Source organism: Astatotilapia calliptera, chromosome 19 (assembly GCF_964374335.1).
Source record: "Astatotilapia calliptera chromosome 19, fAstCal68.1, whole genome shotgun sequence".
NCBI classification, from domain to species: domain Eukaryota; kingdom Metazoa; phylum Chordata; class Actinopteri; order Cichliformes; family Cichlidae; genus Astatotilapia; species Astatotilapia calliptera.
Window position 1 is genome coordinate 2,341,235 of NC_137440.1, and position 72,089 is coordinate 2,413,323.

Below are 72,089 nucleotides of genomic sequence, written 5' to 3' on the forward strand. Positions count from 1 at the left end.
GTTAGGTGCTCTCTTTTGCGAGTTCTGGTTAAAAGTCGTGCAGCAGCATTTTGGACCAGCTGCAGACGAGAGAGAAGACACCGACTAACTCCACAATACAATGCATTACAGTAATCTAAACGAGATGAAATAAAAGCATGGATTACTGTTTCAAAATGCGGCTGAGATAAAATGGGTCTTATCTTTGCCAAGCGCCTTAAATAATAAAAACTGGACTTGACAGTAGCCCTAATTTGACTGTCTAATTTAAAATCACTGTCCATCTTAACACCCAGGTTTGTAACAACAGATTTAAAATACTCTGCCTGGGGTCCCAAATCAATAGCGAAGGGTTCACAAGGTCCGCTAGGACCAAACAGAATCACCTCAGTTTTGCTTGAATTACAACTTAGAAAGTTTAGGGACATCCAAGATTTAATGTCTTCTAGACATGCTAGAAGTGGCTTAATAGAGAAGGCATCGTTCTGCTTCAGAGGCAGATAGATCTGACAGTCGTCAGCATAGCAGTGGAAGGATATTCCATGCCTTCTGAGGATGGTTCCCAGGGGCTGTAAATATAATGAAAAAAACAGAGGCCCTAAAATTGAGCCCTGCGGGACCCCAGACTGAGAAGTGGCAGAGGAGGACTCATATCCTAAAAAGTTAACACTAAAAGTTCTGTTAGAAAGATAAGACCTAAACCATTTCAAAGCAGTACCATGAATTCCTGCAATATGGTGCAAGCGAGACAGTAAAATGTTGTGGTCTACAGTGTCAAAGGCAGCTGTTAGGTCAAGAAGGACAAGAACAACGTGATTACCAGAATCACAGGTAAGGAAGTTATCATTAAAAACCTTTAAGACTGCTGACTCAGTGCTATGAAAGTTTTTAAAATCTGATTGGAAGACCTCTGGGATACCATTCTCATTTAAAAAAATCCATCAATTGCCAGTGTACAATTTTCTCTAAGAGTTTAGACATAAAAGACAACTTGGAGAGAGGCCTGTAGTTAGCCAATACAGTGTGGTCCAGGGCAGGTTTCTTAAGCAAGGGTTGTACTACTGCATGCTTAAAATTAGCAGGGACTACACCAGATATTAAACTGCTGTTTATAACAGTAAGAACAGCCTGGCCTATGCTAGGAAAAATCTCCTTAAAAAATTGGTTCATTTGGGGAACCAGAGAGCCTCAGGTGGCCAACCACATCCTCTAAATAAGAAAGAGTCACAGGCTCAAACTGGTTAAAAACAGCAGGGAGGGCAAGGGATCAAGACAGAGGGGTCGGACTCGGGGGAAGAAATGAGAGCCCACGTGGTTGCAACCTTGTCAATGAAAAAACACATAAAATCATTAGACAGTTTATGAGAGGCCTCCAAACAGCCACTTTGTCGAGCATTTAAGACTAAGTCAATAGATTTAAATAACACACGTGGACTGTGACTGTTGGATGAAATGATCTTAGAGAAATATTTTCTTTTAGCCTCTTTGACCGTATCCTGATAGAGGTGCCAGCAGTCCTTCAGAATTTGAAGAGACACCTGCAGTTTGTCCCTCTTCCATCTGCATTCAGCTCTACGACACTCCCCCCTCACAGCCCGAGTGGTGTCGTTAAACCAAGGGTCAGTTTCAGCCTTGGGCTTCCTGGTTATTAATGGTGCCACAGAGTCCAGAATGGTTAGGCAATAATGCTGATTATGAAATACCAAAGAAGATACTGTGATGCACATTGCTCATCCCTGTTCAAAATATAATGCCTTGTTGCCTTAATGTAGAATATCATTAGCTACACAAGCAGTAGAAACCGTCATACAGTTTAGGGATTTTAAACGTTAAACTGTAAAGTCCCAGGAACAAGCCTTCCTGCAGGAAAGTATGCAACTCAAGTAACATACTTAACATCACATTCATGCAAGAACATAACTGAGAAAGAAACAGTGTACTAAAAATTGATTACACTAAGGGACAAGTTCACGTACCACCCCAATTGATAAACCTCCCTTAGTGTTAAAAAGTTACTGTTTTTTAAAAAAAAATGTGAATGAAAGGAATATCACATGCTTGTAAATTACACAAAATTTAATGCATTTGATTTAGTGGTGAGGGGTTAGAGCTAGATTTGGGTTAAGCATATCCATAACTCTTAGCCCTGCTGCTTGAAAAGTTTTTGTATTTATTCACTTATTGGCCACTTTATCAGGTAAACCAAAGTTAATGCAAATATCTTTTCTATCAAATGGCAGCAACTTAATGCATCTAGACGGTTTTGATGCTCAATCATCCAGGTAAGTAAATCCCAAAAGGTTGCTTCTGTTCATCTGGACATAGCGCTACGTCCAGATGAACAGAATCAACCTTTTGGAAATGCATCTAGACATTGCCAAGATAACCTGAAGTTCAAACCCAGTGTCAGAATAATGAAGAAAAGTAATTTAAATCACGTTGAAGGTGACATGATTGTTGGTGCCAGATGGGCAGTATTTCAGAAACTTGTTTTCCATCTAAAATATTTTGAATCAATAATTTTCTAGAATTTCTGTATCCAGTGGGTGGCAGTTTTCTGTGTGACAATGTCTTGTTGATGCTGGAGGTTAGACTGTTTTGAGCTAGAAGGAAGGTAACTGTAACTCAGATAACTACTTTTCTGATGAATTTGGTTTTCCGCCACACATGGCTGATAGGTTCAGTGTGCACCCCATGATCTCATCCTGATTTGTTCACTGGTTAAGGCTGGCGGTGTAATGGTATGGGGGATATTTTCTTGGCAGAAATGGGCCCCTCAGTAGCAGTTATCTGAGTATTGTTTAAATGCCACAGCCTATCTGAGTATTGTTGCTGACCATTTCCATCCTTTTATGCCCACAGTGTACTCATGTTGTGATGTCTCCTTGCAGCAGGATAACATACCATGTGACAAACTCTAAATAATCTCAAACGTGTGTCTTGAAAATGGCAATGAGTTCACTGTACTTGGATTTGGTTGACAGTTACCAGATCGCAGTCTAGTAGAGAACTTTTGGGATGTGGTGGAATGGGAGGATCAGATAATCAATGCGCAGCATCTGCATGATGTCAGTATGGATGAAAATGCGCTTTACAATTCCACTATTCATTCACTCTCACATTCATACACTGGTGCAGGCAAACCACAGTTGTAGCCACAGCTGCCCTGGGGCAGACTGACAGAAGCGAGGCTGCCATATCGCGCCATTGGCTCCTCTGGCCATTATCAGTAGGCGGTAGGTGAAGTGTCTTGCCCAAGGACACAACGACCAGGACAGACAGAGCTGGGCATCGAACCGGCGACCTTCCGGTTACAAGATGAGCTTCCCAACCCCTGAACCACGATCTTCCAAATTATAATCAGTTACTGGATGTTGTAGGGCTATCTTAGTTGACACAACTCTGCCATATCACATGGAGATCTGGGGCAGTGCATCTAGATTGGCAGAGAAGGATGGTGGTTCCCACCTTTAATATTTTTGTGGGGGTCTATAATTTGAGAGGAAAGATGAGCAAGGGAGGGAGGGTCTGGGCTTCTCTGCTTGGGCAACCCAGACCTGGATAAGCAGTAGAAGATGGATGGATGGATATTTACAGCACAAGTGGTTAATGACCATTGTAGGTTGTTATAGGTTATGTGGGAAAAAACAGATGCATAATTTATTCGATTATTTCAGACAAACATCAGCCTTCATGACGTATTTAAAGGGGTTTTTAGGGGACACAACATCAAAATATTAAAGCTAGTAAAACTAACTCTGCATGCTCTGCATGCTAGCTCCAAAAATATGGCCAAGCAGTTCAACAAAAGCAACTAAAACAATAGGGCTTTGGAGCGTGATGTCACGGGGAGTGGGCGTAGAAAGGATTTTGGCCCGATCCGCCATTTTGGGGGTCTAGCGCAAGTGAAAAGGGAGCGAAGTCACACACAACAGCCATGGTTCGTATTTGATGTGTGGTCGGCTGCAATGTTCGATCGCACGACCGGCAAGAGAATAAGCTTGAAAAGGGTTTATCTTTTCATTCTTTCCCCACCTGGAAGCAACATGACGCAGCTCGTGTATTGATGTTACCAAACGAAGGCGTCTAGCCTGGATAGCAGCTGTGAGACGAGCTGATATCCAGTTCTCTTCCATCTCCAAATATCTGTTGGTGCTCCTGACATTTTCATTCCGGTAAGTTCTAAATATGTTCATATCACTCTTTATAGCCTATTAGTTTTATTTTCTATGCGCTCTGAGGTCATAGCAAGTTAGAACAAACATCCTACTGAGTGATTTTGCAGAACTACCTTCTATCTATAGAGATGCTAATTATTTGGCATTATTGCAGCAAACCAGCCCATGAAATGGATGAAACATCGTGACTGGGTTCCAGCGCTACACAAGGGACCTGCTGCAAACATACCACCATGCCAATCAGATTACTTCTTCCATGTGAGGGTGAAGAGGTGAACATCCTGGATAAGATGGTGAAGGTTTGCTGCGTTTTGGTGAACAGTGTGATAATAAAACCAGGGAAGAATGAAACCTGCTCCTGTTAAATGTTCTTAAGTCTTGTGCTGTTAAAATTGCTGTATTTTTTCAAAAGATACAGTAAATAATGTTAGTAGTGGGTGATATCATGTAAACACTCATGATTTTGTGTAAACATTTTGCCATTTGTAAACTATAAATGACATGGATTCTACATTGTAACTGATGTGATGTTCTATAAGGTGGTTTCAATAAAAAAAAAAAGAGGCAAAAATTAGTTTGTTTCTTTATTCAACTTTTGAACAGCGGGACTCAGTCAGTACATATTCAGTAAATGCAAATTATTTACACGGCAGTGCACTACAGGCATAAACCTAGACCCCTAGATAAAACATTATGGGTCATTCCCACAACCCACAGCTTTACTGTGTTCCAGCAAAGTATCCAATAGCAGTGACGACTCCTCCAAAGTAGCAGGTGGGATTTTTCTGTTTTGAGGACCCCTCCTTTTCCCTGTCACTACAGATGGTCTGTTTATGTTTTGATTGAGAGCCTTTTTTTGGGCAGCTGAAGAGGAGAAGTCTATCTTATGGCCAACCTCTGGCTGTATCTTGGTCATATTACCCAGCAAAACCCAGTATGCAGGTTCATCTGTAACAGTCCTTGTGCCACGGATCAACACTGTTGCTTCTACATTAAACAGAAGAGCAGCGACATGGCTGCAGGTCTCTGCGACTCTGGCCTTACAGGTGCAGTGGGCGGCTTCAACCTTCCCTGTGATGCTCACAGTGACCCATGGCTGTAATGCTGGTTCATTCAGTCTTTGAGAGTGCAGGACCTGAAACACACACAGACAAAGTTCATTTAAAGACAAGAACTATGAGCCAAGGCCGACATAAATGTGTTTAATCTACTTTATCATAAATGTAACAAAGTGTTTAGAAAGTTAGCACATACATGTCATTTTTCATTTCTTTATGTGTCCATCTGCATGTTATAGTGTAAATCTGTCTGTTCTCTGTCAGAAACCTGCCTGCAGAAAATGAACCTAAAGAAGAAGAAAGTGTGTACATTATTGTGCTTTATTGAGCCCCATGGGGAAATTGCTCTCTGCATTTAACCCATTCACTCAGTGAAGCAGTGGGCAGCCATTGGGCGCCCAGGGAGCAGTGTGTAGGGACGGTACCTTGCTCAGGGGTACCTCAGGGTAGCTGTTAAGGGGAATCGAACCCCCGACCTTCCGATCATGGGGCAACCACTCTACCTACTGAGCTATCCCCGCCATTAAAGGATGTAATGCAAGGATGTCATCACTTTAGAGATGGAGAAAGCATAAAGTGACAATTATGAATCACTTAATATGATAAGGAGATTCTGCAGGTCATTGATCAATGTATAAAATTAAAATAAAATGTATTTTTAGTGACACAGGATACAAACATGGAAGCAAGATGTATAATTAGTATTATTTATAATAAATATGAATTAATTAGTGCAATTTCTTTAACCATAAAGAATAACAATCCTTCAGGACAATGTCACATCAATGCACTGAACTCATTATGTTATCCACCTAACAGCCTCCACATGTTCTCACTGTAATTTCCCCTCATGAATGAATTTATGCTGCACTAATGTGAATGTTTGCAGGGAAATCAAACGCATTTCACTCGCAGTACTCGAGCTGACTTACCTTTGCTTGAATGACGACTTGTACGCGCTGACTCCACAGACAAGGTACGAGAATATATCAGGCTACGTCAGTAGCGGTTGGTCTTCAGGGTTTCTACTCCACTGCCGTATTTCATACGGGTCCACATTTCCAATGCACGCTATTTTGTGCAAGTACCGCCGCTTCGCCTCTGAATGAAATCGGTCTCTATACAGTTCATTCTCTTTTGAGCTGCTTTTAAGCATCTTTCTTGTAGTCGTCGTTCTAACACAGTGTGTTTGGTTTGATTCGTAGACCCCGAAAATGGCGCTGCGCTCCCATAATGCATTGCGGCGTGACGTCAACTCCAAAGCCCTATTAAAGCCAAAGGAAAAATCATATAGATCAAAAAAAGTTATAGATCAGAATAGTCATAAGCCTGCTCTCACATTTCCATGTAATTCAAGCTGTTCTTCACTTTGGCCAATATCTGTAATGTAGAGGAGTTAAAGTGTGGTGTGCAGCAGCTGTTAGTGTGTTAACAAGGAAAGCCTTCACGGAGGGATTTAGGCCATAAGAGCGAATCATCATCCAATATGCTGTCGTTACCACACCATTGATAATCACAGTAAACAATGTCACAGAGTGCTCAAGTCGTTTAATTCATCTGTTTTTTGGTTGTTGTTTTTTTTTTTACTTTGTTTCAGTTTCAGTTTCAATTTTATTTCTATAGCACACTGAAAAGACCAAGGTACAGTGGCTAAGAGAATATTGGGAGCAACAACACCATGAAGTCCAAAGAACACAGCAGACAGGTCAGGGATAAAGTTATTGAGAAATTTAAAGCAGGCTTAGGCTACAAAAAGATTTCCCAAGCCTTGAACATCCCACGGAGCACTGTTCAAGCCATCATTCAGAAATGGAAGGAGTATGGCACAACTGTAAACCTACCAAGACAAGGCCGTCCACCTAAACTCACAGGCCGAACAAGGAGAGCGCTGATCAGAAATGCAGCCAAGAGGCCCATGGTGACTCTGGACGAGCTGCAGAGATCTACAGCTCAGGTGGGGGAATCTGTCCATAGGACAACTATTAGTCGTGCACTGCACAAAGTTGGCCTTTATGGAAGAGTGGCAAGAAGAAATCATTCAAGTGCAGACAGCTCCTGCTTCTTTCCAATTTTTGCTTGTTTCTTCATTTTTTCTTCCAAAGTGTTTGCATGTAATTCCGACTCCCTGTCTACATACTCTACATACCTGGCCTGTACCGTCGTCGGATTGCCACACTCCTGGCCCTCTTTTGTTCTTTCACCTCATCTTTTATGTTAGTCTGTCTTTGCATGTGATTGGCCTCACAGTGTACCTGTAAAAGTACAATCTCTTCCCTCCCTGCATGACAGTGCTGAGCGGCTGAAGATTCGGCTCAGATCCCCCCTCAGTGGGCGTTGTCAGGAACATCTTCTTTGCTCTTCTCCGGAGCCTCAGAAGGCTAAAAAGTGTATCGCACTCTATCACAGGGCTAACACAGAAAGACACAGAGATAACTATTCAAACCAAGCACCATTTTAGAAATACCAGTTAGTGTAAGAAGGATGTCTTTGAGCTGTAAGAGAACTATGGGGACCCCAGAGCAAACTGCTTCTTTCTTTATGTTGATCTAAACTGGAACACAATGAATTTGCCCACTAGCGTCTGTTGAGCTATGATGATAAGAAAAACCTATTTGTCCTATGTGTGGACCAATGCTTCTCACCACTTTCTCAATACTGTTGTTAAGGTAATCATGAGGAAACTCAGCTCATGATGTGACCTCTTTGTAGTGTCCCTTCTGCGCCAAGTTCAACAACCCAGTCACGTACACAATCTCCTGCCATTTCAAGCTGCCCAGCTGTGTGTGTATCCCTGTGTACTCAGAGAGCTGATGACAAACTGATGAGTTCCTGATTAAAAGAGAAATGAGCAACGTGCTGGCCATCCGCTTAGCTTTTCTCTTTCCCATGGATGAGCAGCTTTCTTCCTGCATGACGCACTAAAGTAACACTACTGACAAAAAGACACACATGGATTTCAACACACTCTGTAAGTGCTGAGCAAATCAAGGTCACTCAGTCAAATTGTTTTTAAGCTAAATGATTGCTTAGTATAACCAAAACATTACCCAGCTGACATTTTGACACTGAATAACTGTAAGCTGGTGGTCTTGTTACAAATACTTCTAAATTTAGAGTAGTGTCAAAATTGAGAATGTAAGTTCACCACTGATTTGACATAGCTGTGAATATGGACCTGGAGGCTCTTAGACTCTCAAGCAAAGGAAAGCTTGTTTTCAATAAATATTTCATATTTTCCTTTTTTGATTAGAATAAATGAAGTAAAATATCCATGAGAAAAAAGTAAGAACACAAATTCTGCATGCTCCGGTGGCAGCTTGAACTCTACAGTAAACGCGTTGGAGCTTATTTCTCAGCTTATTTTTCATCCCAGCTGAACAGGAAAGTGTTCCCATTATCAATGACATCAGGGAGCAGACACAACGGTTTTGACAGTTTGACACGTTAAGTTCACCATGCAACAAATGAGACATAACTTACACATAGATAAACATAATTGGCGTACAAATATTGTGTATATAAAAAAAAAAAACATGGTCCCGTGAGAGAGATATAAGAGATAAGATAAGATAAGATAGAACTTTATTAATCCCTCGGGTGGGTTCCTCTGGGAAATTCGATTTCCAAAAAAGCACAGCACCGACAGAAGTTACAGAGTTATACACACACACATATATATAAATACAGAGACAATATAAATAAAATATACGAAGAGGATAAATAGAATAAATAGGAATAAAAATAAAAATACAAGTGAATTGCACATTTCAAGTATTGAGTCTATTGCACCGTTGACTATTTACAAAAGTATTGCACAAGGTATTGCACAGTGAGGTGAAGAGGCACTACAGCTTAGTTGTTCCCCCCTCCTTTGTCCTCCTGTTTCCCCTCCCTCTCCCCTCCAGAGAGGAGTTAAACAGTCTGATGGCGTGTGGGACAAAGGAGTTTTTAAGTCTGTTAGTTCTTGTCTTTGGGAGAAGCAACCTGTCACTGAACAGACTCTTCTGGTTGTTAATGGCATATACAATATGTGTGTGTGTGTATATATATATATATATATATATATATATATATATAAACACCCAGCATGCCCCTGCGGGCGGTTTATCCTTCAAGCTCGGGTCCTCTACCAGAGGCCTGGGAGCTTGAGGGTCCTGCGCAGTATCTTAGCTGTTCCCAGGACTGCGCTCTTCTGGACAGAGATCTCCGATGTTATTCCCGGGATCTGCTGGAGCCACTCGCCTAGCTTGGGAGTCACCGCACCTAGTGCTCCGATTACCACGGGGACCACCGTTACCTTCACCCTCCACATCCTCTCGAGCTCTTCTCTGAGCCCTTGGTATTTCTCCAGCTTCTCGTGTTCCTTCTTCCTGATATTGCTGTCATTCGGAACTGCTACATCGATCACTACGGCCGTCTTCTTCTGTTTATCTACCACCACTATGTCCGGTTGGTTAGCCACCACCATTTTGTCCGTCTGTATCTGGAAGTCCCACAGGATCTTAGCTCGGTCATTCTCCACCACCCTTGGGGGCATCTCCCATTTTTGACCTCGGGACTTCCAGGTTATACTCGGCACAGATGTTCCTGTACACTATGCCGGCCACTTGGTTATGGCGTTCCATGTATGCCTTGCCTGCTAGCATCTTGCACCCTGCTGTTATGTGCTGGATTGTCTCTGGGGCATCTTTACACAGCCTGCACCTGGGGTCTTGCCTGGTGTGATAGACCCCAGCCTCTATGGATCTTGTGCTCAGAGCTTGTTCCTGTGCTGCCATGATTAGTGCCTCTGTGCTGTCTTTCAGTCCAGCTTTGTCCAGCCACTGGTAGGATTTCTGGATATCAGCCACCCCCTCTATCTGCCGGTGGTACATACCGTGCAGGGGCCTGTCCTTCCATGATGGTTCCTCGTCTCCCTCCTCTTTCTTGGGTTTCTGCTGCCTGAGGTATTCACTGAGCACTCGGTCAGTTGGGGCCATCTTCCCAATGTATTCTTGGATGTTCGTTGTCTCATCCTGGACTGTGGTGCTGACACTCACCAGTCCCCGGCCCCCTTCCTTCCGCTTAGCGTACAGCCTCAGGGTGCTGGACTTGGGGTGAAACCCTCCATGCATGGTAAGGAGCTTTCTTGTCTTTATGTCAGTGGCTTCTATCTCCTCCTTTGGCCAGCCTATTACCCCAGCAGGGTACCTGATCACGGGCAGGGCATAGGTGTTGATGGCCCGGATCTTGTTCTTACCATTCAGCTGACTCCTCAGGACTTGCCTGACCCTCTGCCTATATATATATATATATATATATATATATATATATATATATATATATAAAAACACCCAGCACGCCCCTGCGGGCGGTTTATCCTTCAAGCTCGGGTCCTCTACCAGAGGCCTGGGAGCTTGAGGGTCCTGCGCAGTATCTTAGCTGTTCCCAGGACTGCGCTCTCCTGGACAGAGATCTCCGATGTTGTTCCCGGGATCTATATATATATATATATATATATATATATGTATATATATATATATATATATATATATGTGTGTATGTATGTATGTATGTATGTATGTGTGTGTGTGTGTGTGTGTGTGTGTGTGTGTGTGTGTGTGTGTGTGTGTGTGTGTGTGTGTGTGTATACACACAAGTTAGTTCTCAGTCAAATGTAACTGTATTTAAAAAAGAAACATTTGACTCTTTTCATTGCAATAATTTGATTGACATTTATTGCTTTGTATTACTGGAATCCTATTGTACGTTGAAACACCGTCCATGTTTATCTGTCTACACTTCAGTTTTTGTTATAGTACCATTACCAGTTACGACCTGAGAAATAATGCTTCTGTTTCTATGCTCATTGCTGAGGTCTTTAATAATCAGGTTGTGTCTTATCGTCAGGATTCGGGAGAATGGCACCTTCTCTACTTTTAGCATTAAGCTTCAAACTTTCCTTTTTGCTAAAGCATATACTTAGGGCTGGATCAGGTGACCCTGACTCTTCCAATGCTTCTGGGGGCTTCTGTGATGCACTGGATGTTTCTTCTTCACTCACCTTTTTTTTTTTCAATTCAATTCAATTTCTTTATTGTCCCACAAGGGGAAATTAGTTCAGCAGCAGGAGGATAAGAACAAACAGAACAATACTATAAAACAATAATAACAATAATAATGATAGAAAATTCAAGGACAATTATTTGCCATTAAGGAGACAAGACGCAGTAGGGATAAAAGAGACCTGGAGTCTTTTAGTCCTCCTCGGAGGTACTCTAAAACGGCGGCTGGAAGGCAACAACTCAAACTCACTGTGAAGTGGATGGTTCACACAATTAATAATAGAATGAGCCTTTCTAAGCACATTTCTATTGTAAATGGCCAAAAGTCCATCTTGCCAGCGCCCTGAAATTTTGCTAGCAGTTTTTACCAGAAGTCCCAACCGATTCTTATTCTTCACCGTCAGGTTACCAAACCAGGCAGCGATACAAAAGGACATCACAGATTCGATAAAACTTCTATAAAACAAGGACAACATCTCAGATGAGACGTTAAAAGATCTCATTTTCCTTAAAAAGAACAGTCTTTGTTGAACTTTTTTAGTAGTGGCATCAGCATGAGATTCAAAACACAGTTTATGGTCGAGTACCACACCTAGATATTTATAACTCTCAACGATCCCAATATCGGCAGTTTTAATGATAGTGGGTGATGAGCTATAAGAGGACTTCCTAAAATCAATAATCATGTCTTTAGTTTTTGACACGTTAAGTGAGAGGAAGGACTCATCACACCAATTCACAAAATCATCTACAACCTGTCCATGGCCTGACTCGTCCCCCACTAGAAGACTGACGATCACTGTGTCGTCAGCAAACTTCAGGATGTGTCTGTTTGTGAAATTGCTGCGACACTCATTTCTGTACAGAATGAACAGAAGGGGAGAGAGGCAACAACCCTGGGGTGATCCAGTAGAGGAGGAGAGCACATCAGAAAAGACATGATTTACCCTCACACATTGTGACCTATTAGTCAGAAAGTCTGTCACCCAGCCGACCAGACTAGTGTCAAGCTTGAAATGATTGTAAAGCCTGTCAGCAAGTAAGAGGGGTTGAATTGTATTAAATGCAGATGAAAAGTCAGCAAATAATAATCTTGCATGGGTGTGGGGGGCCTCAAGATGCTTATACAAGAGATGCAGGAGTGTGACAGCAGCATCCTCCACACCTCTCCCTGCTCTATAGGCAAACTGGAAGGGGTCAAGATGGTGTTCAACATGCATTAAAATCTCCTTCTTAATTATCTTCTCAAATGTCTTCATGTTTTCCACTCACTGTATGTTTATACACCACTTGCATTTAATCATTTAGGAATGACTGCAAGTCTGTGACCGGTGGACTCAAAGGCAGGATAAATTAACAAAAAGTGAGCTATTTATTTGTCCAATAACTGGGTACAAAAGGCAAAACATGAAAGATAAATGAAACATCAAACACAAAACTTTAGCCAGACCCCTGGTGGGACAGCCAGTGGGACAGCCAGGGCGTTGTGTGTCGGCATCAAGGCAAGAGACCTTGGACAAAATAGGACAGACAGTTGTACCCAGCATCGGAGCAAATACCCATTCCGGAGTGAAGCTGCAGGTCTCTGTCTGTCGATCTAGCTTCCACCATCGAGAACCAAGCTTTTGAATGTGTGAAGCTGATGGCGGTGGCGGCAGAGAGCAGGCGTACTTGGTCATAAAATCAAGTACGCCTGACTCATAAAATCAGTTCCTTCTCTGGAGGTTGGAGTGAAGAAGAGACAGCCATAGAACATTGCAGTTGAGGTTTGTGTTGTATATCTTCTACGTCCATTGTTGCTCAGAGCGTACTGTCACAGGTGGACTACGACAAGTTAGAGGACCCAAACACAGATGTGCGGAGGGTATGAAAGGCAGAGGAAGAACAAAGGGTGACTCGGTCAATATATAGATTAGGGGTGATTAGGGAAGTGGAGACGGCTGGGGAACACAGCAGGAACAAAATAGACATAATGAGACAGGGGAAGCAAAACTGAACATAATGCCCATGAGACAAGGTACTATCAACAACAACAACAAAAAAAGACAAGACATAACTGTTTCCTGACAGAGACAGAATACAGACAAAATACAATCCAGACAAAAAGGTGAATAAAGATGGAGCCATGACTGACTGGCAGAGGAGACGCTGATGACAAGACGCAGAGATGGGACTGTGATAGACTAGACACAAAAGGGTACTAACACAATCACCAAGTACTCGAAATATAGATATTAAATATGATATTTCTTAAATTCAAAAGAACAAATCATTAGTCCACAAAAGAGACTAAAAACACTGGACCATGACATGTCTTTTATCTTGTCTTCCTCCCCTCAACCTCAAACAGTTGTCACAGATGGCTGCCCTGCTTTGGTCCAAAGTTTCTTCCTGTTAAAACTAAGTTTTTCCTTCCCACAGTCACCAAGTTCTTCCAAATAGGGGATTGTCTGATTGTTGGGGTTTTCTCTGTATTGTTGTTGCGGTAACCAGGAGGAAAATCAACCTGAACCTGAGATTTGACTAACGGACAGGATCTCCCCTCCTTGGGTCTCCTCCATAGACTTTTCTGGAGATGCTGAGAAGTATGATTTCCCTGCAGATGAAGAACATCCTCTGATCCACCTTCTTAAAAAGGGAACCAGCACCCCAGTCTGACATGGAGAGACCCCATCCCAGACCTCCATGCAATGTGGTAGAGACATGTCAACTTGGACAGCCTTAAGGAATTTGTGGTGAATCTCATCCATGCCCAGGGACCCAAAAACTCAGGACTTGTTTAACTACATCAGTGACCTCACCTCCAGTAATGGACAAGTCTTCCCCCCAGCTCCAGATTCTGCAGACGTCTTGTGTATTGTATGTATGCGCTCAACATGTTGTATTTTTGTGGAAATTTTGTCCTAAAAAATGCACATTGAAAATAATGACGTCAACATCAAGTGATGATGAGCTGGTCCTGATGTTTCTAAACAAGAAAAAAAGAAACTGAGGTTCTGGGTTCATTCATTCACCCATCTATTCCTGCAGCACAAGGGAGAATTTCATGGTTTCTAGGAGTTGAATCTGTGTCACTACTACCATGCTCGTATATATTTCAGGGGTGCAGTTTGAGCTCCTGTTGACAGAGTTGGCACAACATCTGAGGAGGCAGAGAAATAATTTCAGAGAGTTTATTGACCTGGAGCAGTGTTTAGCAGTCTGTCTGAGGTAAAATAGTAGTATTTTATTATTTCCATATCACTGTATATTCAGCATGAGTGCGTGTTTTTATCTACAAGCACACTTGTTGCCAAAAGCAGTGGTTGATTGGTCAGAACTGGTTATTCAGATCCAAAAACACGAGCTTGGTTAAAAAATTTTCTTTTGAAAATTCTTCCAGCAAAATCATGTTGTTGGTGTGAAAAAAATTTAACACACAAAATATTTGCATAGATGTTACGCATCTGGTGTGGAAAAGCCTTAACTGAAAGTCTTGCTCGATGGTCTCACCAAACTCCCACACAGAAGTTTTTGCTTCATCTACTGCCAAAGCCAAGTCCTCTTGGCCTGCCAGCTGCCTCTGGAAACCCGCAGATTAACCAAGCTCAACGGGTATCCTCCTTCAGGCTCTGGTGTCCACCATCTGGTCCAGGAATTACCACTAGCACCAATGACCTTCCAGCTGAAACCCCCTCTATTGTCGAGGCCACAACAGCTTCCTCAATAGTAAATGCACAGAATATGGTCCACTCTGACTCAGTGCCCACAGCCTCTTTCAGAATGCTACGGTGTCTGCATTTGGGTACACTGAGCTTCTAGTAACTAATTTCCTTCTGCCACATGATCCAGTTCACCACTCGGTGGTGATTAGTTGGCAGCTCCGATCTTTTCACCCATGTCCAGGACATACAGCTACAGATCTGATGGTATGATTACAAAATCAATCGTCAGTCTCAACATGTGGATATTTAAGTCTTCAGTAGGACAATGAAGTTCCCAGATAGAGCACCTCCAGCATCCAAGATAGCTGTTTACTCAAGATTCATTCCCTAACCTCAAGGCAAAGTGACAATGACTTCCATGTTGGGCAGAAGATGAAGCTTATCTACATGTTCAAATTTCTAGATGGAATCTGTAATGAAAGCGATGTTTGCAGGTGGATAAATGCTTTCATCAAACAGATCATCTTTAAGTACACACTATTTTTGAGTTTTGTGCATATATTCACTTTTAATAATAATATACACTGTACTGTAAATGAGACCTCTCATTACTCATTACTGTCATTTTCATTGTTGTGAGTTTCGAACCATGGTGGATTGATCTAAATGTAGCTTCTTGTGACCATCTTAACTAACTTCTTAACAAATAGAATATTATTTGACTTCACACAAACTTGCACACGTGGCCATCAATTTACGCTAAAATGTTTATTTAAAATGATTATTCATTTTGAAAATAAATTTAAGACATCAAGAGATAAATGTAAATAATCAGGTTAAAGTGCAAAAATATGTTTTGATATAATATTTCTGTAAAAAAATAGCATGGGAATGTGATATTCAACGGGAGATAAATTTGTTTCTACACATCCACTGGTTTCTCTTCCAAGTCAGGCTTGATAAGTAAGTATACATTTATCCACTACTCCGTTATTTCAGTAAGAAATGGTTGGTGAAATGTTTCTTTCTTAAACATTATCTTAAGTTCTGAGATCAAAGTCTTGGGGGGGGGGGTTGTTTTGGGGTTTTTTTTACTCATGTTTTCTTTGGTCTTCGTTCAGTGCCCTGGTCCCTGTTGAGTGAATCACTTGATCTTGGCTGGCTTCAGTTCCTTGATCTGCATGTGTAATGTTTTGTGGACGGCCAGAGTCCTGGACTGACAGAAGCCCTTTCCACACTCCTGACATTTAAAGGGCTTTTCTTTAGAATGGATGTACCTGCAGAGGGGAACACAACACTCCAGCAAGTCAGTGTTTACCAAAAAATTATGTCAAATTTCAGATCATTATTTAAAAGGCAATAATTGTCTGGTTTTACCATCCTTTCATTATTACCCAGCAAGAAAAAGCACACAGGCTTAGTTTACAGACAGTCTTCAAGTGATTAACAAGATTTATGGAGCCTGTGTACTCATTAAAAGTGCCATTATCACAATCTGACTTTTTAGCTTAAGGCTTATAGCTTATCTGCTTAACCTCTGGGTGGTCTTGGGTCGATTTGTGCCATTTTTCATTGTTCATTTACACGCCATTTGCACTGTGTTGAATGGAATATAGCGAAAGTCTGCAAAAAAAAGTTTGGTCACATTTACTGTTAAAATTTCAGTATGACTTCCGGAAATTAGCTTCAGTGGCTAAGCTACAGACAAACTTACACTATCAGTCCTAGTGGTCGATTTGTGCCCCATTGAAACCCATTATAAACGCTATTTTTCACGGCAAAAAAATTACGGTCAAATCGATCGTGATCAGTTATGTTTCCGTTTCCGTTTGCAGTACTGGCCTTAGAGTTGTAATTTTTTTATTTGTCCACCGGGTGGCGGCCTTGCTCCACATTTGACCCCGGGCTGGAAAACAGCGGGCTGCTTAAACAGACCTGCGGGAAACGAAGCCTCATTTCCGGCGTGCAGCAGCGGCTTCGCCCGCTGATCGGGCGGGACCATTTTCGGCCCCCAGGACCGTTTGAGGGTGCTTTTTTTTTAATCAACAGGAAATGACGTATTTGTTGTGACGTGGTACCGGACGTGTGTGTTGGAAAAAGGGGTCCGACGCAACATGCCCCGGTCATCGTCGGGAGTTAACCCGGGAGGATGCACTGATTTCGGCCTAGAGGAGGAGCATTTGCCGCCTGGAGACCATTTTCTGGTCCTGAAAAAAAAAAAAAAAGGCGATCGAAATGAAGGTTGGTGCCAATCTTTAGTCCATCTAAAGGCCTAATTATAATAACAATCAAATATTACTTCAAATGTTTGTTTTTTTTAAATATTTCGTTTTGTTTTGGGGGGCTAAAAAAAACGGTGCGCTCATGTAATTAAACTGCGATTAAAAGGGTTAAAATCTGCGAAATGTAATTAAAACTTGACATGAATATTTCAAGGAGAAGTAGGTCTAAAAGATTGGCTAATTTAAAGTGGAAAAAAATATTAATATATAAATTTTTTACAGCGCTTTTTAGGGCGTGGTCGATTTGTGGCTCTAAGCCCGATAGTGTATGCATTTTTCTAGGACCCCCCAGTTCAGCAGCTTTTGTGAAGTTGTCTGATGTATTACAAATGTAATGCAATGCACAGAAGTCAGTGATATTCACTGACTACTGTGCACGAACACAACCACAAACTTTAGTTAGAAGACTTTAGTTTAGAAGAAGAATTGTGTAGATATGAGATGTTTTTGTTCATCCAGACAAAGATTGTTAGGATTAGCATGTTCTTTGCATAGTGGCAGTGAAAATACTAAACTTAGCACAAAAAGTTATGGAAATTTGTGTTTGGTCTATTATTTCTTTGTTGTAACAATGCTTAAATTTTATATCGTTGTAAAACGGTTTTATTTGCCAGTTCTTCACCGCCAATGCCAAACAGCTTATTCTGCTTCTGACTCTTCTGGTACCAGGTGCTGACAATCAGGTGCCATTGGTGTGATATAGGACAGCTTCAACCTAATGTTCCACAAAACCAAGTGGCAGCATTATTTGGAGTGAGGCAGTAAAGGCAGCCTTGGCCAAGTTTCGCATAAAGAAGATTGTCAAAGACAGGCCACTAAGTGGGCATCTCAAGAAGTAAATACCACAAGAAGACAGTTTTCTCATCCTATCAGCACTTAGGAACCATAGGTAGTCTTCTACAGTCTACAGTCAATATGGGCAACGGCTCTGTCCCTAGAAAACACGCAGTCCATCTCCTGTATCACAGGGCTGCCAAGAGGCCTGCTATGAGAACTCTTCACCATGGTGTCGGCAACATCAGGAACCTAGAACTTGAACATGTGGAGGTACATTATGTTCAGTGATGAGTTCAGATTCTGCCTATGGCAGCTGGCTCTCAGGGTAGCACAATAAGCTGTTTGGCATTGGCAGAGAAGGTTTGGCAAGTTTTTCATGGACACAACCCACATTCTCAACTTTGCTGCTCAACCCACAAATGCATTTTGCTTACAAATGTGGCCCCATTTAAAGGGAAATAACGTGGCTTTCCAGTGGTAAACGATTTATTACCAAGAAACATGTTACATGTTACAACAAAGAAATAATTGACCAAACACAAACTTCCTTACCTGTTGCGTTAACTTTATGAATAGAAAAACTGGGATTTATGTTAATGTGAACAAAACTTGAGTGGAAACTAATTCCATTGTGTTGAACTGGTTTGATAAAGTTGGATAAACCAGCATCTCACCTGTGGTCCCTGAGGTGATCCTGTCTCCTGAAGGCCTTGTGACAGATATCACATGTATATGGCCTCTCATCTGTGTGTGTCCTCTCGTGGATCAAAAGGTTGTAGGATTTGGTAAAATGTCGGGCACAGAACTTGCAGACAAATTCTTTCTTGGTCTTTGAAGGCAGTCGGCCTCGACTAGACTTGCGCTCTGGTGAAGTAAGTTTGGTCACATCAAGCATGCATCCCAGGCTGGCTGCGGTCAGGTGTGGAGATGATGCCTGCGCCGCAGAAGCACTAGCGCTCACTGTCATGCTCAGGTCCTCCACCTCTAACTGATCCTCTTTGGTTGCTGCTGCTGCCAGGTTGGCAAAGTCAAAGCGAGGCTTGTTTTTGAAGGTCTGTAGCAACCCTGCCGAGTCTTGCTTAGGTGGCAGAAGGTGAGGGAAAATGGGGATGGATGCCATACAGGAAATCTGGGAAGGAAGCTTAGAGATGGTGCAGCGGGGCAGGGCAAAAGCTGGGTACCCCAGGGTCCACTGGTGAAGGTGGACGGCATGCAGGGCGCTAAAGCTGTAGATGCTGTGAAAATGATCTGCAGGCAGCTGAAGACCTGTTGAACTCTGGATGAGGGAACAGTTGGCCAACTGAAGTGATGGGTGGAGAGGAACTGGTGCTGGCAGAGTCTTGCTCCCCATGTCTGCTAAATCAAATCCAGCAGGCTGTCTAATTGAGACAAAAAATATCAGCTGATGAAAATATCAAACTTCAACTGAGCTACAGTTGTTTCTTTATAAACATTTATTTATTAAATTCATCAAATAAAAAAATCTGTTAATAAAAAGAAATGATTAAAAAAAAGAATGTACTTGAATGTAATGCAAAGAGCATAAATTATTGGCCAAAAATTTGTTGGCTAAAGTACATCATAGTTTTCAGAATACATTTCACCAAAAACATCAAAGAAAAAAGGAAAATAATAACAAAAGTTCATTGTAAAACCAGTGTTAGTATGCACACACACACACACACACACACACACACACACACACACACACACTGAAAGCTCATGCACATGTGGTTGGGTGTTTCTTGTTACCTTCCCAGGTACATGCCTGGGGGTGTTGAGGGCAAGGAAACAGAATGACAGCATTCAACCAGAGAAATACCTGTGAGCTATTAAATCAGGTTTGATCAGCTGGAATAACAATAGACAATAATGCATCTTTGTCTGAGGCAGACGCTGATGGACACAAGCCATTGGAACTTCAAGTCCCATTGTCTGAATGAACAAAACCCACAAACCACTCCTCACCTCTTTGTCTCAAACTGCTTGTTTAAATAAGGCTCTTTTACCCAAGTGCCTTTCACTTAGATTTGAATTTTTACAAATATGTATAGTTTGGATATTTTTCACTTCACTATAAGTTTTGTGTCGCTACAGTAACTGTAGTAGTTACAATTACAGTTACTACCATAAATATACAATGTTTCAAACTGAATATTTAATTCCAAAAATGAAAACTAACCAAAAGATATTATTTTGATACATACAAAGTTAATCAGCTGTTATTAGTGGTTAAAAACCATTAACACATTGGTCAACAACATCAAAATGCTGCTTACTCATGAAATGCTGCTTACTTCATTTGTAACAATACGCATTAGCATTTTTTGATATTTAATCATTCAGTCTTTGCATTCAACAACAACACTTACATCGTACAATATACTGTATCATCAAATATTAACGTTTAAAATCCTAAAAATTTGAAAGTCAGATCAGCATTAACAGTTATCATTATGTTCTTTGAATGCTCATTACTCACATATTAATGCTAGAGCAATGTATCACAAATGAGGATTTGTGTGAAATATATTTGAATCACTGTTATTTGGAGAAAAATAGAATTTGGCTGTAATAAGGACAACACATTTGTTTTAGAAATATGCATGAAGGATCATTTGTAAAAAGCCAGACAACCTTTGCATTTCATTATATATCTAGAATGAACTTTTTGAGTCTGCATAGTTTGTTTTATAGTTTATTGGCCATTTTCAGTCCAGTGGTTGGAAATAGCAGTTGTGCAGTTTATAATAAAGAAGCTAAATGCAAACTTGACAGATGAATAAATTTAAATAAAAATATAGAAAGCCTTAACTGCAAACCTGAAGCTACTCATCCAGGTAGTTGCAGTGAGGACCAGTGAAGCTCAAACAGCCCCCTGGGGTCTGCTCCTTTCTGATCATGTAGCAGAAGTAATTGATTTTTACATAGGAGGTAATTAGAGAAGATACATGCTATGCTGCTAAGCCTTTCCACACCTTTAACCCTTGCTGTCTGCATATCACAAGATTCCAATCTAAACACCCACCAGCCTGATTCAGCCCCTCAGGGGTCTCTGTTGTGAACATTGGAATTTCACATTTCCCTATTTAAGAAGAATAACTAGTTAGTAGTATTACACATGCCAAAGAAAAGAGACTTTACAAAACAGATTTTTAATAGATGAATGAATAGACGAATTAACAGACATATAAAGAAACAAACATATATTGTGAAATAGTCACAAATTAATACTAATACTAACTGCTGTGAAACTTCCTTGTTCTTTTACTAATAGTAATGTTATGAAGCTCGTTGATTTTAAATGCAGCTCAAAATGTATAAAGTATATTTCTTATGAACTATGCAAAATATTAAACTTTCTATTTCAAATGTGAGTAACATTGTCCAAAACCGAAGCACTGAAGTAATAAAAACGTGTTAATTTAAGTAAAGAAACAGGTTTATTTTTACAATGCAGTGTAGATTACAAACCTAATATTTTTATTTTTACCTCAGTGGAATATCTAAGACTTGTTATGGTCTGGAAACTGATATGTAATCTAGACTTTCAGGCCCTCACTGCTTGTTGTGCTGTGTTTGCACAGCGTACGCAGACCTCAGAACAGTCATTTCTCACAGTGATGCTGTATTTGCTGCTTTATTTAGACAATGTTTGGGCTCTAAGGTCATTTAGTGGATAATGAAATGTCGATTAAAAAAAAAACATACTGTTTTGGCCGTCACTCTTTCCACAGACCAATTATGCAACGCATATACTGTACATTTCCTGACCCAGGTGACCGTGAGCAGTATCAGTTATTAGTTAGTTGCCATCATAGCCCTGAGAATGCACCCATTTCATCTTTAAGAAAATAGGTTCACTTTGTTTCCTTTTTCTTTGTGTAATTATGTGCTAATGTTTGCTAAAATTTTATCTGTGCACTTCCTTCGTTACTTCTTTATTTACAGGCAAAGATAATCAATAAAAACAACCTGCACTACTAACAGAATTAAAAATAAACTTGCGAGTCTCGATGCATATATTGTACATATTGTATTCAAATTAAGATTTATTTTATTGTAATAGGCAAAGGTATAACAAATTGCATGACTGAAGTGGAAACAATTGTTTTTAGGGCACCACAAATGTAAGTTTTTAAGAGCAAACTGTGTTTTTATCTATTGGCATTAATTTGTAAAATATGTGTTATAAATTAGGCTATATTTAATGCAAAAATAAGTGTTTTTTGAAAATGGGCAATAATGACAATGGCAACTTAGATGACTCGAAATAATTATTGGAAAAACAGAAAATGAGCAATGACATGACATTTTAAACAATGTTTGCAATAACTGTAGGCTAATTTAATTTTTAATTTAAAAAAATGAATGTGAAACTTTTTTTCCATTCAGCATCTGGATGGTCATTATCGTTTTTATGTTTAATTAAAACAACAACGTGAAACAAAGACTTACCAATGAAATAAAAAGTTGTAAAAAGCTGTCCTTGCGTCACAACCTTATGCGGCCTTGTTTTATCGGTGTGGATGCGTCACTGGTATGGTCGCATGTGCCTCCGTGCTCCTGTTTTCCTCCAGTGTGACTTCAGTGACGAGGCTGAGCTGAACAGGAGGCGCGCTGTGGTGGTGTACTTGTTATGCTGAGACGCTTATTCCAACTGCCTCTTTATTGCAGCGCAGCCTCCGACACCTAGGCACGTCACACAAGCATGCCCATATACAACGCAGCAGGCAAAGAACATTGCTAGTATATATCGATCACTGAACAGTTCCTGTAGGTGTGTTTCACGTTAGTGCGCCATCGGCATGGCTATGTGGAGCGTGCATAACACATTTCATAGATAATTAAATTAAAAGTGTAGTCAAACTTCCAGTGAACAAAATCTGCCACCTGGTGGCAAATGCTTTTGCAAAAAAAAAAAAAAAACACACCATAAAAGTGGATTTATGAGGAAGGAAAAACTGAAATTTGCATAAAGCTGAATATCTTGGCATAGTATTTCATAAGAAATGGTTACATGTCATAGATAGATAAATAACAAACTTCCTACTTCCTACTTTCAGAAAGAAAGTAGATTAACCACTGTATGAACCAATCTGCTGTGTCCTTGTAGAGCTGGAAAGACTTTGTTTTTTAAAACAGATTTTCAAAAATATAACTGGCTTAATGTTGCCATGGGCATCGATAATGTTTTATTAATTCAGGCTTTCGTGTTGTTTGGGGTCCTAGTTGGTGCTGGGTTCAAACAGAAGGAGATGGTTAGAGAAAAGCAGAAAGAAGACAAAACATAATGAAATTAGAGCTATCTTTCTCTTGTTGTCACTGTCTGTAATCTTGATAATTTATTTTATTTTTTAAATGGATGTAACGGTCTAATGGCACTAAACTTCATGTATTTTAACACTTGTGTTGAGTCATAGCCAGGGGGTCTATACAAATGTGTAATTTCATGACTATATGAAACAATACTGGGAGGTTGTTTACGGAGACCAAAACACTGTTGACTCATTGTGGAAGTATTTGTGGTTAAAGCTGTTTTTGATTTGTGCAGATTTAACACTGCGTGCAGGTGCCCTTGTGTGCGTTCCCAAACACATGTACATTTTCAGGCTGGCTGTAGCTCAAGAGGTAGAGCGAGTCTACTAATTGGGAGGCTGCTGGCTGCTCTAGTCTGCAAAGTATCGGGCAAGAACCAGAAGTTGCACTCCAATGCATCCATTGTAATATGAATGTGTGTGAATGACAGAAAAAAAACTTCTTGCATGAGTGGGTGAATGAGATATATGAAGTGCTTTGAGTGCTGCAGTAGGGTAGAAAAGTGCTATTTCTGTCACAGTTAAGTTTCAGGGTTATCAGTCAATCCAGTTATCCAGGATTTATTTTACCTGCTTTGGTGCAAATGAAAGTGACAACTATACTAAGCATTTTGTCCTATTAATGTCAGCATTAACTGTGGGGTTATTCACTGTTAAAGTAACTTGCTCCAGAGCAGGTTAAGTTTAGAAATCAACAGCCATGAAGTCAGCACCTATTGACCAATCAGTTCCCCAGGGTCACAGTTCCTGGAAGATACCTCAAACCTCAGTGCACAGATGTTAAAAGGGTTTTTCAGTGGTTTCTAATGCTTTTGTGTTTTGTGATAACCATCAGTAACAAATATAAAATATTTTCCTTGATTTTTTTTCCCCTTTCAGGTGCACACAATGTTATTTTTCTATGAGCATAGTGACTTTACATCAACTGTGCACATAGTCTAAGCCTACATTTAAATTCTGCTTTTACACTTATTATTTTCTTCCTTTCAGACCGTTAGACACCAGTTTCTTTACTGACTTCAGATGAGTTTATTAATCTTGTCAAGAAAAACAAAGATATCTTATTTTGAACTCACTTTGTAGCACATGGACAAGGTGCAACGGAGAAACAACAACAAGACAACCACAAAAAGGGCATGAATTTGTACGTGGAGGCCACAGACCACAGACTCTTTCCTTATTGCTTCTGATCTGACTTTATTTTTCTCTAGTTTTACTTTTTGCTAGCATCTTTGTCCCTAGCATGTGCGGTATGTTCTCCATATTCAGGTTGCACAAATAATCTGTAGTGTAAAGAAGATTCCAGGAAATAGGCAGTTATGTGAGGAGAGTTAGACAGAGCTCCACAGCAGGACCAGGATCTGCTCCTTTGTGTGAGAAAGAACAGGAGGAACAATGCAAGATTCCTACAAAATGACTTCGACCAGTCGAGTCATGTGCCTGCGTCAGACCAAACTGCCAGAAACAGATTTAATGACAGTTGCATGAGGACTTGACATCCTGTAGTGGTAAATTTGCACATTTGTCATTTTTGTTTAATTAGTTTATTTGTTGAATAGGGACGATGTACATGAATAAACATTGCTGTAAATGCACCAGAGTTAGCAACAGGCAAATTTAGTCACTTTTAGATCTTAAAAGAAATGGTAAATGGCGCTTTACTAGTCCCTAAGGATCCCAAAGCGCTTTACACAACCAGTCATCCACCCATTCACACACTGGTGATGGCAGCTACATTGTAGCCACAGCCACCCTGGGGCGCACTGACAGAGGCGAGGCTGCTGGACACTGGCGCCACCGGGCCCTCTGACCACCACCAGTAGGCAACGGGTGAAGTGTCTTGCCCAAGGACAACGACCGAGACTGTCCAAGCCGGGGCTCGAACCGGCAACCTAAAAACAATATACAATAGCAACATTTTAAAAACAAAAGGTAGAAAAAAGAGAAAAGGTAAAGAAGACATTAGAAAACCCATACCAAAGGAAAGCAATATGGCACTAGGAGAATAAAACCAAATCAATATTGACAAATTATACTACAAACTTTCTTTCAACTGACTTTTGAAAATATTATATGCAGTGGTGTTCTGTCAGGACAAGCAAGGTTTTATCAAATCTAGAAATAGACATAAATTAAAATGTACCAAAGAAAGGTCATCTCTGCTGGCATACAGCTCCTCACCTGTCAATTAGTAGTTGCATTAAGCCTTTACATTACTGCCATCTTGTGGCCATTGTCGCTGAAAGCGGTGCTTACTTCAGTCTCAGAGAAAACTGTAGTCCTCTCTGTCTCTGACGGAGCGTCCATCTCCCATCAGGACTGATTGGAGCAGGGCAAGCGAGAGAGGCCAGCAGCTTGCTTCTGGTGGTTTGGCACATTGTTAATAACCCGCTGGTCTGTGACTGGAAACATATGCTTTGTAAGCTTCATTTAATGTATAACTTTTCGACATAGATTTTTTGTTTCAAATAAAACAAAATAATTGCGATGGCACATACTGCTCCAATAAGCTGAGAGGGTATTACAACAAGTTAAATTTTAAAGTTTAAACAAGTATTATCATGTATTATCTGTATACGCAGTCACATTGTGACACCTAAGTTTACTAGCTGGGACCACATCCTCAGTAACGATGAGCGATGAAGGATGAGGAACTGTGAACTGGTGCTGCGGTTTGGGGAAGGCTTCGAAGGGGACTGGAGACAGCTCCCGGGCCGGGCAGATCCCCATGTACTAACTAGAAGTGAATGAAGGAAAGGAAGAGAGGAGAAGAGGAGAAGAGAAGGAAAAAGGGGGGAAGGGGGGACATGAAAATGAGAACAGCATTTCTCAGCTTGAGGCCAGAAGGGGTGTGAATGAGGAGTGGTCCCGCTCCTGAAATTCAGATGATATCTCCACTTGATTAAGTCAATAGTAATCTGGTCATCTGTCAGAGATCATAAATCATCAGTGTGCTGTAAGAAGAAAATGGACAGATTATACAGATGTGCAGTACTGCTTCAATTCAGTTCAATTTGGTTTTATTTATACAGCGCCAAATCACAACAACAGGCGCAGAAACAGAAAAACTCCCTTTTAACAGGAAGAAACCTCCGGCAGAACCAGGCTCAGGGAGGGGCGGGGCCATCTGCTGCGAGAAAAGGGGGTGAGAGAAGGAAGACAGGATAAAGACATGCTGTGGAAGAGAGACAGAGATTAATAACAAGTATGATTCAGCAGAGAGGTCTGTTAAGTGAGTGAGAAAGGTGACTGGAAAGGAAAAACTCAATGCATCATGGGAATCCCCCGGCAGCCTACGTCTATTGCAGCATAACTAAGGGAGGATTCAGGGTCACCTGGTCCAGCCCTAACTATATGCTTTAGAAAAAAGGAAAGTTTTAAGCCTAATCTTAAAAGTAGAGATAGTGTCTGTCTCCTGAATCCAAACTGGAAGCTGGTTCCACAGAAGAGGGGCCTGAAAACTGAAGGCTCTGCCTCCCATTCTACTTTTAAATACTCTAGGAACAACAAGTAGGCCTGCAGAGCGAGAGCGAAGTGCTCTAATAGGGTGATATGGTACTACAAGGTCATTAAGATAAGATGGGGCCTGATTATTTAAGACCTTGTATGTGAGGAGCAGGATTTTGAATTCAATTCTGGATTTAACAGGAAGCCAATGAAGGGAAGCCAAAACAGGAGAAATCTGCTCTCTCTTTCTAGTCCCTGTCAGGACTCTTGCTGCAGCATTTTGGATTAGCTGAAGGCTTTTCCCTGGTCAAAAATGACTCCAAAGTTCCTCACAGTGTTACTGGAGGCCAAGGTAATGCCATCCAGAGTAAGAATCTGGTTAGATACCATATTTCTAAGCTTTTCAGGGCCGAGTACAATAACCTCAGTTTTATCTGAATTAAGAAGCAGAAAGTTAGCGGCCATCCAGGTCTTTATGTCTTTAAGACATTCCTGCAGTTTAACTCATTGGTGTGTGTTATCTGGCTTCATGGACAGATAGAGCTGGGTGTCATCTGCATAGCAGTGAAAATGTATGCTATGTCTTCTAATGATGCTGCCTAAGGGAAGCATGTATAATGTATTGATCCAAGATGGCGCCGGTGCGTGTGGCTTGCCGTCTATCACTGCCAGTGTTATGTTTGTTTGTTTTGATTTTATTGACTATTGTAATAAATGCCAACTCTCTCTTGGTGTATGATCGCCTAACCCTACTGGATCTCCGACCTTCTGTCAAAGGCTGGGCAAAGTGGAACCAAGCTGAACATAAAACTTTGCCCCCGCTAATATCGGAGATCCCGGCTCACCTGTGCCGTGTTCCAGATCCACCACTCCGGCAAAAGTGCCGTCGCCGGGGTCGAAGGGCTGGCTTCCTGGTGAAGCTGAAAGCTTCTTTAAGGTATTCTCTTAAGCCCTTGTCCAGAAAACAAGGAGTGGTGCCAAACTTCTGTTTCTCTCGGCGATCGTTGGAACCTGTCTGTGCCTGGCTGGTACCTGTCATCGGCCTAGATGGGATGTCCCGAAAACCCTGCTCTCCTCGCCCCCGCCGATGTGGTGTGAATCTGTGGAACCTGCGGCCTCTGTGTCGGGCTTCTAGGACGGCTAGCGACGGGGATCCGCTGCTTACCGCCAGGATTGGCCTGGTAAATGCTAGGTCCCTAGCGAACAAAACGTTTATCCTGAAGGATTTTTTCACATCCCGAGGACTGGATTTTCTTTGTGTGTGCGAGACGTGGCTGAGCGCCGGTGAGTGCAGCATCTTCTCGGATCTTCTACCCGGCGATTGCTGCTATTTTAATTCCCCACGTATGCTGGGCCGAGGAGGAGGAATAGCTACGATCTTTAAAAGTCATTTTAAATGTAAGCAGCTATCAACCCCGTCATTCACCAGCTTTGAACTGTCTGTGTTTGAGCTGGGCTGCTCTCACACAGTGTTGTGTGCGGTGGTTTACCGGCCTCCAAAATACAATAAGGACTTTGTGAGTGACTTTGCTGACTTCTTGGCTGAATTCATGCCAAAATATGATCGTGTTCTTATTGCTGGGGATTTTAATATTCACGTGTGTTGTCCTGACATGCCCATGGCGAAGGGCTTTTTAAACCTTATTGATTCGTTTAATCTGGTGCAATGTGTGACAGGTCCCACACATGAACGTGGACACACGCTTGATCTTGTTTTATCTCATGGTTTTTCTGTTTTTAACATAGAGATTTGTGATGCTGTGTTTTCTGACCACAGTCCTGTGATGTTTGAAGTTCCTCTTGCCTGTGCCTCAGTTAAAACTCGCGCTGCTGCTCAGCGCTGTCGTGTTTTTAACTCCTCCACTGCTGAACACTTTTCAACAGTCTTTGACCAGATCTGTAAGATCCCGGATTTTTTATGCAGCCAGACTGAGGAACTGAGCTCATGGTTTTATTCTACCTGTCGGACTGCTTTGGACACTGTGGCTCCATTAAAATCCAGACTGCCTAAAACTAAATCTGAGCCCTGGCTGAACGACTTGACCCGAGCTGTCAGACGCGACTGCCGTCGAGCTGAGCGCAAGTGGAAAAAGGACAAACTACAAGTGTCATTCCAGATGCTGAAGGACTGTTGGCGTCGATATCAAAGAACTGTAAAAGATGCCAAAAGAAAACACTTATCCGACATTATTTTGTCAAACTGCCACAACCCACGTGTTTTATTTAATACTATTAACTCTGTTCTTAATGCACCATATACTGACTGTATCGAGCCCTCATCAGAAGCCTGTGAAAATTTTTTACACTTTTTTATCGAGAAGGTCTCCTCCACAAGGGCTCAAATCTCTCCTCATGCTCACGACCTCTCAGTCTGTTTCCTGCTCTGCTGTCTTTGACAGGTTTGAGCCTGTGACTCTATCCTTTTTAAAGGAGACTGTTGGTCATCTTAAGCCTGCAGGGTCTCCAAATGATGCTGTCCCTCCTCGACTTTTAAAAGAGGTGTTACCTACAGTTGGTCCTTTGGTGCTTGAGCTGGTAAACCATAGTCTGATGTCAGGTGTTGTCCCTAAAGATTTTAAACATGCAGTAGTCAAACCCCTGATTAAAAAACCTGCTCTTGATCCTATGGTTCTTGCAAATTACAGGCCTATCTCCAAACTACCTTTTCTTTCCAAAATTCTTGAAAAGGTAGTTTACAGCCAAATAATGGCCTTCCTGGAAAAGCAAAATGTTTTAGAGGTTTTCCAATCTGGTTTTAAACCCTTTCATAGCACTGAATCAGCCCTTTTAAAAGTTTTTAATGACATATTTTTAGCGACTGATGCTGGGGACTGTGTTGTTCTTGTGCTTTTAGATTTGACAGCTGCGTTTGATACCGTGGATCATGCCATTTTATTCTCTCGTTTGGAGCACTGGGTGGGCATTAGGGGCACAGCACTGGAGTGGTTCAGGTCCTACTTGACGGGGCGAACTTTTTGTGTCAGCCTTGGTGACTATGCGTCGTCCTCCGCTCCCCTCTTGTGTGGTGTCCCACAGGGCTCAGTTCTAGGCCCCCTCCTCTTCTCTTTATATCTGCTTCCTCTTGGTTCTGTACTGAGAAAGCACGGCATTGCTTTCCACTTTTATGCTGATGACTGTCAGATCTATGTCCCTCTAAAGAAAAAAGGCAGATACCTTACACAGCCATTACTTCAGTGTCTCGATGACATTAAGGCTTGGATGTCTGTTAACTTTTTAAAATTCAATGATAAAAAGACAGAGGTGATGGTTTTTGGTAGCCCCACTGAGACCCCCAATGTGTATGTAGATTCCCTGGCACAGTATGTTAAGCCAACTGTCACAAACCTGGGGGTCAAAGTGGACTGTGATCTAAAGTTTGATAATCAAATTAAGGCCGTGGTAAAATCTAGCTTCTTTCACCTCAGGCAGCTGCAAAAATAAAGCCAATTCTTTCACGGCAGCACTTTGAGACAGTGATCCACGCCTTTGTTAGCACTCGGCTGGATTACTGTAATGCACTTTATATAGGGGTCAGTGCATTATATATTAGTCATCTACAGAGGGTGCAAAATGCCGCAGCTCGTCTTTTAACTGGCACTCGAAAGTTTGAGCACATTTCCCCTGTTTTAGCTTCACTTCACTGGCTGCCCATTTCTTTTAGGATTCATTTTAAAATTCTTTTATTTACTTTTAAAGCTCTCCATGGCCTAGCTCCATCTTATCTCTCTGAGCTGCTACAGCCTTATACACCCACCCGCTCTCTCAGGTCAGCTGATCAGCTGCTCCTGAAGATACCCAGGACTGGGCGTAAACTTAGAGGAGATCGTGCTTTTGCTGTAGCAGCTCCCAAACGGTGGAACGAGCTTCCTTTAGAGATTAGACAGGCCACTTCTTTATCTGTTTTTAAGTCACTCTTGAAAACCCACCTCTTTACCTTGGCCTTTGACACCACGTGAGATGTTGGTTTTTTATTTTTATTTTAGTTGTTTTTAGGTGATTCGATGCTGTTTTATCTTGTTTTTGCTTTAACATAGGGCTGTTTTAATTTTATGTCTTATGTGTTTTATTTATTTAATTTGCTGTTTTTTGTTATTCTATTGTTTTAACTTATTTTCTGTACAGCACTTTGTTCCTGTGCTGGGTATTTTAAAGTGCTTTATAAATAAAATTGGATTGGATTGGATTGGAATGTAAACAGAATTGGTCCTAGCACTGAACCCTGTGGAACTCCATAATTAACCTCAGTGTGTGAAGAGGACTCTCCATTTACATGCACAAACTGGAGTCTATTAGATAGATATGATGCAAACCACTGCAGTGCAGTACCTGTAATACCTACAGCATGTTCTAATCGCTCTAATAGGATATTATGGTCGACAGTATCGAACGCTGCACTGAGGTCTAGCAGGACAAGCACAGAGATGAGTCCACTGTCAGAGGCCATAAGAAGATCATTTGTAACCTTCACTAAAGCTGTTTCTGTGCTGTGATGAGCTCTGAAACCTGACTGAAACTCTTCAAATAAACCATTCCTCTGCAGATGATCAGTTAGCTGTTTGACAACTACTCTTTCAAGGATGTTTGATATAAAGGAAGGTTGGAGATTGGCCTATAATTAGCTAAGACTGCTGGGTCTAGAGATGCTTTTTGAGTAAATGTTTAACTACAGCCAGCTTGAAGGCCTGTGGTACATAGCCGATTATTAGAGATAGGTTGATCATATTTAAGATCGAATAAGACTCCAACTGACTTTCCAGTTATATACATTAGCCAGATACATAGGCTGGGCTGGATGGTTCCCTGGCCTAAGATGGGTGATGGGTGTATGTGGCGGGGTGTGGTGAGTGGCTTGGCTGCAGGGTGGATTGCGCAGTGAGTTAAGGGGACAGTTCCAGGGGAGTTTGCTTAACGTGGCTGGTGGTTGTTGTCATGCCCATCCCTTATTTCAGTAGTGTGCCAGGACCTCGAGGTGTGTGGAGTTGGTGAAATGACGGCAAGCTGACTAGACATAGAGGACTGGAAAGAATCAGCCTGAGGGATCTTGACAATGTAAATAAAGCAAACTCACATTGTGAACACAAACATTGTGTGGTGTGTGGGGTCCCCAAGAGCACTTGGGATGCCTGTAGCTCAGTGATTAGAGCAGTGCATCCACAGCTCACAAGGTTGGTGGTTTGATCGCTGGCTGCTCCGGTCTGCAGGCTGGGCAACCCAAAGTTACTTTCTGATGCATTTATCAGACCACAATGGTGTGTGATTGGTAGATAGAAAACACTTAAGCATAGAAGAAACAGGTTGTGTGAATCAGGCATGTTGTATAAAGTGCTTTGAGTCCTCCATGAGAGATAAAAAGTGTTAAGACCATTTTCAGTTACTCATCGTGTTACATGCCCGTTTATTTTGTGGTTTTACAGAGCTAAGGAGTTAGGGATAGCACTCGTCTGTAATCTCACAGTTTGTGGTTCAATACCTGGCTGCTCTTCGATACATCCATCAGAGTGTGAGAATGGGCGACCGTGGCTCAGGGGGTTGGGAAGTGCATCTGTAACCGGAAGGTTGCCGGTTTGTTCCCTGGGCTCTCTGTCCTGGTCGTTGTGTCCTTGGGCAAGACTTCACCTACCGCCTACTGGTGTTGGCCAGAGGGGCCGATGGCGCGATATGGCAGCCTCACTTCTGCCGCAGGGCAGCTGTAGCTACAACTGTAGCTGCCTCCACCAGTGTGTAAATGTGAGAGTGAATAAATAGTGGAATTGTAAAGCACTTTGGGTGCCTTGAAAAGCGCTATATAAATGCAATCCATTAATGTTAGAAAGCACTTAGGTAGAGCATGGGAAAAAACAACTTGTGTGAATGAGGTACACTGTGATTTCAGAATCAGAATCAGAATACTTTATTGATCCCTGGGGGAAATTATTTTTTGTTACAGTGCTCCATTTTAAACCAACATTAAGACAAGACAGACAATACACTAACTAAGAATAGTACAATATATACATATATATACATACATACATAAGTGCAACATAAAAAACCTAACCCAGCTTTTCCAAAAACTGCAGACCTTTTGTTGTTCAGTTTGAACATTCCTTATTATTTGTTGTATGAGGTCACCAGACATTAGTTTTTAGTAGCCATAGACACCTTTTGCTATCCCATGAATTAACTTAAAACAATTAAAGTGAAGTAATGTTTGACGAAGAATGCTTCTGGTTTTGAAGTACATGAAGAAAAACACCAGTTTACTGCATTTCATTCCACTGTTTACTCCTCGTGATGAGAGTGGGAACAATGTGGAGAAACATGGCAGGGGGCTGAAACCAGATCCCCTTTTACAACCACTTGCAAAACAACTTCTCTCTATAATGTAGTGTTGATCAGAGCCCTGCTGAGCCAGCAAGCTGCAGAGGCATCTTTAATTGTTGCAGGTGGTCTGGTTCAGGGAACACAGCTGTGATGCTTAGGGATCTTCAAATAAAACTCCAAAGCATGCATATGTGAATGGGTACATAAACAACAGAACTGGGTCCAACACAGCTGTGTGTGAGATTGCTGTGCCAGGGTTCACAGTCTGAGTTAACGGCATGGCTTCCTTTTGCCTTGTGTCAGTGATTATGAGTGTGGCAAAAGCCACCGCGGATTCAAAAGCACACTTATCAGTTCTCTACAAGTGTTTTTTATTTAAACCAACTCGGAATCTGAAGGACTGGAATTGTTCAAAAAGTCCTACAAAACCACCAAGTAAGGAGATTACAATTGAAATACTGATACGTGGATTGTAAGTGCTTTCAGTGGTAACTAAGGCAGTCTTAAGAACACTGCAAATCACAGTCTTTGTATGTAAGAACAAGTGAATCAGCTGCAGGTGTAGGTTGATAGACTGGGAAATAGGAAAGTTCATGCTGGAAGCCTTGAGAGTAGCAGCGTTCCTGGCCAGAAGAAACAGAAAGAAAGTGCTTTCTGAGATACTCGACTTTTACTATCATTAAATGGATAAAAACGAATTATCAGATATTCTTTATAAATTAGCTTCAGGTTTTATTCTAAAGGTAAATAGATTATCAAATCACAATGAACTAGGCTTCATTAAAAATGTCCATTACTGTATACACCACAGGTCAAAAGTTTGGACAGACTTCTTATTTTATGTTTTTTCCTTATTTTTACTACTTTCTACATTGTAGGTACACACTGAGGACATTAAATATATGACACAAGATATAAGGAATTATGTGGCAAAGAAAAATGGATGATAATGTCTTATATTTCAGATTCCTGTAAGCAGCCGCCCTTTGCTTTGTTGACAGCGTTGCAAACCCTCAGCCTTCTCTCAGTGAGCTTCATGATGTCGTCACCTGAGATGGATGCCCTTCACAGGTGAGCCTGTCAGAGTTCATTTGTGGAATTTCTTGCTCTTTTAATGGGGTTGGGACCATCAGTTGTGTTGTGCAGAAGTCAGGTTGGTACACAGATGACAGCCATATTTGACAACTGGATAGCGCAGTAGGTAGAATGGTCACCCCATGATCGGAAGGTTGGGGGTTCGAATCTACTGAACGGCTACCCTGAGGTACCCCTGAGCAAGGTACTGTCCCTACACACTGCTCCCTGGGCGCCTGCTTAGTGGCTGACCACTGCTTCGCTGAGTGAATGGGTCAAATGCAGAGAGAGTAATTTCCCCATGGGGAAGTACGCATTATTATTGTTGTTAGAATTCATATTAAGTAAGAACCAATCAGCTAAGTAAAGAGAAACAACAGTCCATCATTACTCTAAGAACTGAAGGTCAGTCAGTTTGGAAAATGGCTCAAATTTTTTATGTGTGTCCGCAAGTGCAGTTGCAACAAACCATCAAGCGCTACCATGAATGACGACCGCCCCAGGAAGGGAAGACCAAGAGTCACCTCTGCTGCTGAAGATAAATTCATCTGAGTCACCAGACTCAGAAAACCATTTCAGGTGACGACCTCATGAAGCTCATCGAGAGAATGCCGAGAGTGTGCAAAGCAATAATCAAAGCAAAGGGGTGGTTATTTTGAAGAATCTGAAATATAAAACGTTTTGAGATAATTCACACTTTTTTGTTTACAACATAATTCCACATGTGTTCTTTCATAGTTTGGATGCCAGTGAGAATCTACAATGTAAATAGTCACGAAAGTAAAGAAAAACCATTAAATGAGAAGATATGTCCAAACTTTGGACTGGTAGTGTACGTCTTGTGGTAGCAGGTAAAGTCAATAAGAAATATTTGCCATGCTTTTTCAGTCACTGTTCAAGACAGCAATGACTGTCATATCAATCATAATAACAAACATATATATATATATTTAAATCTATAAAAGGTTCTTCAAGGTTCAAGGTTCTAAAAGCTTTAGCTAATGCTATCCAGTGTTTAAAGCATTTTTTTGGTTTAATTGCAATACTCTCACAGGTACAACACCAGACTTGTAATTAGTTATTAAGGAGCTGAACATTCAAATTTTAAAAGCAATTCAGAAAACGATGAGTGTGTTGGGAAAGACTTTGTGGGGTTTTTTTTTTACAACATTATAACATTACTAACACACAACAATATATCCACTTAAACAGTTCTTCCTGTATATGGTGTCACTTAATTTCTTAGCTTAGGTATTTCCTATCTGTTTCTGAACTATATTTTGAGCTCTAGTTTCAGAGTGCGTCTGGATAAAAACATCCATCAAAGTCCAGGAACTCGCTATGTAATAAGCTACTCTACTAATAAATTGGAACAAACAAATACACAAGCTGATGTAAATACAATGAAAAGAACAACTAACAGATGGTATGGTGCTGCAGAGGTCACCACAGTTCACAGCAAGAAGCTTCCTGCTTCAAACCCAGAGTCCTCTCTGTGAGGGGTTTGCTTGTTCTTCTTGTGCCTGTGCAGGTTTACAAATTACAAAAAGTGAATTATAGTTATTAATTCATTCATTATAGTTGTTAATTATGTGAACTGTGGTTCACAAGTGCTTTGTGGTGAGTGATACTAGAAATGTGTTACAAAAATGCCTAGTTCTTATTTTTTGTGTATACTATCCCTACCATATTACTATATATGATATATGATAGTACTCTATTCCTGGATAGGAAAAGTGCGTAGCTGAAAAAAAAATCTTTCATACAATACTGTATCTTAAGATAAGATAACTCTTTATTGTCATTGCACAGTCATACATAGTACAATGGTATAATGAAATTGGAAAACTGTCCTTCGTTGGCACTACATATAACACAACACGACCCGATACGACACATCACAACGCAACACAAACAACACAACACAGTATAATAACATAGTAATAACAAAGAAGAATAAGTGTGCAGATTTATAAGTGAGGTACCAATGCATTTGGCTTGCTTGTTGCCATATTTAGTAAAGCCATTTATAAATGAACAAAAAACAAGCTGAAGATCAGAGATGACTAGATTGGTATTCCATAGTGTATCTTTAAAAACAGCACCACAAATTAGAGCAAGATGGTCAACTGTAATGGTACAACACAGAGGAAAATGAGTCATAGCCTAAATAAACAAACAGGTGTGCTATCAACCACCCCCCCACATCTGAATACAAGCAGCAGCTTTATCCCACGCCAAGTCCTTCAGTGAAGTTAAATGATGACCTCAGAGAAGTGTCACATACTGACTCACTTAACAGCAAGGTTGCTGCTATAAACACAAGCAGTGGGTATGGACAATTTACATGTGCCCATCATTAGCTAGCATTACTGACTAACAAATTAGCCATCCAAGCAGTTAGAGCAGTGATCATGATGTCACTAAAAAGGTTGTTTTCGCAGTAGGAATGCACCGTTTTTCATTGCAAAACTGAAAGATTAATTGAAGGACTGTCAACCTGCATGGTCAGGAGGAGAGCACTGATCAATGTAGCCAAAATAAGGTACCTTTGAGGAGCCTCTTTAGAACTCAAGGCTTATGTGAAAAGTCTGCAATGTGGAAATCAGCAGTGCTCTGGGAAAAAAAACGAACCATTTTGAATTGACATAATTTCCGCTGGGATTAACAAAGTATTCTGATCCAGATTTGGAGCACCGTTCTCAGCCTGTAGGGGAAAGTAAGTGGGTGAATAAATTGTCCTATCTGCCCAATAAAGGAATAGTTTACACCAGCATTCATCTACATTGACCCCATGCTCACATAAGTGCTGGGAGCACTATGAGAATCCTGTTTTTTTTTTCTTCTTTCTTTTCTCCAGTATTTTCAGCACCATTGTACCCACAATCATGAGGCCACTTCTTTACATTTTCATTTAAATTTACTCTTATCAAGGCATGTTCCATTATATTTAAATATTCAGCCCATCCATCCATTCGCATCCACTTATCCTTTTCAGGGTCACGGGGGAGGCGGGGTACACCCTGGACAGGTCGCCAGTCTGTCGCAGGGCTAACACACAGGGACAGACAACCATTCGCACTCACACACTTCGCATTCACACCTATGGGCAATTTAGATTTTTCCATTTCTACCCAGACTTTTGATGAAATGTCTTTATTAGAATCATCCATCCATCTTCTTCCACTTATCTGGGGCCGTAAGGGGCAGCAGCTCAAGCAGAGAAGCCCATCTCCCTCTCCCTGGCCACCACCTACAGCTTGTCCAGGGGAACACCGAGGTGGTCCCAGACAAGTGGAGAGATATAATCTCTTCAGCGTGTCCTGGGTCTGCCTCGGGGCCCAGGAGGCATCCTTGTCAGATGTGCAAACCACCTCAACTGGCTTCTTTCGATGTGAAGGAGCTCTACTCTGTGCCCCTCCCAGATGGCCAAACTCCTCACCCTATCTCTAAGGGAGAGGCCAGCCACCCTTCGGAGGAAGCTCATTTCTGACGCTTGTAACCACAATCTCGTTCTTTCGGTCACTACCCACAGCTCGTGGCCATAGGTGAGGGTAGGGGTGTAGATTGACCGGTAAATTGAGAGCTTCACTTTTACAATCAGCTCTCTCTTCACCACGACGGACCGGTACAGCATCTGCATCACTGCGGCCACAGCACCAATCCGTCTGTCGATCTCCAGCTGCCTTCTCCCATCCAGGACCTCTGCTCCTGGCCGCCACCTGGCTCACAATGCACCTGGCCTCTGCAGCGCCTCCTGCAGGTGGTGGGCCTGTAGGAAGATGGGCCCATGTCCCTTTTTCGGGCTGTGCCCAGCTGCGCTCCATTGACTAAGGCCCCAGACCATCACACTTCCTCCTCCATGTTTGACAGGTGATGACACACACTGTGGAACCATCCTTTCACCTACTCGACGACAAAGATCCTGTGTGATGAACTGAAGATTTCACATTTGATCCATCGGTCCATAATACCTTCTTCCAGTCTTCAGCAGTCCAGTGTTGGTGTTTCATGGCACAGACAAGCCTCTTTGTCTTGCCTGGCTTTCTCGCTGCAACTCATCCTGTCAAACCTGCAGCTTGAAGTCTTCTCTTCACAGCTGAAACAGACTTTCTTACTACGAGCACTGTTAAGCTGCTTGAAGCTGTTGTCCTGTGAGCCGCCATCACATGACCTGATTCAGTCGTGTCTCTGGGTCTGTCAGACTCTTCCTGTCACAGTTTGTTTCATAGTGCAGAAGGAAACTGGACTCACTGACACCTTGACTTTCTTTGCAGTCTCTCTGTAGGACAGACCTACATTTATAAGAGTTATGATGGTCCGTCTCTCTTCCATTGTTAATTGCCTTTTTCTCACCATGTTTGTACCAACACACTGCTTTCTGCAGCACAGTACTGTTCAGCTGATGCTGACGAGGGTACCACAGTGTGTCCAACACTGCTTTATGCAGACAGAGAAATTAGTAGCACCAGCTAAAATAACCTAACACTGAAAAAATTTACAAAGCAATGTGGCAGGCAACAAAGGCAAGCAGCTGAGTATATTCACCGGATCGCCATCAATTACAAAGGAGAAAGAACTCGTAAAGGCAGCATGCAAACTGAGCAGAATACAGAATGAGCAGAGATTACAAAGAAATCAAGAAACTTACTGAGAGCAAGGCCTCTTTTACAAATCTGTCTCATACAAAAAGCTGCTGTACAGGTATTAATAGGCATTAATAATATTTCATATAGTGCAGTCAGAACAACCTAGAGCTGAATGTGCTCAAAACTGTAGGGATCGAAGTGCACTCCAGAAGAAGTCCCTCTCCATTACCGCCCCGTACCTTACTCAACAGCACTGCTTCTGTCAGGTTCTAAGGTTTTAATGGTCACTCAATATAGACACTATCATCAAAAAAGAACAGGAGAACTCAAGAAGTTCAACCTGCCTCAGGAGCTGTTGATCCAATTCTACACTGTAATCCAGTCTGTTCTCTGCTTATCCATCACTGTCTGGTTTGGCTCAGCCGCAAAATCTGACAAGAACAGACTACAACAGACAGTGAGGTCTGCATTTTTTTTCACAAATCCAGAGTCAGGAAACAAGTAGGCAAACATCACTACAGACCCATCACACCCTGGATACAACCTGTTCCAACTCCTGCTCTGCTACAGAGCGCTGCCTGCCTACCTGTGAATATCACCCTACTGTCTCGTCCCACAACAAATTAAAATAATGAACCAGGAAACACATTAATTTAAAAATAATTAAATATAATTTTAATATTACTCATTAAAATCATCCATCCATCTTCTTCCGCTTATCTGGGGCCGTAAGGGGCAGCAGCTCAAGCAGAGAAGCCCATCTCCCTCTCCCTGGCCACCACCTCCAGCTTGTCTGGGGGAACACTGAGGTGGTCCCAGGCCAGCTGAGAGATATAATCTCTCCAGCCTTTGGTGTGTCTGCCCTGGGGGCCTCCTCCCGGTGGGACATGCCCAGAACACCTCACCCAGGAGGCGCCCAAGAGGCATCCTTGTCAGATGCCCAACCCACCTCAACTGGCTGTACTCTGTGCCCCTCCCAGATGGCCAAACTCCTCACCCTATCACTATAAGGGAGAGGCCAGCCACCCTTCGCAGGAAGCTCATTTCTGCCGCTTGTATTCACGATCTCGTTCCTTCGGTCACTACCCACAGCTCGTGACCAGTGTTGGTCAAGTTACTTGAAAAAAGTAATCAGTAACTAATTACTGATTACGTCCCCCAAAAAGTAATCCCGTTACTTTACTGATTACTTATTTTCAAAAGTAATTAATTACTTAGTTACTTAGTTACTTTTTAAAAACATGATTTACAATCTGAACAGGTGATAAAGTGATAGATCTCTCAGCCCAATTCTACTTTTTCTGCATAATAATAATAATAATGCATAGATTCCTCTTCTTTTGGACATCACTGCTTGTATTTTTCTCATTTTTAACATTTATATTAAAATTATTCAACTTTATTCAAGAAATTGTGGAAATACAAATGCAAATCACTATCATATTTTCTGGGACTGTCATGTTATTAAAACTTACTGGAAGGGAACACATGCAGCAATACAAGAAACATTTGGAAGATATTTACCTTTGGAAAGCAAAACTCTATTTTTTGGACTTATGCCAGAAGGATGGACAAAGAACGATAAATACTTGTTTAATATTTTACTGGCTGCAGGCAAAAAAGCCATCACAAAAAATGGCTTTCTTCAGAGAGCCCAACTATGAACATGTGGATGGACATCACAATGGACATTCCCAGAATGGAGAAAATGACAGCAGATGTGAACTACAAGAGGGACCTGTTTGTATCACGATGGAGGAAATGGATGGACTACATAAAAAAACACAGGCCAGATTTTGCTTTTGCTTTAGATTCTGACTTTGTTAAATACTAGAAGACTACAGGAAATATTAGTTACATTAATGGAAACAAAAACACACTCCCTACATTTTTTTAAATTATTTTTTTTCTTTTTCCTTATGTAACTTTTATTTATTTATTGTTTCCTGTTTTGCTTCTTTTTCTTTTCTTTTCTTTCTTCTTCTTCTTTCATTCTTTTTGTATGGATATTTTAGTTGTTTAAATATAGAAAAAAAAGAAAAATATATGTAGTTACAAATTGCTGAAGTTGGTGGTATTGTATAGTGATTCCAAAATGTCAATTAAAAAAAGAAAAAAAAAAGACCTTTTTAAATTCCTAAAATATAAATGTCCAGGGTGAAAGTCTCTAAATTATTTGTCCAATACTGTAATATCTGTGGTAGAATGTTTACAGGTCCATCACAATTACCCTACAACAAATACACACACATTTTCATTTAGTAGTTTTTATATATTATATTTATGATATTAATAGAATAGAATAGAATAGAATAGAATTTAACTTTATTGTCATTGCACATGTCACAAGTACAAGGCAACAAAATGCAGTTTGGATCCATCCAGAAGTGCTTTAGCATGATATAGATATATTACAATATACATATTAGCAATAATATAGGTATATAGACATGATATGGTAGCTATATGGTATAGCTATGATATTGTAGCTATAATTATAGAACAAATATAGATACAGAGTAGGACTATGATTTGATTTTTTTTATTTGAAGAACAGCTATGACAAAAGGGGTTTTCACCAGCTTTTCTGAACTGCTACAATTAAGAATTAGAAAACACAAACACACACACATCCAAGAAAAGCAGTTCTTGTTGATTAAGATGAACAGGTATGCAGACCGAATATTTTTTCAGGTTCTCTTGTGCTTTTAAAATAGTAGTATTATTCTGCCATCTGCTGGAGAAATGTGCAACATATCAGCATCACATCTGAAAAGTACTTTTCAAACCTTTTTGTTTTGAAAATATAAAAGCATTTATAAAAAGCCTTAATGAATGCTTAAACAGAGGCGGTGTGGTTTGCTGACCCCTGCGCCCCTTTTATAAGTTCTTAACTATTTTTTGCATTTTTTAAATTTATATTACATTTACATTTAAATCTATAACTAACTATATAACTATATATAAATGTCATCTGTGAAACAGAATATTGCAAGCAGGTTCTTTAATATTCTCCAAAAAACACACAATTTCAGTATTTTAATAACCAGCACGTGTTATTTTAGAATGAGCATAATGAATGTGAATACAACAACGTGCAAGTTTGGAATTACTTATGTCTCCTCAGTACGGTGCTGAAAGCTTTAAATAAACCATCCCTTCAATAAATAACCACATATTAAAAGGTAAAACACTTTGACTTGTGACACATGCATTCAGCCACAATTAAAAACACAAAGTCAGTGTCTTGAGTTTCATATGTGATGTTGGATCCGCAGAATCATCATTTTCACCGAGTGGTCATCTCTGTTATGAAATTTGGCAAGATTAAAGACCTCAAAAAAGAAAGTCTCCATCTCCAGCTCATGCAACTGCATACACGTATCAATATTATCTTCATAATAGTCACAGTTTAATGTGGGCATCTGCTGCTGTAAAGTAACGTTATCACAATATTCTGCACAAAATAAGCAGATGTAGAATGTGTCTGCTTACGCAAGACTTCTGGAGCTCAAATACGTTAAATATAAAAACACATTAAATGTCTTTTCATGAGACTTTGTGGAGTTCCAGAATGGAAGAAAAGCTAAAGCGAGGTAATTTATGTAAAGACAAGTGATAATGTCAAGCTTTTATCTTTGATAGTCTTTGAGATAATCATCTTCAAATATTGCATCAGATTTCACATGTAAAAGGTTTCAGGTATGCCTCTTTGCTCTAAGGCTTTTATCCAGTTCACCTTTATATTACATTAAGCAGGGACTCATTGTTTTTTCTTCCCACAAAAAATTGAGACACGAAATATACAGTCAACGTTTTAATATTACACTGTAAAGTCAAACTTATATCACCCAATAATAAAATTCAAAGTATTCACTTATCAATGAAAAGTACTGAAGGAAAAAGCTTGTGTGTAATTAAATTGTTATACTATATCTTAATGTACTATAAGTAAGATCCATTATTTTGAGAAAAACGACTGCCTTTATTATTTTATTAATTTATAACTCTTAGTTTGTCTCAGTATACACGCTATCCTGCCGTAGGTTATTGAAATGTATGCATTTGCTTGTGAGCTTTATTTAAAATACTCTTAAGTAGTTATCACGTTCGTTGTAATGTACAACATATAACACAACTGCAGTTTTAGATTACTGTTCATTTCTTGTTGCTGTGGGAAATAGAATAGCTGTCTGTGTTGTGTTGTGATTTTTTTATGTTTTTTTAAACAGGACATTAACTCTTTCGTAATTGCTCTCGACAACTAGTATTAGTTAAACTTTTAGACTTCTGCAACATATGATGAGTTGCCACAGATCACACCAGCATCTTCATAGTGGGCACAGTTATGTGTCCCCACACCAGCATGTCTGCAATCTAAAAGGCTGGATTCAGTGCCTACACACTTAACATCATCAAGAAGAATCCGCAAATCCTTTCCCTCACCAAACTCAGAGTTCTTAGCTGCTTTCAGAGCATGTTGGAAGCCGAGCTGCCGGCAAACCACTCTAGCATTGACAAGGGTCCACAGGTCATCACACACGGTACCCCATTCCCCATTAATGTAGATTTCTACACGTCCACGGTCACTCCTGGAATCCCCAACCAGTCTCACTGCTCCCGTCTCGATGTGAGGTGCACGTTCCAATTTGGATTTATTCTTCCTATGCCGGCCTTTACGCCTTGAATTTTTGGTTGTTTTGGAAGTACCTGTGGCTGGTACAGGAGTAATCACGCCTGCTCCTATTTCACCTCGATGATCACTTAGCTCTTGGTGCCATTGATAGGATTCAGTGGATTGTGGCTGAAAGTTTTCATTCGGCAGGTCAATGCCAACCAGCGCTAATGGAAGATCATGAAACAATATAGACCAAATGATATTATAAAAACTGAGATAGCTGGTTTATCATTTCAGTTTGTGTGAAGAGAATGTGTATGTGAACTCACTTTCTTGAGGAACAAACTTGATGAGATTGCTTTTTACTCTCACTGGAAGAGGGTTGTAGTGGCACTGTCTTGGTGGTGCACGTCTAAAACACAATGACAAATAACTGTTTATTGATAGATTCTCTGTTTATTCTTATTTATCCGCTGACAGTCTGTTTTTAACAGTCAAGATCAGACACGGTGATAAAGGAGGAGTTAGGTTCCTTTTATTGCTTCTCTTTGCCGTCCTTTAACATTTAACATTTATTGTCCTTTTGGAAATTGACCATACCAAGGAATCATTGTCGTCTGTGGAGACCGCCATTGCACTGACTGCTGTGTTTTTAGAGGGGTCTGCTTTAAGGCAGTCGTGAAATTTCCTCCCCATATGAACAGCAACAATTACTAAAAACTACTCTTCCATCTATTTACTGACTTCTGTTATTAATTAATAACCTGAATTCATCTCCCAAATTAATTAATCTTTCTCAGTGATTACATTCCAATTTACACCTAAACTGTGTCATTTGTTAGACTGCAACATCATAAGGTTCAACCGGGAAAAAAAAAAGCTAAAATCTCTCCACTCACCAGAAAAACATGTAATGGGCATCTTGAGGCACCTAATTTTGACTGTCTAGCTAATCAGATACAATATATTGTGAAGCCCACAACTCAAGAAGAGAATTAGAACAAATACATTGTAATCACGTCGAACTTCCAGACCTCGTCTTTATTACTGCCTCTATTAACACAAACCCGTTGATCTCCTCCACTTTGACAGATTACAATTGTAGTCTCCCTGTAGTCTCTCTCCAGTTTGGCACAATCCAGACTTTCAAGATTAACAGAGCAACTCTTCACATTAGAAATGGGAGTAGAAAGGAATCACACATCTCCATCAAATCTTCAAGTTAATACACTCATGTTAGCCTCTAATCTTTTTCAAACTTTCTGATTAGACAACAGAAATGTTCTTTACTACCTGCAACTACAAAACACAGCTAAGAAGAGAATTCCTATACTTCACAACCCCACAGATCTCAACTCTTTCCCCAACAAACAAACAATAAAAAACATGAGCACAAAATCAATATAACTATTTGCAAATGAAAATAAGACTTCAAGAGTGGATTTTCGGACATGGATTTCTATGAGTGCATTTTTACCTACATTTATTCTATAAGTCCGTGACAAAAATACCAATTTACAACTGAACTGACAGAAGTTGAGACCTGCAGCTAAAGATGAGGCACTGAAACGGTTTATATAAGAAACAGAGAAAAGTCCCTGTCTATCTTCACATCTGTAAGAAGAGTAACACCAAATAAAAAAACTAAAGTGCACTTCAGCAATCCCTCAGATTGACTGCAGGAAGATGCATTATTGAGATTACTGAAAATGTTCTCACTGTATTTTCTACCTTTCCATCCCCTGATACAAATGACTGGAAATATTTTGGAATCTTGATCACAGGTCTTGATTAATAGCATGCACATGTGGGCTGTCAAGTAGCCAGGAACGCTTCAGTGACTGAATCTCACTGAATCTATATCTATGTACAGATGTTTCTCTGTACCTGACAAAAGGAACTAAACAAAAATAATGGTAAGTGGAACAGTGTGGTTATACTTTCTCTACAAAGATGTTTCTCCCTCTAAACAACCTGTCATTGATTCAGGTGAGTTTGCCTAAATTCATATTAATTTCATTTAAAACAAACTGAAAATAATGAGTAATTCTATCACTCACCTTGAGGGATCGATGACTTTATAAACGACTCCTGAAGGTGATGTAGCACTTGGTATTGCAGTGGACATGAAGTAAAGCTCACCTGAAATGAATAACATATTTAAAGAATATTACACAAAACATTCATTTCAACTGCTTAAACCAGCTAAAAACACTACAGGAAAAACTGTGAGATTGTGAGATGATTCGTTACCAGATTCATCCTCAGCAAAGGAGATAATGTACTGGTGATAGTTGTTGATAAGTCCAGGAAAGGCACAGGTTAGCCCCATCCCCATACATATCTCGTTGTATTTCCAGTTTCCTGTTGTTTTGTCCTCCTGCAGGCTCATCAAACGCCTGGAACATAAATAAAATCTATGATTTCTAATGTGTAGGCACTTTGTGTGTTTTTTGTGTTTTTAATTTCACACCCCTTAGTACCAGTTACTTCTGCATTTTTAGAGTACTTATGAATTCCTTCAAATAACTATAGTACATTTGGTACATTGCACATTGGAGTTTTGGATAAGAAATGAAAGATACAGAAGACCTGATATTGACCTCTGATAGTGAAAAGATATGGTTGTTACAGGGACTAGAAAGAGAGAGGCCTGGACTTGGACACCGCTGTCTTAGACTATTTAAAAGTAGAATGGGAGGCAAAGCCTTCAGCTTTAAGGCTCGTCTTCTCTGGAACCAGCTCCCAGTTTGGATTGGGAAGACAGGCAACTTTTCTACTTTTAATATTATGCTCAAGACCTTCCTTTTTGATAAAGCATATAGTTAGGTGACCTTTTTTAGGCTCTAGTTTAGGCTGCTAGGATGATGCACCCATGGTGAGTGAAGTATTTTTCCTTCACTCACCTTTTCAAGGTTCAAGGTTCAAGGTTCTTTATTCGTCACATGCATAGTTATACAAGTATAACACAATTAAATGTAGCCTGACACGCTCCTCGACTTGTGCAAAGGGGGGGAGAGAGGAAGAACATTATATATGATCTACATTAGGTGAATGTGCAGTAGTAGCATGTAAGCAGCAAGCAGGTGAATTCTGTACATTAAGTGAATTAAATAAGAATAGACAATCTGAACATTTTACAAAATAGACAATATGAACATATTTAAAATTAAAGGAATTTGAAATGTACTTTGTGCCGGTGGGTTTAGAGCAGGGGTGTCAAACTGAAATACACAGTGGGCCAAAATTCAAAACTGGAACAAAGTCGCGGGCTAACGTTAATATTTATTGAAATATATTTATTCCTCCAGATATAAGAATGAATCTTTTCTTATGGACTCAAACACGTTTTGCTTAAAAACTGGAACAAGCAAAGCTTAATACTAAACAATATATATATTAGCTGTATAATACCAGTAGGCCAGCTCTGATAGTCATTTGGTATGGCTTCGTGGGCCAAATGTAATTAGGCTGCGCGGGCCAGAGTTTGACACCTATGGTTTAGAGTATGTAGAAGAGAGTCCTGTCTCAGTCACTTATGGAGCAATCCTGCAGCAGCGTTCTGCTGTACGGATCACTCTCTGAAGAGCTTTTCAGTCTTTAACACAGCTGTTCCCAAACCAGGATGTTCTGTGTGAGGATGCTCTCCACAGCGCCTGTATAGAAAATCCTGAGGATCGCTGGAGAGACCTTCACTCACTATGTATTTGTACACCACTCTGCATTTAATCATTAGTTGTTATGAATGCCTGGCTCTCTTCCACAGCTTGTGCTTTATCCTGTCTTCTTCCCATCAGCCCCCTCCAGTTGCAGCAGATAGCTGCTCCTCCTTGACCCTGGTTCTGCTGGAGGTTTCTTCCTGTTAAAATGGAGTTTTTCCTTCCCACTGTCACCAAGTGCTTGCTCAGTTGGTTAGTATCTTGCCCAACAACACTTCCACACATGGCCTAGAGAAGCAGGGACTCAACCCGGCCCCTCTATTCAGCCACATAGCTGCCATCCAATTACAATATAAAAGTATTTTTTATTTCCTAAATTAGGTGGACACTCTGAAAGTCTACACAAAAGGTTAAGATTAGCATCTTTGAGTAAGACTTGTGGAGTGGTTCTGGTCTACCTAGAATTCAGCTATCAAGACTAGTCCAACCAGGATTAGTCTTGATAGCTGAATCAATATTGATTTTGATAGATGAACCAATACTGAAATAATGGTGACCTGAAGAAGAGAAGGTCCTTCATTTTATTTGGCGAGGAACATGGAGGGTTTGTAAAAAATGAATTTTTCAATTAGCCATTTCTGAAATCCTAGGATGTGAATGAAGTTGCATCAAACACAGCAGTTATTTTAAATTTTTTGACAGAAACAACAGTTATTTAGATTTTGGGGGGCAGACATAACACTCCTTTAATTTCACAAATGATTGGTATTTCACTACTGTTATCAAAATAAAAATAAATGTTCTAAACAATAAAATAACATCTTTCAAGTGAATCCTACCCACTCATGAAGTCTCCAAATATATAAATGCCATTCAGGTTGGGGTATTCACAACCTCGATACACATAACCACCAGTGACTGACTTGCCCATCCTATGAGGATATGCATAAACAGGCAGGACATCATCTGTGAAAAAAATGAAAAAGGGTCATTAACTGCATTAGTATGAATCTCCATTATCAGAGCATCAGAACAGGATGTGCCATTATAGATACATCTTAGTTCAACATTGGGTTGGGTTCAGTCAAGTACCAACAAATGATTTGTCATCCATATTTGACTGATAAGCTAAATGTAATTCTGAATTTTTAAGCAAATATTTATTGCGTTGCTAATTAAGAGTGATTCTGAATATAAACTCTGCCATTAATTTGGAAAAATGTAGGACCTGATTCAGAAGAAGAAATGTGGGGGGAATCAGTGACAATGAATCATGTAATGGCGACAGTGAGAGAGTAATAGTGTCTCTATTGAACAAGACATTTATGTAAACTATTCAGTAATTGTATGATGTTTTTGTTCATACAAAAACTGCAAAATATACTCAGCATCTGATTTATCAGGTACACTTATTAAACTGCTTGTTAATGCAAAGTTCTAATCAGCCAATCATGGCAGCTGCTGAAATTCAAATCAAGTATCAGAATTAAGAAGCAATTACTTTGGATATGGCATAGTTATTGACAAGGCAGTTGGACTATTTCAGAAACTGTTGACCAAATTCTGATTTTTCCACATAACATGGACTAACCAAAATAAAAGAATGGAAAAAAGTTGCCTGAAGTGATGATTTTGGATGGTAGGCTGGTGGCAGTGGTATAATGGTGTGGAGAATATTTCCTTGGTCCACTTTTTGTCCCTTCACACCAACTGAGCATTGTTTAACTGCCACAGACTAATTTGATGCATGTTCAGTCTTCCATGTAAGAAAAACCAGAAAGTTGATTTCACCAGAAGAATTAACGCACTTCTGAGTGCAAAATGGTGACTAGTCTGAGACAAGTGTAGACTGATTGTGCTATTTTTAAAGCAATGGATAAATTACACAGACAAATCTTTAACATACACAATAGTGCATTGATGTGGCATACCTACCTAATGAACTGTTGGCACATAGTTTCTTATCGTAGCAAGAGAAGCCTTCTTTAGCTCTCCAGCCATAATTTCGACCTTTCTCGATTATATCGATTTCCTCGAACTTGTTCTGGCCTACATCCCCACAGAAGATACGCCCTTTGCCGTTTTTGGTCCATGGATCACCCCGGTCCACCGAACACCTCCACATATTGCGAACACCGTAAGCATAAACCTCCGGGCGTGCTCCCTGTTCATGTATAAACGGGTTATCTGGAGGAATTCTGTACAATGGACCTCTCTGGTTGTCATCCACATCAATTCGAAGCACTTTACCCAAGAGAGCTGACCTACAACGTAAAAAATGTTGATCTTTCACTACATATTGATTGTCAGTGTTTCCACAGTTTTTAAACAGCAATACCATCAGTACTTTCATCCTCTCTCCTCTTTAACAGACACACAACAATTCAAACTGTATATTTTTTGTATAGTTGTCATATTTATCTTTAAAACATTGTAATAAAAAATTGAAAATTTTTACTGTTTTTGCAATTTCTTACTGAACACGAACTGAACATAATTTTCACCAGATTGTAATGAAGGTTATAATGTCATAACAACATGCCTTTAATGGCAGATTTTTTCATCTAAAATGTCAAGAAACATACAAGATTATACATTCAAATGAGCTTTTTTACATTTTAATGAATAAATGTTTTACATTTTTCATTTTTGGATGTCTAATTATGAGCTCCTTACTTGTTTTGAGCATTCCCATATTTCCCAAATGGGTCTCCTGCCATTCCACCATCACCTGTGAAAATATACAAGTACCCATCATCTGCAAATAGCAGCTGCCCTCCATTATGGTTGGATGCCGGTTCATCAATCTCCAGAATAACTCTAAAGGAACATGTTGATACAAGAAATAAGGAATAGATCGGGTGTTAAAACAAATTTACACAAAAAAAACACAAAAGAATTGATGCAAACCGTTTGTTTCTCTCTGATAATGTTCAATATGACAAAAAGTATAAAACTGCAAAACAGTTCAGGTTTTAGAAAAAGGTAGTGCTTTTTGCTAACCAAGTACAACAGTTCATACCTACCGCTCAGAGGTGTGGTCCACCTCATTCATGTCATTGGCTGATACGTGGAACTCACTGATTCTGATTCTCTCATCAAAACCCACCTCCACTGAGTAATACACATACAGCTTCCCATTGTACTTGTATTTGGGGTGAAAGGCAAGTCCGAGAAAGCCTCTCTCATCACCTTCCCACGATGATGTTAGCACTGCCTGGGTAATGTTCAAAAATGGTCTCTCCAGCTTGGACCGATCTGGAAGATAGGTCCACACCAGGCCGACCTGTTCTGCCACAAAGAATCTATGTGTGCCATCATTGGCATGCACCATGGCTAATGGATTCTGGAGACCATTGGCCACTTCTTCCAGGCACAGCTGCAGACAGCCATCTGAGTTCACCTGAATGCCACCCAGGTTCTGGGTGAGTTGCTGGTTGTTAAGCAGATATGGATAACAGTAGTCCTTGTCTTGTATCTCCAGGTAATGGCAGAGACTGGTCTGATTTTCTCTGAAGTTTGCTATATATGGGTCACCAGACAAGAAAGGAATGGTGAAAGAACACTTATTCCAAAACTGAAAGCAGTATTCAGAGCAGAGGCCTGGGATGGTCCTGACCGGGGTGCTTGGATCCTCAGCATCAAAGAGGTGAGCTGCATAGGGAGAACACTCCTGAGATCAGACAGATGGAGGAGAGACAAAAAAGGAGGAAAAGAAGAGACATGCAACAAGAAGGAACAGTTAGTGCCACTGATAGCATGTAAAGTGGTCTTTAAACCTGCATTAGTTGTTTTTGTTACATGGATTACAATATGAACAAGTTACAAATACAGCGTACATAGGACAAGCATGATTTTAAATAAACTGCTTATTGCTGCAGTTTAACATCTGTCAAATGTAGAGGCTTTGCATTCATTTGACATTATGTATCCTTTATATAAATCTTAGTCCAGTACTCTCAGGGAACTGTCATCCCTTTACCTACTCGTTCTTCCATTACAAAGAAAAAAAGTCTGTAACTCTCTTTGCCCATTGTTTCCTGCTGTGCAAAGTCTTATATAAAAGCCTCTCTTGTGAAATATTATTAGTGATGTCAGTGAACTAAACCAGTAAAGTTGTGGGCCATAACAGAAAATACTGTTGAGCTTAAAAACCTAAAATGGTGACAGCAGCAATATTTCTTAATGTTAAGAAAGTTCATTCAGCCCTTATGACTAAAGGAGATATATAGAAGAGATATATAACTTTAGTCTTGACCCATATTGATCCGTATATATAAAATGATATGTCATGGTCAGGTGTGCTAAATTCTGCATAGAACTAGGGTTCTCCCTGTGCACTTTAACCACCTTGTATTCAGATAATTGAATAGATGATGGTAAACGAATATTAATGTTAAGAATGAATAATAATGTACTTCATTAATACATACTTGCAAAGCAAGATTACTGCAGGTTATTGTATTGAGATATGCCTGTAGATGATGAGGAGCATAATTCCATCTATTTCCTATAGACTGCTTTACCAGTAATGACAGAACATAAATAAAGCGCCAGACAAATCTTTCCTAGCCTTTACTGTATATCAGTGTACAGCTTTCAAAGTCATCATGACATTTTTTAACTAAAGACTGCTTTGTTGTTTTGCTTCTGTTGCTTATTTCACAGCAGTTGTTTTGTTTGGCCAGTGTAATGGTAGGGCCTGGACTCAGCCAACCGACCTTTGTCCATGTGTTCCTACCTGGCAGAGCAAGTCAAAGATGAACCCGGCACAGCTGGTATATCCACTGTAGTCAAAATTATCCATAATCTGGTAGTATTTAGACATCAGCTCCTGGTCCTTCTGATAATCACAGCAGCCAAATTCCTTGTACATTATACAAAATTCCAGCTCCTTCTGCGGTCGGAAGGGCGGTTTAAAATCCAAACACTGCGGGTGTAACATCACAGGTGCAAAACATAGTGTCAAAAACAACAGAGTAGACCAGAGCCACAGATGGCTGGTGATTTTTCCACAACACCGCTGCATCACGGCTCACACTGCGTGACATGGGAGGACAGATTTTTCGAAAGAGGCTTCCCGTGTGGACTTTGATCATTTGCATTGCTCAACGCTCTGACGTGGTGAAGCGCAGGTCGGCGTTTATTTTTTTATGTTTGCTCGAGTTTTAGCAAACATAGTTTTAAGCAGTTTGAAATTACAAAGAAAATGTCATTATTCAGTCATTTTAGTAAGTACTGCATCAGTTATGCACAACAGTTTTTTTTTTCAGAACTGACGAAGCAGACAGTCCTCCGAATCCGACTTTGCGACTGACATTATTGCACATCAGAATAACTAACCAATTTATTTCCAGAGGGGGGCTGAGAAACAATCTTATGCTTCCGAAAGTAGGAAACAGAAAAATTATGACACGCAAATATGTTTTAAGTGGTTTGAATGAGGAGTTATAAATTACACTGGGAAGATTTAGTTAACCTTCTTGTTGCATTCGGTTGAAAAACGAAGCCAAGCTGTTTAATAGCAGAGAAAACACCTTTTACTTTATCACCTGGAAACCCTGTGTTCTGTTGCTAAGTTAAAACCAACATTAGATAAATCGAAATATCGCCTTTCTACATATTTCCATTTAAGCTGTAAAACGCTTGTGTACAAAGACTGTCGTCGGCTCAGCTAAACTCACAGTCAGTGAGTCAGTCAGGCGGACTACACACATGCAAACATAAACACACTGTTGATTGATCTTTGACTGAAATTTTGTTTATTACATTATGTTCCACCAGTTTTCTATTTTTGGCCACAATACTTTCTCAGGAATTTAACAATTTTGTATTTATTTTAATTTTTTGTTCCAATACTGCTGGATCATATTTTCAATGTTCACAGCAAAATCTCCAGTGTTAAATTAACACTAGAGAGTGTCTATATGGTCCACACCTCTGAGTGTTAAATACAACACTGCTGAGTGTTAAATTAACACTTTTGACAGTGTTATATGTTTAAAAGTAACCTAGTTAGGTTTGAAGATTAACAATGGCTAACACTGAGCAGTGCTGATTTTCTAACACTGGAAAATAACTCAAAATGTTAGAAATATTCCAGTATTAGAAAATCAGCACTGCTCAGAATCTTCAAAACTGATTAACACTCAGAGGTGTGGACCCATATAGACACTCTCTAGTGTTAATTTAACACTGGAGATTTTGCTGTGTTCAAACCAATGAGTGTATAAAAGATTTTTATACAGTCATTGGTTCAAACATACACACACAGACACACACACACACACACACACACACACACACACACACACACACACACACACACACACACACACACACACACACACACACACAGATGCTAAGTTTCCAAAAAGCAGATTTAGGGCAACATGAAGAAGCAGCAAGAGGAATAAGGATACAAATAGTTTCGTGATCACTCAGTGATGACGGTGTCTGCAACTACATTACTCAGATGTTTACTGACTAGTTTGATAGTGAATTTCTTCCGATCTGGGTGTGTGTGTCTCTTAAATTAAATCTGCTCATAAACAGTTTTAGATATAGACTCTAAGAATCAGAATTTCTAAAAGACCACCTGTCAAGACAATTATTTACAAGATTAAAGTCCCCACCAAAAACAATGTGAGAATTGGGAAATTTAGTTAACCAGTGAAGCACTCGCTCCCCTAACCTGTCAATGAAACCATTATTTTCAGGTTAGGAACTGAAGCCATAAACATTTACAACAATTTGCAATATCAAGCACTAATAGAAAATAATGACCAACTCTGCCACATTCAGAGATCAGGATTTTTCCATTAAAAGTATTTTTAAGAATGAAAACAACTGCTAAGAAATAACTCAGAGCCCGACTGCACCCTGGTTCGTCCTTTTTGGGCCTAGGTAATGCAGAGTATCCACAACGCAGCTCATCTTTGGCCTCTGGCAGAACAGCTTGATCTGTTTGAATGACTTCTGTCCTTATGTCCTCTCTGTCCTTTTCCTCTCAGCCATAAAAACTTTCCAGGTGAGAGAGCCATTTTGCATGTGACTCACTGGTTTCCTGATATTTTGCAAGTGGTGTGTCAAAGTGGTCGACTCTCTCCTTCATGGTTTTAATGTCAGCACAGATAAACTCAAAAATGTTGTTGGTGTCTCCTCAACCTTTCTCCATTTGACTGTTGGGGATTCAGATGGTGTAAGAGGAAGAAGGGGAAAATCCTCTTCTGTTATGATGCAGCAGTTGTTAGTCTGAGCCGAGGTAGTTGTGCAATGTTTCCCTTGATGGTACTCGAGGGCACTCTTATCTGCAGTTTGCTAGTGAAGTTTTCTTGCTAGTGGAATTATCAGTTATTAGCACCTTATGAGCTTCCATGTTTCTTTTCTCAGAGCTTTTCATATTGTATTAATGTTGCAAGTCAAAAAGAGTAGAACAAAGTTAGCAAATAAGGCTCTAATTGCCCTATAACAAACAGAAATACCAGACCAGCTTATATATGACCAGCTTCTTTATATAGTATACTCATAGGTAAATGAACATGAAAGTACTGAGGAAGACTGTAGTGGGATTTACAGTGTGATGTACTGATGTCCCTCACAGTGACGTTGTGAGTTGAAAAGCAGAATGTGTGAATCTGTGACTTGAGAGAGCGCAGCTGAGCACTGGTGGCACTAATGAGAGGTCATTATCACAGAGTTGTGGTTGTAAGTAGTAAAGTAAATAAAACACATACAAATAAAATTTGAATTACACATTTGAAACTCTCAGTATATTTATGTAAATATCAAATCTACAAATTTTGGGATATTTTTCCTGTAATTCTAAATTTCAAACTACAAGTCAGAATGTCACGGCAGTAGCTGAACTCACACGGAGGCACAGGTTAGCAGGATTAACACAACTTTATTGCACAAACCATGAAACTGCAAGGACAATTAGACGTGAACTATGAACTGAGAATTATTACGTCTGTAAGGGTAATGTAAAGCAATAACTAGAAACAAAACACAATTGCATTACCAAGACAACTAGACCATGAACTATGAACAAAGATTTCCTAAGTCTGTGAGTTTGACGTGAAGCTATGATTAGAAACAAACATAATTAGACTGAAATAATTCGGTAGAAAGGCTAAAGCTCAGGGGCATGAAGGAAAGGCACGGGCTTCAGGGAATGCAACCGGGAGTCTCAATACACTGCAAATAGAGGAGAGTGGATTTAGTGGCTGAGTCCATACAATCCAGAGGAACTATAATCAAAGCAACAGGGAAGGTGGGAGGTCCGGGTGAGGCGGCTGGGTTCTGAGAGCGTGGGAATCCGTGGAATGCAATGATGGCGGCTGGAGGTCAGGCAGGTGAGGTGAGCAGATCAGAGCTGCCAAGCATAAGCCAGCGACAGCAGAAAAGGTGAGTATTGTCTGGGATGTAGCGTGGAAGTCGGCTGAGCGGCTGCAGAGAAAAAACACAAAGTGAGTTTCTTTCTATAACAATCTCTTTTTACGCAAAAGCTGTGACAGCCAGCACTAACTGTGGTTAACAGAACACTTGGTGAACAGCAGTGGTGAGTGCTCATCTTAAATGCTGGCAGCTCAATTTCCTGTAGGTGTGGAGACACATCTACACCAACAAAATAAAAGCCTATACCAACCAAACCATAATCATAATAAAATAACAAACTGAACGTAAGTTACCATAAGTACCATTTAAAAAAGTGAAGTGAAAAATACTCCTTCAACCTTAATTACCTGAAGCTCTAACATCTAATTAAACAAACATTTATAGCGCTAAAACACTTTAAATCTTTACTAGAAAGTTAAGCCTGCCAGGTGAGCAGGCAGGCAGCATGGACACCCAAGTCTGTGAATGCGAAAGCCAGAGAATGAGGTGACGTAGGATTTTGAAATTCATACCAAAGTGAGACAGGTAAGTGTCTCACTTTGGTATGAGACTCCTTGGAGACCCCTACATAAATATCCATGAACTATGGATGGATATGGATATGGATAAAACACCACTGTTTTAGTGAACAGTGGTGTTCACTAAAACAGTGAACACCACTGTTTTAGCTAATCACATTTTATGTATGTGGCTCACATGCACACATTTTATGCGACGACTGCATACATATTAGGAGGATCAGCCGGACGCTGATGGTATGTATGTTGTTGCCATTGCACAGAATTTGTGGATGTTTTATCTGCTTAATCTAACTTGGTTGTCCACTTAGAGGCCTTTTGCTGTGGCATCACCTGTTGCTGCTGGGTCGGGAAGGGCTCCTTTCTAGGGGTGCAACGATACACAAAATGCACGGTTCGGTTCGATACTTTGGTGTCACGGTTTGATATTTTTTCGATACAAAAAAAATGTTCATGCTTTTTTAATTTGTCATTTATTAAAATTATAAATATATATTTTAACTCAAACGTACAGTTTTTAAATTTAATGTTGCTGAAACAAAAAAAGTTATAAAAACAATAACTCTATCTGATCGAGAAATCACTCATCTTTGGAAAAGAGAGTTTATTACAGAGAAATGGCTCTTTCCAAAATAAAACCTACACTATACGCTTCTTCTGGGCTATATTCTCAGCAGCATATTAGACATATCAGGTCCCCGTAGTGATGAATGAAGCTTTCTGAAACATTGAAGCTTGTATTGAAAAACGGTTCATTACTCCAAGCTTTTCAACACAGCCCTCTCTGGTGACATCTGGTGGCCAAAAATATGAAGGGCAGCTTGAATCCACAAAATAAAACCAACTGCTGAGTAATGATTGCCCACTCTACAGAGTGGAATTCTGTCTAATATTGGGCCACCGTTGTGTTGCTTTAAACGTGTATTTTTTGGGGTGACAAAAATGTTGTTAATTTCTTTAATAAATAATTTTGACCAGTAAACTCTCCTTGTTTAAACATGCACCATGGCGTGGTCTTTCTTTGCTTGTGACGTCTTGATGTTGGTGATGTTGGGGCGACCGTGGCTCAGGGGGGTTGAGAAGCGCATCTGTAACTGGAAGGTCACCGGGCTCTCTGTCCTGGTCGTTGTGTCCTTGGGCAAGACACTTCACCTACCGCCTACTGGTGTTGGCCAGAGGGGCTGATGGCGCAATATGGCAGCCTCGCTTCTGTCAGTCTGCCCCAGTGTGTGAATGTGAGAGTGACTGAATAGTGGCATTGTAAAGCGCTTTGGGTGCCTAGAAAAGCGCTATATAAATGCAATCTATTATTATTATTAAATACAATAATTGAAAAAATACCACGTTACATATAATATACATATAATAATGTACAACACACATTATGCTTCTGCTGTGAGGTCCCGCCTCCATGTACTTATGCAGTTAATCGGTAGACGGGTATTTTTTTTATAAATAATATTACATTAGGGAAATTTTCCTATACATATTGTAATGACCTGGCTGGGGTTGTTAGCCAGGTGCATTCTGGGTATTGTGTTGTCTCTGTGTTTTCTATCGTTCTGCTAGTTCATATGTGTTGATTTGCATGTTGTGTTAGTGTTATGTTAATGTAAGCCACAGTGAAGTTGATGTGTGTTCTGTGGAGGGGGGTGAATTGGCATAGTTGGCTGACACCGCGACTCTATGTGGTGGGAGCGTGATAGGGGTTCGGTGTCAGCAGTGTTACGTGGTGTGAAAAAATACGGCAAATAAATGACTGGTGTGAACCACTACTGCCTCCTGCTGGATCATTTGGGGATTATCAGTCTGCTGCTGAGACGCTCGGGGTCGTGCGGTGTATGAGGCACGAGCGCTCTCCACTCGCTGTGAAGTGTAGCGATAGCCGCTAGCGCCCCGCTAGCCGTTTTAGCTAGTGAGCAGTTTAGCCAGTTTAGCTCCACTAACCCACGGTCGTTACAATTGGTGTCAGAAGTGGGATTCATGAGTGTCTAGCAGACACTATGGAGCCGACCATAGGCGAATTAGAGCGCGTAATCCGAGACAACAGCTCGCTTCTGGAAAGCATGGCTGCCGAGACCCAGCGGAGAAGACCCGAGCTGGGGCGGCCAGAGGGCCACAGCGCGCCCCGGAACAGCCACCCCCTGCTCTCCCTGCGACGGGAGGGGATTCCTGGGGCCGCACCACAGCTTCCTGGCAGGACGGCTGCTAAGCTACAGCACTACACTGGGGCGACGCAGCTGGAGCCGTATCTGGCCCAAGTCACGCTGGCTGCCACTCACAACGGGTGGGGTCAAGAAGAGACTGCCACCCACCTGGCGCTTGCACTGGAGGGCCCAGCGCTCCAGGTTCTGCTGGACCTGCCCCCAGAGGAGCAGCGCGACCTCCGGGCCTTGACCACGGCGCTCGGCAGACGGTTTGGACAGAGACCACCAGCCGAACAGAGCAGGGAGGAGCTGGCTTGCCGACGCCGACGCGAAGGAGAGAGCCTGGGGTCCTTTGCTGCGGATGTCCGCCTCTATGCCCGACGGGGCTACCCGACATTCCCAGGAGCGGCACGAGAGGAGCTGGGTCTCCACGCCTTCCTGAGGGGCCTCACACCGGAGAGGCTGCGACAGCATGTCCGGCTGTCATCCCCCCGAGACCTGGAGGAGGCGCTGAGGGAGGCTGAGCGGGCTGAGGAGGTGCTGCGGGGCGAGCCAGGGACCCGACGATCGGCCAGGATGGTCGAGCGAGAGATGAACGCGTCCCAGTCGGATGAGGAGGAGGAGGCCAGACGAGCCCAATCAGAGGCAGTTCCACGTCGGAGGCGCCGGACGGACTGCTGTTATCGGTGCGGGGAACCTGGTCACCTCGCCCGGAACTGTCCCGCACCTAGTCCTCGGAGCCGAGTGACATCACCGACGGGAAACGGCCACGGGGTGGGACAGTGAGGGAACCCCCACCCCAATCGTTAAACCCTCTCCATGACACTCATCCCGTAGTGGGCCGCTGTGGGTCCACCCGTGGACTGTACCTGGACTGTATAGTTGATGGACGGTCTTGCCGGGCCCTGGTAGACACGGGGTCCACCATCTGCTTGCTGCGAAGGGGGGTGCTCCCGGAGACGGGTGGCTCATTGCCAAAAGACTGGACCCCTACTCACACAGCGTTGTACACTGTCACAGGAGAAAAGACCGTGATGCCGGGGAAAAAGACTCTGCAGGTGGTGGTGGGAACGAACAGTGTGAACCATGAGTTCTGGCTTGCCGACATAACAGACGAGTGCATTGTTGGACTGGACTTGCTGGCCCACTGGGGGGCACGGGTCGATGTACCGGGAGTTGCCATCCACCTTGGTGCTGAGACCGTGCAGCTTCAAGTGGGCCGCGGTAGCCAGGGACAGACCCCCACCCCACCAGCACCCTCAAAGCCCTTACGCCCCGCAGCTCCATGCCACAGCCAGGGGCCGAGGGCGGCAAGGGTGCGGAAGAGGACCCAGGGGGTGGACGTAAGCAGGGCCAACATCCCGCAGCCAGAGTCGCCGCCTAGCTCGGCAGTCTCCCCGTCACCTGAGACTTTCGCGGCAGTAGAGGAGCTTGGGCGGCGAAGTGGGGTGCACCTCAGTGCGACACAGCAGCAGCAGTTGCAGAGCCTCTTGGCAGAGTTTATGGACACTTTCGCCGCCAGGGAAGAGGACTGCACAAGGACGGGCCTGGTGCAACACACTATAGACACTGGAGCAGCTGCTCCAATCCGGCTGCGGCCCCACCGCCTGCCCCTCGCCAAACGCCAAGCTGCCGAGGGACTGATAAAAGAGATGGCAGCTAATGGCGTCATTGAACCCTCGGATAGTCCATGGGCCGCACCTATGGTTATGGTGCGGAAGAAAACAGGGGGCTGGCGCCCTTGTGTGGACTACAGGCGTCTGAACGCGGTCACCCGCAAGGACTCTTACCCGTTACCTCGCATCGATGGATTACATCGCTGGGTCCAGTTGGTTCAGCTCGCTAGACCTCCGCAGTGGGTACTGGCAGGTGGAGCTCGCTGCCGAGGCGCGGCCCAAGACTGCATTCACCATAGGGCAAGGACTGTGGCAGTTTAAGGTGATGCCTTTTGGACTATGCAATGCACCAGCCACGTTCGAAAGGTTAATGGAAAGGGTCCTCAAAGACATTCCCCGTGCCCGCTGCGTGGTCTATTTGGATGACTTGCTGACTCATGCTAAGGACTTTGAACAGGCCGTGGCCAACCTACGAGAGGTTCTGACTGCCATCCGCGGGGCCGGACTAAAGCTGAACCCGGCCAAGTGCAACCTTCTTGCTCGCCAGGTGAAGTTCCTGGGACATGTGGTGAGCGAACAGGGGGTGGCTACTGACCCCGAGAAGGTGGTTGCTGTGGGGGACTGGCCTACCCCATCGAACGTCGCTGAGCTACGAAGCTTCCTGGGGCTGGCCTCCTATTACAGGAGGTTTGTAAAAGACTTTGCCACCGTCGCTAGCCCCTTGCATCAGTTGACAAACAAGGGTCAGCGGTTTGGTTGGACGGAGGGCTGTGCAACGGCTTTCGAGCAGCTGAAAACTGCCCTTGTGAGTGCCCTGGTCTTGGCGTATCCTGACCCCAGCCAGCCTTTCATTTTGGACACCGACGCCAGCAACGTGGGGGTCGGAGCGGTGCTCTCCCAGAGGGGAGAGGCTGAGGAGCGAGTGGTGGCATACTACAGCTGCAGCCTCAGCCGGGCCGAGAGGAATTACTGTGTTACCCGGCGTGAGCTGTTGGCTGTGGTCCTGGCGGTTCGTCACTTCCGACCTTACCTCCTGGGCACTAAGTTCCTGCTCAGGACAGACCACGCCAGCCTAACCTGGATGCTGAACTTTCGCCAGCCAGAGGGTCAGGTGGCCCGGTGGCTGGAAATACTACAAGAGTACGACTTTGAGGCCCAGCACCGACCAGGGCGGCAACACGCCAACGCTGACGCCCTGTCCAGGCGCCCCTGTTCTGCGGATGAGTGCCGGTACTGCAGGCGCATGGAGGAGCTGGACCGGGGTCCGACATCGGCAGCAGCAGAACCTGAGGGTGAAGGGCAGGAACCTTTCACCGCGGCGGAGCTACAGCAGCACCAGGTGAGCGATCCAGCGCTGGAGATGGTGAGGGACTGGATGGAGGCAGGGACACGGCCAGACTGGTCCGCCGTGTCTTCCCAAGGGCCCGAGACAAAGTCGCTGTACTCCCAGTGAAACAGCCTGGAGCTCCATGGCGGTGTAATCTACCGGCGGTGGCGAGCGCCAGACGGGGGAGGCGACATACTCCAGCTCCTGGTTCCCCGGGCCTTGCGGCCTGAGGTCCTCCGCTGGGTCCATGGGGCTGCAGGTACTGGCCATTTTGGGAATGGCAAGACGTTGCGACGGCTGAGACGGCGGTTCTACTGGCCGGGGTGTCGTCAGGACGTGGAGATCCACGTCCACTGCTGTGACGACTGCACGGCGCAGAAAGGTCCCAGCCAGCGCTCCCATGCCCCATTGCAGCAATACCTAGTTGGGGCGCCAATGGAGCGGATTGGAGTGGATATCCTGGGTCCATTCCCTGTGACTGATGCCGGCAACCGGTATGTCCTGGTCGCGATGGATTATTTCTCAAAGTGGCCAGAGGCGTACGCGGTGCCGGACCAGAGTGCGGTGACGACGGCGCGGACTCTGGTGGATGAGATGTTCACGCGGTTTGGTGTACCGGAGGAGCTCCATAGCGACCAAGGGAGGAACTTTGAGAGCCAGGTGCTGGGAGAAGTGTGTCGGAGGCTGGGGGTGAGAAAAACGAGGACCACCCCCCTCCATCCTCAGAGCGATGGTCTGGTTGAGCGGTTCAACCGCACGTTGGCCACCCAGCTGGCCATCCTGACCAGCCAACATCAGAGGGACTGGGACCAACACCTGCCCCTTGTTTTGTGGGCATATCGAACAGCAGTGCAGGAGTCAAGTCAGTGTACTCCTGCGGCGTTGATGTTCGGAAGGGAGCTCCGGACCCCGGTGGACTTGGTGTTCGGAGCGCCCCCTGAGCCGGAGATTGCTGGTGGACCAGAGATGGACTACTTCCGGCGGCTCAGGGAGCGGTTGCACACGGTGCATCAACTGGCAAGACGGACATTGGAGGGAGCCGGGGCCCGCCAGAAACGGGCGTATGATACCCGTGCGCACGGTCCTATGCTGGGGGCCGGAGATCGGGTCTGGGTGTTCTGCCCCCAGAGGAAGCGGGGGCTGACCCCCAAGCTCATGAGCCACTGGCAAGGCCCGGGCGAAATCCTGGAGCAGCTGTCGGAGGTGGTCTTCAGAGTCCGGATGCCGGGGCGGGGAAGGCGGGTGGTGCTACACAAGGACCGGCTGGCGCCATACCATCCGCTTGCCCCCAACCCGCAGGCTGGTGTGCAGCCTGGGGACTCCTCGCCCCCTACGCCCGGCCCGGAGGGGGGCGCCATGGATTCCCAGTCGAGGCCGAAGCGTACTCGACGCCGGCCCGGACATTTGCTGGACTACATTGTGGACAGTTAAGGTTGTGGGGACACTAAACCTTTTTGGGAGGGGGCTGTGTAATGACCTGGCTGGGGTTGTTAGCCAGGTGCATTCTGGGTATTGTGTTGTCTCTGTGTTTTCTATCGTTCTGCTAGTTCATATGTGTTGATTTGCATGTTGTGTTAGTGTTATGTTAATGTAAGCCACAGTGAAGTTGATGTGTGTTCTGTGGAGGGGGGTGAATTGGCATAGTTGGCTGACACCGCGACTCTATGTGGTGGGAGCGTGATAGGGGTTCGGTGTCAGCAGTGTTACGTGGTGTGAAAAAATACGGCAAATAAATGACTGGTGTGAACCACTACTGCCTCCTGCTGGATCATTTGGGGATTATCAGTCTGCTGCTGAGACGCTCGGGGTCGTGCGGTGTATGAGGCACGAGCGCTCTCCACTCGCTGTGAAGTGTAGCGATAGCCGCTAGCGCCCCGCTAGCCGTTTTAGCTAGTGAGCAGTTTAGCCAGTTTAGCTCCACTAACCCACGGTCGTTACAATATTTTTGACCTGGGGGTAGAATTGATTGTGAACTTGCAAATTAAAAACATGATGCATTTAAGGTAACCCTCTTCCATTTGTATTTAAGAAGAACATTTGTTCCACTGTGCGACGGCCGAACCTGTTCCTTTTATATTTAGATAATTTCTCCTGCCTTAAGGAAAATCCTTTCACATGGAACAGAAGAGGCTGGAGTGCACAGAAACTGGTAGAGATGCAGTTATACAGTCTACCTGGGCCCCACAAACTCTCAGTTAAAGAGAATAGTTTAAGATTATTTCAAACAAAATGTATCTTTTTATAACATTAAATGTAAAGAGTCAAATAGAAGTCTTTCTAAAGATATTTAATAATATTTATATTATGAAAAGCAGATTTTTGACATTTTACGTTTTTCCCGTTGTCAGATAAAATAAACACGCACAAAACAAAAGCAAACAACAAGAACGCAAAGCTGGAAAACCCACCCGATTGACCAAAATCAACTCAAAATACTCCCACACAACAGAACCTCCTCTATTCCTCGCTGGCTCCAAATCGCTCAGTTAAAATATCAGTGGTTTGCTATCTGTCACCATCAAAACACTCCACAAATCCCGCGAATCATTCACTTCTATTGAATCAGATACCGAAGCAGTTAGGTTCTAAATGAAGCTTCGGGCGTCACTGATCACGTGACTCTGGCTAAACGAATCAAGCTTCGACACAGTGCTTCTGAAGCAGTGTGTTGATTTTTTTGACACACGCACCGGAGCGTCAGCTTCAAGCGGGCCATCACTACCTGCACCGTTTTGTATATACACCTGGTGGACTTGTAATAAAATTGTTGTGTGCATCTGTTCCTGGAGTCCTCTACGTCAGACCTTAACAGAATTAATTTATGGATACAGGTAAAAGATATGTAATCCCCTAATGTTTACTTGGTTCGTAGTTTGACTGACTTTGTAATCTGTCCCTCATACAAAAATAAATGTGGTATTTAAATTTAAACCGTTAACCTATGGGCATTCCTTAGCTCCATGTTAAAACAGTTTAGTATTGTACACAGCATTGTTATAATCAAAGAAACTATCAGTACACAATAGCTGTACGGGCAGTACCTGACTACAGTTTAATATTGTTTGATTAAATAATTATTTATAATAGAAAGGACATCAGTCATCATAAAGAACAGTACAGGTGACCAGTTGCAATAAATGAGCATTCTGACAATATGTCAAATGACTAATATCTGAGCTGTCATACAGTGAAAAGCAGGGGTCATCCTGGACAGGTTGCCACACAAGGTAACACAGAGAGAGTTACACTTCTCTAACATGCTTAGGGGCTGGCCTTGCACAGAATAAATATAACTGAGCCTGTAATTTTTGCAAATTGTTAAACCCATTGAGCAAAGCAACATTGTCAAATTTTTGGTTTTATCCTAAAAATGTGCATTTATTGGAATACCACTTTAAATTCTGGGGGTTATTACAACTGACACTTTAGATTCGCAAATCTATTCCACCTGAACAGGAGGAGTAGGGGTGCAACGATACCCGTATTGATATTGAACCGTTTGATACAGTGCTTTCGGTTCAGTACACATATGTATGAACAATACAAAATTTATTTTATCAACTTTTTTCTTCTGACAATGCTGTCTGTGAGCGCTCAGTGGATCTGCGTTCGACTAGTCCGCCTAGGCTGCACTGTCGAGCGCAGATCCACTCAGTGTTGCCAACTTAGCGACTTTGTCGCTATATTTAGCGAGTTTTCAGACCCCTTAGCGACTTTTTTTCTAAAGAAAGTCGCTAAAAAAGACGTGAAAGCGCGTATCCCTTTTACTCTCAACAAGCAGCGGGTGCTGTAACGCAGTCAGTTCTTCTTTTACTCTTATGCTGTTTTGTGGATCACAAGGTTTAAAACTACTTACAAGCACACACACACAAAGTAACTCCACCAGAGTGCCCAAGCCCGGGTAAAGGAGCACGGTTGGAATTGTGACATTAAAAAAAACAATAATTGCCAAAAGAAATTGAATTTGTAGTTCTAAATAAACTCTAAATGCATTTAGGACATTTTTTACTCACTTTATGTCTCTTCCACGATGTTATTTCTCTCTCCAACAACATAGGTTACAATTAGATTAGCATGACCAATTATGCAAATTAGGCGATGACGTCATTTAGCGACTTCTAGCGACTTTTAGGACAACCAATAGCGATTTTCCTTACTGAGGAGTTGGCAACACTGGATCCACTGAGCGCAGCGCAAGCTAGCAAGACAGAAGCTAAGCTCGTTGCAACATGGCAAATTGAACCTCCCCCACCCTCATTCAGATCTGGCCTTTGGAACTATCTTGGTTTTCATGTGAAATATGACCCTGATGGTAAGCTTGTCATGGACAAAAGTAAAACAGTATGTCGGATGTGCCACGCAATGCTCAATTACATGGGTGGGGACTAGTGTGTTAGCGCAGTTAGTTCGTTAACGTGTTGGCCATCCAGCCCCACGCACAGGGCGATCCGCGGTAGCTCGTTAACGGAGATTTGCCGTGTTGTGGCGTTAACGTCAGTTCAGATTAACGCTGACAGCACTAGTGGGAACACAATGAATATGACTGCACATTTACTCTGACAGCATCCTAGTGCAAAGACAAGTGGAAGCAGACAAAAACAACAAGCACGCATGCTGCAAACTTTACCCGAGTCATTTAGACAGCCGTTAGCACAGTGGTTCCCAAAGTTTTTTTGCTGCGCCCCCCTTTGTTTTATAAGAAAAATGTTGCGCCCCCCCCCCCCCCCCCCCCCGCATGCACACGCACACGCATCCTCCAACCACACACACACCCATATTTTGCTCCATTGCGGTTTATTTCACACCTCAAACATTTAGTAAACAATTAAGCAAATACAAGTAATCTGCAATAAATTACAGGTAGTAAGAAAATAAACTACTAACTCTTTTACGCCACGTCCACACCTACAAATACTTTTTGACATCTAAAATGAAGATAACACTGTATATGTTGTTTTTTACTTTTATGCTTTGTGTGAACAACTAAAGTAAGTAAGTAAAGTTTATTTATTAAGCGCTTTTCACAGACAGGCAGTCACAAAGCGCTGTACACAAATATTAAAATAAACAATACAATCAATAGACATTATACACAATGTAAAAGATCAAATGTAAAGAACGTAAAGAATATAAAATATGTAGATCAGGGGTGTCAAACTCAAATACACAGTGGGCCAAAATTCAAAATGGAACAAAGTCGCGGGCTAACGTTAATATTTATTGAAAAAAAAAATCTTCCTCCAGATATAAGAATGAATCTTTTCTTATGGACTCAAACACGTTTTGCTGAAAAACTGGAACAAGCAAAGCTTAATACTAAACAATATATATATTAGCTGTATAATACCAGTAGGCCTGCTCTAATAGTAATTTGGTATGGCTTCGCGGGCCAAATGTAATTAGGCTGCGGGCCAAATTTGGCCCGCGGGCCAGAGTTTGACACCTATGATGTAGATCAACAAAAGGCTTGTTTGAACAGAAAAGTTTTTAACTGCTTTTTAAAAGAATCCACAGAGCAACTAAGGTGTGTTGCTTATGAAATCCATGAAGTGCTACAGAGAAAGTTACGTTTTATTTATGTAATTAACACATTTTGAACTCTTAAAGAAATATAACAAAAGGAAAGGCACCCAGCTGAACTAAAATGATCCAGCAAACAAAAACTGTTGTGAGCCGCCCCCTTATATCGCCTTTGGGCTTTTGGAGCCTTGACCTGACTTTTAAAAAGTAATTGGAAAAAAAGCTCGATGCTGCTGAAAAAGGAAAAATAGATATTTGCAAAGTTCTGCCTAAATATGTATTTTACCTGGTTAATGTGTGTGGCGGGGAGTGGTCTGCAGCGCCGCTGCAGGGGAGGAGGACGCACCTGAGCGGCACCCGCAATCACGCCTCGCCGCCTTAACGTCTGTGCTCTCTCTGCTGTTGTGTGTCGGGCTGTGAGCTGAAAAGCTACAGCCGGCTGTGTGCGTATAGCAACCGTGTGTGAAAAGTGGTCAATAAAGAGATGCTGAAAAGCGTGTTCATGGAAACATCGTCGGGTCTGCCGTGATATGTTTACAATGGGGCTTCTGCTCCTGAACCTCTGCGCACAGCGTCTGCAAATCAGGGCTGTACGAAGTCACTTTCATCTTTACGCAGGACTGTAAGCTGTCATCTGTGAGGCGTGAGCGGTGTTTGTTTTAACATAGTTCACGGTGGAGCTGCTGACATAATGTGGATCCGAAGATCCATAACTGGCCTAACTGGGGTCGAAAGTCTCATAAACGCACGGTGTTTCGGCGGGTATACCGGCTTCCGCGAGAGTGACGCTTATTTTGAGCGGTGAAAAAATAATATAATATAATTTTATTTTTATATTTCAAAATCACAATAATCTTCCAATTTAGAACTACAAGTTAAAAAAAGAACTAAACACAAATAAAATACACTTCAGCTAAATACTTCTAATATATTTTCCCAAACCACCCGGAGCTGCAGTATAAGGACAAAAGAGCCGCATGGTTGCCGACCCCTAGTATAGTATGTATATCTCCAAAATGTCAGGAGTAGTTAGTCATTACAAGAAGTGTTTGTGAACTAAAAATCAAGAATGTGCACTGAAAAAGATGCAATAGGGTGGTTGTTGAATTTTCATAGAATTACTTCATATATCCAGCATGACTAGTTTAAATTTCACATCTAAACATATTTTTGTCTTTTAATTTCCACATATTCTTTAAGGATATTCATTCTTTTAGAATAAATCATGTTGAAAGGAAACAAATTAGTCATGTTTTATCCTCAAGCTCCGCCCCCTGGAAAGGTTGTGGAGGAAAAATCAGCTGCACTGTCCGCCATTTTTGTCTCTCGCTTTGGAAAATCTACTGTACGGTGGCCCCTAGAGACAAAGCACGTACAAACTCCAAAACACTTGCAAATTCCAAAACACTTGCAAACTCCAAAACACGTACAAACTCAAAAACACTTGCAAACTCAAAAACACTTGCAAACTCAAAAACACTTGCAAACTCAAAAACACAACGGAAGTGCTCCAGGACGCTAGGGGCAGTGTTGAGCTTTTGTTACCTAGTAACTACACAAGCCAGGAAGTACCAATGACCGGATTTGGGGTTTGCAGCCTTAAAGGCCGCATTTTAAGGCCGATTACCTCACAGCGACAAGAGAAGGCTTTCCGAATTCAAAGGCTGCCCGAAATGCGGCCCTGAAATGCGTCCTTAATTTCCCTGAATTTTAAGGATGGGTCGGTGTAGCCTTCATGGCCCAACATATCCCAGACTTCATAGTGCGGTGGTGGTGTGGATAATTTTGCCGAAAAAAAACCAGTGGAAGCGGAGCGGAGGAAGAGTAAACTTTCAGAAGTAAGTACTGAATATTATGTCACTTATTTATGCGCAAATATTTTTTTAATGAAGAACATGAAACCATTATTGTTGGCCACATGTCGGGAAAGTTGACATTAGCGATGTTTGTACTTTCAGAATTAACTTGGTTTTAAAGCCTTTACTTTAATAAATATATATATAGTCGACCTTAATCTTACAGAGATTGTGATGATTTTGTGGATAATTAAAGTCAGTCATATATCCACAAACACAACAAGCTGAAAGTCAGTGATGCTGCTCAGTTCGCAGTCCTGAATATCACAGCACAAGCAGGATTCACTGCACTGTTAATGTTAGCTATGTTATATTGCTGCCTCTGTTCGGTGGTGTCGAGCCAAACGGACTTTAACGTGTGTTTGAACGAGCTGACGGTTCACTCGTTAAGCTGAAAGAAAGATGCTTTAATCACAGCAGTCACACATGTGTCCACTGCACCATCTGGAACTCTTCTTGTTTTGTAATAACACAAACTAAATCCTCCTTCTTTTGTGCTGTTTTGTAGCAGTGTATACACCTGAGACTTTAACCTGTCTGTCTGTCCTGCACTCGCTCTCTGTTTCTTTCTCTCTGATTGTGGAATAAAAGTATGAACATGTGTTTATAAGTTACACTTGTGTTTGAATCCTGCAGCTTATCACACATTTGATTTCCATGTGTGACAACTGCAAGTGTCCAGAGTAGAGATGGACCGATCCGATATTACGTATCGGTATCGGTCCGATACTGACCTAAATTACTGGATCGGATATCGGAGAAAAATAAAAAATGTAATCCGATCCATTAAATATCACGAAAGCACCTCACAAAACTTGCAACACGCCGTAACTCACCTCAGAACGTTAGCACGTCGGAGCAGTATGCATCACGTGATAGAGCGGCTGTGGCATGCGGGACCTGTCGGTGGTCTAGCATTTGGAGCTTCGCTAGCAACCCGGCATTTCATCTCCGACAAAGTTATCCCGAGAGAAGTAAAGCAAGTGTGTAAGTCCATCTCTGAATGTTTGTAAAGCATTCCTGCGTTAAGCTTAACAAGCGACTGCCTCTTCTTGCTGCTACTTCAATCATGAAACTGCTTAATGATCAGCTGATCGGCTTTTCTGTGCGAGTCAGTGTCTCTTGTTTGTTTTTGGCCCACTTTGCACCAGAAAGAGGAAACCAGCGGCTGAACAACAGCAGCACGTTTAAGCTTGATCAGCTGTTGTTAGAATGTATTTAATATTACTTTCTACTCGAGGATCTTTTGTAGCTGACGGCTGGTAACTGTGCAGGGGCGGATCTAGCAAAGTTTAGCCAGGGGGGCCGATAGGGCATTAACAGGGAAAAGGGGGCACAAAGACATACTTTTCTTTCTTATTCTCATTTAAAATGTCGAGCTTTTAATAAATAATTATCTGACACCCAAAGTTTTAATTTGATGTAAAATGAATAGAAGTCAATTACTGTATATAGTGACTATTAAGTCTAATATAAATACCCTAGTAAGCTATAGTACTTTTTCCTTTGGGAAGGTACCATCTGTGCAGTCTGCAATTTTGTTGAAGAAAGATGTTGAATCTATTTAATATTTCTTGAAAAATAATTGATTTCTGTGCCTTTTTTTTCACACTGCATCAAATTAAGGTTGATTACGTCGATTAAGCATCATGAGGTGGAGCGTGAGGGGTGGTTCCCTATTTTTTATTTATTTATTTTTGTTGTTGCTGGGAGTTGGAACCCTATTAGTTAGGTTGCTTAATATTTACGCTAAGTACTCTTTAAAATACCAGAATAGGGAGGATGGTGTAGGTTCAAGTTTATTAGATTGATCAGTATTGCTGAACTATGAAATATTTTTTTTTGCATACAGGTATAACAGAATAGCTTTAGTGTAGTTGTTGTTTTAGACTTGAGTATGAACTTATACAAAATGCAGCAAGATATTTAAAAAACAGTTTTGTTGACTAAAAAACACTATATCGGATTCATATCGGTATCGGCAGATATCCAAATTTATGATATCGGTATCGGTATCGGACATAAAAAAGTGGTATCGTGCCATCTCTAGTCCAGAGTGAGGACAGACTGAGGGACCCACTGCTGCACATCGTCTGTGAGGCTTTGCACCCCTGATGATCCACCAGGACAAACTCAGCAGTGTGTGAGGAAGAGGAGGAGGAAGAGCCAGCAGCAGCTGACAGATGGAGAGAATAGACAGACTGTTCCCTGTTTGTGAAGGACTGCTAGAAAAGTTTAAAATAACTAATTGTCTGTCCTGAATCAGTCTTATTAGGTAATGTTCAAATAATGTTATCCTCCCAGTGTTTCCAGTGTGGGAGAAAGTACTCAGGGCCTTCAAGTTACACACTATGAAAGGCAGCAACAAGTTTAATGTTCAGAAACCTAAAGTATGTATCAGCAGCAGAATGGAGCTAAAAATAAATGTTTGTTTCAGTTCTATGAAGCTTTGAGTATTTTGGATCAGTAGCACTGCTGTGTTTGTTGCATCATATTGCTGTAACTGTTTATATGCTTTATATATTCTGAGCTAAGTTGATCTATAGTGTTACATCATATTCTATAAGGATGTTATGTGTTTGTAGACTTTCTGCCCAGTTTGACCCATTTAGCAGACGTCAGCCTGTTTAAGGCTCTGATATCTATTCTGTATGACTTAAAGCAGTTATGACATGGTCTGATTTTCTCACCCAATAAAGGAATATTTCATATATCAGTCTACTCTTCATTCTATCAGAAACAGTTATCACAGCTTGTACATTTTCTTTTTATAAATATATGTAAGCAATGAGCCAAATTTAGTAATGGCAACATACTGAAGTAATAACATTTGTCTCTGATATATGATACACCTATATATACACTGTCAAAGATACTTGTCTTTGAGTGAAGATTTAAGGTGATAAGACATAACTGCAACTTGAATCTGTACTGCTCAGTATTTGACACAGAGTTCATGTTCACTGCTGTAATAGCTAATAATGATTAATATAATAACTATAATATTGGCCATATTATATTTACATTACCAAAGTGATATGACTTTAGTCTCATGAACAACATTAGCTAATTCTTATTTACTAACTAATCTTAAATAACTGTTCAGTACAGAAATGAAGCCCAAAAATCATGTTTTACTGTCCTGTGGTCTCAGCCTCAGATACTTATCAAATCACACAAAGCTCTTGTAGAAACAAACAAACAAATGAACAAAATATATTCTCCCTCATTTCTGTCAAACCAAGTTGTATGACACGTTTCCAGCGGTTAGTATCATGGTTGCTAGGCAACCTGGGAAGCGCGACAGAGACTAGACCGTCCCATACAGACAAACTTGCCGTTTATTTTGCAAATAGAGCTCAACACTGCCCCTAGCGTCCTGGAGCACTTCCGTTGTGTTTTTGAATTTGCATGTGTTTTTGAGTTTGCAAGTGTTTTGGAGTTTGTACGTGTTTTGGAGTTTGCATGTGCTTTTTAGTTTGCATGTGTTTTTTAGTTTGCAAGTGTTTTGGATTTTGCAAGTGTTTTGGAGTTTGTACGTGTTTTGGAGTTTGCATGTGCTTTTTAGTTTGCATGTGTTTTTTAGTTTGCAAGTGTTTTGGATTTTGCAAGCGTTTTGGAGTTTGTACGTGTTTTGGAGTTTGCATGTGTTTTTTAGTTTGCAAGTGTTTTTTAGTTTGCAAGTGTTTTGGATTTTGCAAGCGTTTTGGAGTTTGTACGTGTTTTGGAGTTTGC

General features: G+C 41.8%; 2 protein-coding genes across 2 annotated transcripts; both read right to left on the minus strand.

Moving 5' to 3' along the window:
- Nucleotides 1-15,656: 15,656 nt before the first annotated feature.
- On the minus strand, nt 15,657-22,624 carry osr1 (odd-skipped related transcription factor 1). Its single transcript, XM_026153051.2, has 3 exons — nt 22,421-22,624; nt 18,637-19,341; nt 15,657-16,180 (listed from the first exon to the last, which is right to left on the minus strand). Exons 2-3 carry the CDS (start codon nt 19,311-19,313, stop codon nt 16,048-16,050), a joined length of 810 nt encoding a protein of 269 aa, XP_026008836.1. The 5' UTR covers nt 19,314-19,341; nt 22,421-22,624; the 3' UTR covers nt 15,657-16,047.
- An 18,377-nt stretch (nt 22,625-41,001) lies between these two features.
- Nucleotides 41,002-52,054, minus strand: hhipl1 (HHIP-like 1). The gene is made up of 9 exons (XM_026152681.2): nt 51,712-52,054; nt 49,997-50,643; nt 49,647-49,790; nt 48,906-49,234; nt 47,810-47,936; nt 45,565-45,710; nt 45,372-45,453; nt 43,641-43,723; nt 41,002-43,535 (listed from the first exon to the last, which is right to left on the minus strand). The coding sequence occupies exons 1-9, from the start codon at nt 51,997-51,999 to the stop codon at nt 42,976-42,978; spliced, it is 2,406 nt and encodes an 801-aa protein (XP_026008466.2). The 5' UTR covers nt 52,000-52,054; the 3' UTR covers nt 41,002-42,975.
- Between the last annotated feature and the right edge of the window lie 20,035 nt (nt 52,055-72,089).

Coding starts and splice junctions, on each gene's coding strand:
- osr1 (XM_026153051.2), bottom strand. CDS start 19,313: ATGGGGAGCAAGACTCTGCCAGCACCAGTTCCTCTCCACCCATCACTT. Junction 16,181..18,636: donor GATCACCTCAGGGACCACAG/GTGAGATGCTGG, acceptor TCCCCTCTGCAG/GTACATCCATTCTAAAGAAA.
- hhipl1 (XM_026152681.2), bottom strand. CDS start 51,999: ATGCAGCGGTGTTGTGGAAAAATCACCAGCCATCTGTGGCTCTGGTCT. Junction 49,235..49,646: donor TATGGGAATGCTCAAAACAA/GTAAGGAGCTCA, acceptor TTTACGTTGTAG/GTCAGCTCTCTTGGGTAAAG. Junction 45,711..47,809: donor TTTGGAGACTTCATGAGTGG/GTAGGATTCACT, acceptor TTTATGTTCCAG/GCGTTTGATGAGCCTGCAGG.